The sequence below is a fragment of the Silene latifolia genome, chromosome 1 (assembly GCF_048544455.1).
Source record: "Silene latifolia isolate original U9 population chromosome 1, ASM4854445v1, whole genome shotgun sequence".
NCBI classification, from domain to species: Eukaryota; Viridiplantae; Streptophyta; class Magnoliopsida; order Caryophyllales; family Caryophyllaceae; genus Silene; species Silene latifolia.
In genome coordinates, this window is record NC_133526.1 from 129,227,184 (window position 1) to 129,292,089 (window position 64,906).

The window sequence follows — 64,906 nt, forward strand, 5'->3', positions numbered from 1 at the left end:
TTCTCAGTAGAGCGGTAAGTAGAGGTCGGATCCCAAGGGACGGGTATTGTTTTGACTTATCGGTTGTAAATAGCTATGTCTTAGTGTCACAATTTGGGTTGAGGTTGAGATTTGCAATTTAAACTACTTAACAAAGGAAAAGTAAATAAATGAAAGCAAAGCAAAGTAAGCAAATAGAGTTGTAAACAATTGATTAAAAACACTAGTGTGTCATGGGTTCATAGGGGAATCATGATGAGATCACATAAATAAGTTACATAGATGCAAGCAATTAATGTTGTAATGGAATCGAGTTAGTTTATATCTTACAACTCCTAGGGAGACTTAGGTCTCGGAGCCGAGTTGATCGAAACTTTACAACACCTACATCGACTTGGTTTTCCTTATTCAACTATATGTATGGTCTAACAAGCTTTGAGTTAGTTTATGTCTTACAAGTCTTGTTGAAAGGATAAGAGAATCATGCTAGTTTGTCAATCAAGCATTTCATCAACTATAACATATGCATAAGTTGAAATTACAAAAAGCAAGCATTCATATAAACTTATTAAGTATAGTTCTACCCCATGATTAACTCCCCTAATCCCCCACTAAATCTAGTTACAGAACTACTCACTCATTATCATGGAAAACATGTTAACAATGGTGTCAATCATCGTAACAAGTATAAACATGATGGAAAAGTAAAGCAATAAGCAATAATTAAGTAAGGAGTAAAAAAATTATACCAATCTTAAGATGAGCAAATGGAAAGGAAATAATAATAGAAGAAAACATTAATCTTAAGAAGAGTTGTCAATTCTCCAATAAAAACCCAAATAATCTTCAATTACCCAACTAGATCTAAGAATTCTTGAACAATAATTAAGGAAGGTGATAGGTTATCGCGCACCTATACAAAAATAAATACCCTTGACACAAATGAATGTAGTACGTAGGGGTTGAATTCACAGAGAGACGGGAGTTGTTAATTAGTTGTTATGGAATGAATTTTATCAAGGTCGATTACGTTTGGTTTGATGATTAGAAAATAAAGTGATATAACAATATATGATTAAAGGAGTCTAGGGGAGTCGGGTCACACATGCAAATGTAAATATATATTCATGTTAAACTCGGAAATAATAACATTGTCAATTGTTTAGGCTTAGAGACACCCACCTGACGATATTAGGGTCAACCATAGACCGGGTCTTATAGAAACTCTCGTTTATGACTAGGTCGTCCTACTACACATGCTTAGTCTAATCCGATCCGTGCTTCTCGACTTATAGAACGAATTAACAAACTTAATCAATGAATAAGGCATTTAAACAAAGATTAAACGTGACGATGCAAACATGTGATAGAAACAATTAGACAATATTATAACACCCTTGTTTAACAATTGCAAGAACTAATTATGCATTGTTTCCCTTATTCCCTGAACAATTGAATTACTTATGCATAATGAAAACTAATCTAATGACATACGAAATGATAAAGATAAACATACTAAGAAATAACAAATACAAGAAATGAAATTACCTTGACAATGGAAATAGAACTTGAATGTAGAAGAACAAATACTTGAAATGGAAATTGTAAATGAACTTGTAATATAAATTGAAATGCTTAAGGAAATTGTTTATAACATAAACGAAATGATAAAGGGAAACCTAATATAAACTAAACTAAGAACTAAAATGAGAGTACAAAAGTAGTGTAGAAGGTGTGTAAGAAGTGTTTAAGAAGTGTCGACCAAAGCTTCTATTTATAGGAGTGAAGGGAGTAACGGAAATAAGCTACAGGGGGGTAACCCCGACCGGGGCCACCAACCCCTATCGGGCCGTGACTTTTCTCATTTTTCTCTTAAATTCGTCTTAACTTTGCACTTATTGTTGATGCGGAATCCAATGCTTGTTTCTTAATGCGTCTGTCTAAGGCATCCTAAGCATCATTTGGCATCCAATGCTTGCATATGGCTTGGGCTTTTACTTGTATTTCATTTCTTTACATATCCACCGACTAAGATTGGTTTCTTCTTGCTCGGGTTTCCAAATTTCTTCCCAAAATGCCCCTATGCTTCCCGAAACACCTTTGTATGATCAAGACTTGCTCTTTTTAGCCTCGTGAACTCTTGTACTTGTTACTTTGACGGGAAAAAGCTACTAAAAGCTTAATTTCCTATAAAACACAATGTGAAACAACCAACCACAACTAGAACACGGAATTAGCTCACAAATACACTAATATAAGTGTAATAGTCAAATAAACCGAGCTAAAATAGGGGGTTAAAGTATATGTAAAATGGACTTATCAGAAGGATTAAAGTGTAATTAAGCTAATTGATGTCTAATCTCTCTCTAATCTCTAATTGACTCCTCTAATATCTAATTCACTTCCTCTAATCTACTTCCCTTTAATCTCCTATTACAAAGGAGTATTTATACAAGTACAAGGATTAGGTAACTAAGGGTTTAAATGACAATTAAGCCCCTTAAATGAAGTTTAACGCCTTGCAAGTCCTAGCTTGGGACGCACGACCTCCTTCTGATGGACGCTAATCCTGCACTGCGGGATGCTCGACCTGCCTTGGGGATGCTCGGGCTGAGCTTGGGGACGCTCGTCATGGTTCTAGGACGCACGTACTGAAGTGCAGTTTTCCTTCTTCTTTCATTTGGCTGCCCCCTAACTCGTGGGAGTCCTTCAGAGGTCATGGGGGTCCTTTATCATTGCCCATTTACTTGTTTTATTAACTTAGTCCTTTAGTATTGGTCTCCTCCTTATTGCTTGGTCGTTAGATGCGATCAATTTAGCTCCGTTTTGCTCCATTTTAGCAAGGCTAGCACTCCTCTCCTACCAAGGGCGCAAAACCTCATAGAATACACATAATAGAAAGTTAAAGGTAAGAAACTACCCTAATGCATGCTAGAAAGCATAGGAACGATGCTAGTTAGGGGACTAAATGTGCATAAATATGAGTCACATCACTTATCCTAGTGAACGTGAGATTGTCTCTTTCCACATCAAGCAATATTTGCTTGTGTCATAAAATTCGAAATCAAATAACTTGAGAATTTCACATCATTATGAAGTTTCTCGATCCATTTTGCGATTATGTGGCCTAAACGACAATATCATATTTAGGTGGTGTTTGAATCATTATTCTTACCTTTCTTGTCGTGGATGTTCACTACAAGAATTCCTGTTTCGGGCAACTTCAATTGGCGACTAAAAATGGTCGCCCAAACTCAGTTGCAGGCATTAGTCGCCAAATGGAATTCGGACGACTGATTTCACTCGCAAAAATTGGCGACTAAGTAAACAGTCACCAAATAAGTAATTGGCGACTGAGAGTAGTCACCAAAATGGCGACTGAAAGTCAACGTAGTCGCCAAAATGGCGGCTGAAATCCGTCGCCAATGGTTGACTTTCAGTCGCCAATTTGGTGACTACTGTGTCTTTAGTCGCCATTTTGGCGACTACTTTCAGTCGCCATTTATACTGGCAAATCAGTAGCTACTGGTTTGGGTGCTCTGTTTTGGCGACTGAAATCAGTCGCCAAAAATACATTTCAGTCGCCAATTTGTCTGGATTTTTTCATGAAAATTCAGTTTTCCTACCACCCATTTCATTGCCTAACCTGTATTTTCTTATTTCATTGCTCGTACCTGCATTTGTATTGCTACAACACCAATGCAAACCCAACCCACAACACGAATGGAACACCAACAACCAAATCTCATATATAAAATGAGAATAAATCCAAGTTTACAAGTGAACCACACAAATCCTAATCAAACCAAGTTCGTCACAAGCCTAGCTTACACTACCATATTCTTAGGTTTTGGGAAAGGGGCACCTAAATCAAGCTATAACAACCCGCCCGCCACCATCGTAACATAATCCCAATATGATGGGATGTGCACTCTTGGGCCTATTATTTGTCCTCACTTAAGCCCAAAAGCACAAGGCCTTGTTACTAAGTAGTGGGTGGAAGCCCTTATAAATATCTCATAAGCCACTCAATTTCCCGATGTGGGACAACTTCCCTCTCAATCTCTTGGGGTGTTACAAACATCCCCACTTAAATAACACAACGTCCCCATTGTGCCCGGAGGCTGACCGTAGCCAAGCCCAGAATCCTCCCCCGCTAGCTGGGTGACCCGGTACTCCTGACCACAGCACTACAAGAAAAACGCGGGTTAGTGACGGCCCTACCGACGGAAAAAAGAGGCCGTCAGAAAACACGGGTTACTGACGGATTTGTGACGGAATTTCCGTTAGTAACTTTTCCTGACGGATATCCCGTCAGTATCTATTGGCGCGTTGACCAAGTCAAAGGCGCCAAAAAACATGTGACGGAAATCCCGTCAGTAATTCCTTAATCCTGACGGAATATCCGTCAGTGGGTTTCACACGCAAAATTGGAGTACAGCTGGAAATTATTTTAGCCCACTGACGGAATATCCGTCAGTTTTTTCAAAATCCTGACGGAATTTCCGTCAGTGGGCCAAGATATTTGAATTCTGTGTTGATGACAGGCTGTCACAATAATTGGCCCACTGACGGAATTTCCGTCGATTTTGAAAAAAAACCGACGGAATATCCGTCGATGGGCAATAATTGTGACGTGTACAATCACTTAAATTATTGGTATATAAAGTGGACATCGACGGATTTTCGATCGAGAAAATAGAATCTTGACGGAATTTCCGTCAGGATTTCTATTTTACTGACGGGAAATCCGTCAGATGCCCTTATAAACTAACACACGGGAACACTTTCCCCTCACTTTACCAAATTTCCCCCAAATCAATTAAAAATCGTCAACCCTCCTAACCTCCTTAAAACCCGACACCACCACCACCCTCCTCCACTTCCGGCGCCACCACCACCACCACCAACATCACCACGCCGTCGCCATCACTATAAGGTAATTAACTTTATCTTTTTTTCCTATTTCCTTTATCTTTTTCCTTCTCCTTCATCCTTTTCCTTCTCCTTTTCTTATTTATCTTTTTTTTTTGTTAATAGTAGGCCGCCGCCTCCTCCACCAGCCGCCGCCACTGCCCCTTCTTTTTCATTTTTTTTTTGTCAAGTTAATTAGGTATTACTCCTTTTAATTTTTTTAATTAGTTTAATTAATTTAGATTATTAGTTATTGTTTTAATTGTTGTTGAAAAAGGGTTGGTGTTGATGCATGTTGACTTAGGATAGAAGCCAATGTTGTGACGGATGTATGTTGTTAATTTAGATTATTAGTTATAATTTTTTTTTAATGTATGCATGTTGACTTAAGATAGATATTTAATTTTATTGTTAAAAATTAGATTATTGTTAAATGTTAATTAGAATAGATATGAATTAGACTAGATATGTAAAATGAAAAGTAAATCATGTTAGTTTATGTTAATTGAAAAAGTAGTCATTGTTGTATGTTTTGTTTTTAATATTGTTAAAATTATTGTTCATATTGACCTAGTACCCGTTCAAAAATTACTCACTAGGAGTAATTTTTGAATAGTCCCTGTTTTGGGACTGTCTTTGTACGTTTTAAGTCACTTAGGTAGTAAACATGTGCTTGTGATTTGTTAATGAGAAAAGAGTTTGGTGACAATTCCTTTAATGTTCTCTAAATGCATATGTAGAGTAATTATTTATTCTATATTGTGTATTTGGAGAACGGATGGGAATAGCTGCCGAATTTTTTTTCTCATTAATAAATCACAAGTACATGTTTGTTAGTGACTTAAAACGTACATTGATGGGTTTAGGTTGGAGTGATAAGGACCCAATTCAAAGAAATACAATATTTATATTGGTTAAAATGTTAAATTATTGTTTATTATGCTTGATTTTGATTGTTGTTAGGTTATTATCTTTTTTAATGACATATATAAATGTGTAGATATATAATAACATGAAAAGATTAAACGGCAATGGATGTATGAAAGATTAGACGAAAAAAAGAAACCCAAGAAAGCATATGCAGAGGGGGTGAAAGAGTTTATTAAATTCGCGGAAGGAAGTAGTGAGTACAAGAATTTAGGTGAAATGAGGTGTCCGTGTAAGAAATGCAAAAACCTAGGTTTTAAAAGGAAAGCAGATGTTCAAATTCATCTTTGGTCGTATGGTTTCGCCGATAATTATTATGTATGGACATATCACGGTGAGAAACTACCTAGTACAAATGCTAGTGAGAATCCTTACCGTGAGTTCGTGGAAAATGCATTCCGTGATACTGTTGACCAAATTTCGGAGGATCGAATTAATCCTGATGACCTAAACGATGAAGAAATGCGATATGAAACCCCGAACCCCCAAGTTTCTTCGTTCTTTAAAATGTTAGAGCAAGCCGAACAGCCGGTGTTTGAGGGAAGTGATATGAGTTTGTTGCAAGCAATTTTGCTAGGTTGTTATCACTCAAATGTGAGAACAACATATCTCTTAGATGCGCTAATGGTTTTGTGTCGTTCGTTGGTGACATAATTCCAAAGGAAAATCAAATGGCGCGCAATTTTAATGAGATTAAAAAGTTACGAAGGGACTCCAACTTCCCCATGAAAAGATTGATGCATGTATCAATGGATGCATGCTTTTCTGGGAGGAAAATTCTAATCTTGAAGAATGTACAAAATGTCGTGCATCTCGGTATAAAGGTAAAAAGAATTCAAGTGGGAGGCGAATTCCATGTAAACCAATAACTTATTTCCCGCTTGCGCCAAGGTTACAACGACTATATGCAACCAAGCACATAGCAGGTGAGATGAGTTGGCACTACAAAAACTCTCGATTAAGAGAAAGGGGGACAATGGCACATCCAAGTGATGGAGAATCGTGGAAGCATTTCGATAAAGAGCATCCATATTTTGCAAGTGAACCCCGGAATGTTAGGCTAGGTTTGTGTACGGATGGATTTCAACCTTTTGGGCAGTTTGGGACGAAATACTCTTGTTGGCCCGTGATTGTGACTCCGTACAACTTACCTCCTTGGTTATGCATGAAGAGACAATTTATGTTCTTATCTATACTAGTTCCCAGTCCTAAGAACCCGAAGTCAAATTTAGATGTTTTCCTCCAACCGTTGATCAAAGAGTTGAAACAACTTTGGAAAATCGGCGTGGACACCTATGATGTCTCTAAGAAACAAAATTTTCAATTAAAGGCTGCATTAATGTGGACGATCAATGATTTCCCGGCATATGGCATGCTTTCTGGTTGGTCCACAAGTGGATATCGTGCCTGTCCTTATTGTCCAGAAAATGATCATAGATCTTTTTGGCTTAAAAATAGCAAAAAGGTTTGTTGGTTTGATTGTCACCGTGAGTTCTTAAGACCTGATCATCCTTTCCGCGACAATTGTAAGCATTTTCTTAAAAACAGAAAAACTGAGAATCGCATAGCCGCATCGAAACTAACGGGTGATGAAGTGTGGGAATCCGTAAAAGACTTGCCTAAAATAGTTGATGCTTCTGATAAAGAATTGAAAAGATTGAAAGATCAGAATGAAGGTTGGTGGAAACAAAGCATATTCTGGGAACTTCCCTACTGGAAAACGTTGCTGATTCGACACAACTTGGATGTTATGCACATTGAGAAAAAAAATTTTGAACAACTTATCAACACCATCATGGATGTACCAGGTAAAACTAAATTTGACCCTAAGGGCAAAGAAGACTTTAATGAACTTTGCTATAAACGGACCACATCATCTAGGTTTGTTTTATCAACCGCGGAGAAAAAGGCTCTATGTGAGTGGGTTGCTAATTTGAAATTCCCGGATGGTTATGCTTCAGATTTGAGTCGGTGTGTTGACCATAAAAAGATGGTGTTACATTCCATGAAAAGTCATGATTGTCATGTCTTTATGGAACGACTACTCCCCGTTGCCTTGAAAGAGTTGCTCCCGACAGGTCCTTGGAATGCAATAACTGAGATAAGCCAATTTTTTAGAGACCTGTGTACTTCTACGATTAGAGTTGATTCTATGGAACGTCTGGAGTCAAACATTGCGGAGATAATATGCAAGTTAGAGAAGATATTTCCCCCTTCTTTTTTCAATTCTATGGAGCATTTGCCTCTTCACCTACCTTATGAAGCGAAAGTTGGAGGACCTGTTCAATATCGATGGATGTATCCATTTGAGAGATTTCTTAATCATATAAAAAAAAGATTGGCAACAAAGCTCGGGTGGAGGGTTCAATATGCAACGCTTTTTTGTTAGAGGAAATTTCAAATTTCTGTTCTTTTTATTTCGAAGATCACATTAACACAAAAGCAAAAGACTTAGATGTTGGTGTAAATTCCGATGACCAGTTGAAATCTAAGTTACCTGAGTTATTCAATGATGACATGGGAACTACAACCGGGAAATGTATACAGAGGTACTTAACTGAGAAAGAGTATGAAGAAGCTCATTTTTATGTGCTAAGGAACTGTAGAGATTTTTTAGAGACTTATGAAAAGTAAGCTAATACTTCATCATTACTCAATTGTTTTTTAATTATGAAATTAGATCGAATTTATAGGTAATTAATACATAACTAAAACATGCTTTCCCTACTTATAGGGAATTTGAGGCACATATCAAAATCAATTTTCCTGATGTCACATCCTCTGATGATGTTTGGGCATCACATGACAAAAGTTTTCCGAAATGGTTCCGAAATCAAGTAAGTGATGATACATTTTCTTTGAAATTTAACTATACATTTAGATTTCTTATTAGATATTGAAAAAAATATAACAACTTAATTAACATTTTTTTATTCATAGGTTCATAGATTGAAGGATCGTCTAATAATAGCTTTAGCATTGGGTCCTAGTAACATGGTGAAGTCTTGGAGACGGTATTCCATCAACGGCTAAAAGTTTCGAGCTTTTAAGGAGGGAGTTGATGTTTCGAAGTCTACGTTAAGCAATGGGGTTTCTGTGAATTCAACTGAAGGGTTGGACTACTATGGAACCCTAAATGAAGTAATTGAGCTTTCTTATTATGCCGAGCAAAGGGTTTATAGGGTTATATTGTTTAAATGTGATTGGCTTGATAATTCCCCACAAGGACTTAGTATCCATAAGGTTTATGGACTTGTAGATGTAAACGAGAAAAAGAAACTTCGTGGACATAACCCATTTGTGGCAGCTTTTCAAGTCGATCAAGTTTGTTATGCTCCTTATCCAACCATTAAGAAAAGTAATCAAGGTATTCAGTGGTCCGCGGTTTTTAAAACCAAGGCAAGATCACAAGTTGATGCTCTTTTGAAGAAAGTGTCTTTCAAGAAGATGTGGTTGTGAATGATCACTCAATTTCACCGATTTTGTTGGAAGATATAGAGGATGAAGATGTATACGAAGTGACAGTGGAAAGAGGTCATGGGGAATATGACAGAGACGCCAGAGAAGAAGGGGATGAAAATGAAGTTGAAGAACTTATTAGATACGAAAATGAGGAATCAGAGGAAGAAGTAGGAGTGCTTTTTTCAGAAGATGAACCTATTTTGATTTGTAGTGATAGTGATAGTGAGGAGGACTAGTTGTAATTGTACAATTATTAAACATTCAATAAAATTTGCCCTCCGTTTTTTATTACTTGTCGTTCTAGGCTATTTGGTTTTTTGTTTTATACATGTCGTTTTAGCTTAACATCAATAGTGTGTTTTAATTTCCAAGGTTTGGTTATAAGAAACCTCTCAATTCAGCCAATAAAATGCATTAAAGAAGAGGCAAGTGGTAATTAGTTCACAGTTTTTCATAGTTAGTGTTTGTTTCAATTGTTTATATATACCCTGCAGAAATGGTTGTTTTGAACTAACGATTTTTTCTTTGAACTAACAATTTGAATTGTTTTCATGCAGTGATTATGCCGAACATTTTTCGTCGTGTTTTTGGGAGCAATAGTAATGCAAATGCATCTCAACAAAATCGGGAGGACGACGTGGTTGAGAATGAGGACGATCCTGAACCTCCATCACAGAGACAGGAGGAGATGCAGGTGACTCTCTCATCGGCCAGTGCTCGGCATGATCATTATTGGTAAGTTTATGTTAATTTCAAATATTTCAAATATGTGGAATTTCAAATATTTCAAACTTAACATTTACAGTTTTAATTTCAAATATTTATGTGTTTTTCAGGTGGGATGACGAACCAATCAAGAAATATGTTACTTGGTCGTTCACTCGTAACACGAGATGAGTACTTCACTAGGTGGGGTGAAGCGAGTAACGCACAAAAGTCGAAGATGTGGAATTACTTTGCGGTAATTATGTTTTTCAATAATAATTTTCTTAAGTTTATAATAATTTTCTTAAGTTTATAAGAATTTTCAAGTTTTATATAACTAATTTCACACTTGTTTTTGAAACAGAGTCATGTAAGATCCATTGATCCTGAGTATGATCCTATTCCTGAGTGGCAGGCGAGGGTAACGAAGCGGATTACCACTCTTATTAATGGACTAAAATATAACAAGAAACCGCCAAAGTGGGTGCCTGCTAGTTGGTTGGAGAACCTTAGGAATAGGCCAAATGATCCTACTTTTGCCAAACATTCGAAAATCAACACGGCAAATAGGAAGTCGGGTGGGAAAAAGGGGAAAGCATTGGGCACCCACACTCTTGGTCAGAAGAGTTGCTCCGATGCTTTCAAGGAATTGGTAAGTATTGTTTATATTGCTTTTAAAAAGCTGTTAATATATATGATTGACAAATATATACTTGATTTTACTTGTTTCCATACTAATTTCAGGGTCAAGAGGCCACCCCCCATAAGATGTTCATGAAGACGAAGAAAAATAAGAAGGGCGAGTGGGTTAACCCTCGAGCGGCTGATATTGAGGTAAATTCTTGTATTTAATTTAATATTTATTTTTATTACAAAGAACGATAATCTCTTTCTTATAAAGATAGGTATATATATATATATATCATTTCTGACGATTTTCTCTTTTTTCAGCGTGATTTCCAAGCGGAGATGAGTCAGCCATTGCCACCTGGACAGTCTCCCGACGAGATTCAGGCCAACTACAAGGCTTAGGAGGCTTTGACGAGAAGAACCGGATGTTTGGGACCGGAGATACAGGGGCCCAAATATGGTATGATCTTCCTCCTAACAAAGCTGGCCGACGGTCTTTATCTTATGCTCTTAGCATGATTTCACAGCTTTCCACCCAAATGAATGATGAGCGAGCCGCTCGAGTTGCTCTTGAAAGACAGGTTCGTGAACAGGCTGAAGAAATGGCGGCAATGAGAAAGGCTTGGGCTGATATGCAAGCATCTCAACCCCCAAACACGTGTTCACAATTTACTCCACATAGACGGGATGACTTTGGGGGTGGTGATGACGGGTTTGGAGGTACTTGTAGTTTTATGGAGCCTATAATAACTTAGAGCCTTTAAGTTAGAGCCTTTAGGTTAGAGCCTTTAGGTTAGAACTTTAGTTTAGTTAGTATTGTCGTCTAGTAGGGAGTATGAAAGATATGGTAAGACAATTCTCTTTCGTGTTTAATTTGTAAGACAATGTACAAATTTGACTATGTTTTTATGTAAAACAATTTGCGTCCCCTTCTCTTTTATTGTCTATTGATTCCTGCATTAGCGGTCGACGTGAAAATGGATTCCCGCTTGGCGGTCGACGATAGGATGTGTTTTGCAGGTTTTGGTTATATTGGAAATGATGCAAATAGGCATCGTGGCTGTATTTGAAACGATGCAAAAACGCGTCGTGGCCGGGGGCAAAGCAGTCAGTCTTTTTTCCATGCCTGTTTTTTAATACCACTGACGGAATTTCCATCAGTAATTTAAAAAAACTGACGGAATTTCCGTCACTGCTCTTCCCCTTCATTTTCCCAGAATTGACACACAAATGCCACGTGTCCAGGAACTGACGGAATTTCCGTCAGTTTTTTAAAATTACTGACGGAAATTCCGTCACTAGCTAACATCCCCATTTTTACTGAAATCACATAAAATCCACGTGGCATGACCTCCGACGGAATTTCCGTCGGTAATTTTCAAAAACTGACGGAAATTCCGTCACTTTTGGCTGAAAATAAGGACGGATTTCCCGTCATAGATCCGTCAGTATTTTGAAAGACTGACGGAAATTCCGTCAGGACAGGTTTTTTACTGACGAAATAAGCTGACCCTGATTCCTGACGGAATTTCCGTCAGGAAATTGAAATACCGACGGAAAGGCCGTCAGTATGGGCTTAATTTTTCCGTCAGTTTCCCGCGTTTTCGTTGTAGTTCAGGCTCACCACACGGTCGCCAGGTTGCTCTGATACCACTTTCTAACACCCTCATTTATTCAAGAGCCTTAACCAGGCCTTACTAGATAAATGAGACTGTTACCATCTCGGAATGTCCGAGGTAGTGAATAAAAGAGTTTAGCAAACCAAGGCAATTTAAATAAATTAAACTCAAATGTCATATACATTTTTTCTTGTTCTCAAAATAAATAAAATACAATCTTGTAGCGGAATTAAAAGACAATTAGTGGTGATAAGTAACTAAATAGTGAGCTAAAGCTAAGTCCTCCAGTCCATATCCTCACACGCCTCCCAAGATCCTAGCCAAGTAGTCTCAAGTACCTGCCAAGTCTGCTCCCCAGTTACGGTTCATCACAGGTGTTCATGAATACACTATCAACCACGAGGTTGAGTAGGAATAAACTAAACAACAATAATTATTCAATATAAAACACAAACAACCGATATCCAGTCATTGACAACTCATCCAACCATAACGTAACTAACTCAACGATTTCACTGGCAGTAGCACAACCCTCTTAACACCGTGCCATGCTCAACTCAACTGGCAGTGGTACTCTCATACCATGCTCAACTGGCAGCAGTACCCACCGGACTATGCACATCTGGCAGTAACAACTCTCTTGTTATGCACAATTGGCAGTATCATCTCTCCCGCTATGCACAACTCATCACAATACTCGTATGACTTATATATAATAATCGCAACAGTATAAATAACAAGGACATCCATCTCAACATTTAATATAATACTCTTAACCACAATTCTTTATATAACATATATCAGACATAACTCCGTCATATAAGGACATAACACAAGGTTGAGTAGGATATTCCTACCTCTTCAGCAATCCAATAAAAGCAAGCAATCCAATCAATAGACTCAAAGTATTCTTCCGTAAATCCGTCACCTAACATGAATAATAATTTTTAATTATTAATTAATTCACATAATAAATTAAACTAATTATAAATCAATTATATAAGTTATACACTTAATTAATTACTTTAAGGCAAGTAGAATTAAACCCGACTTAGCTAACCCGAATCCCCCATATACATGGTTTAACCATGTAATAACAATATCACACACCACCACCCATAACCCGTCTTAACCAACCCAAACAAACCCTCATTACCAAGGTCTAGCCACGGCAGCCCTCCTCCCATATCACCACCGTGACCACCATCTTAACCTACCCAATCATGGTGCTTGCCAGTCCTGACCAAAAACCAGAAAACCGCCACACTCGGATGCCAAGTTCGAGCCCTAGCAACAACAACAAGCCACACCAAATAACACCTTATACTTGGTTTAATAACCAACCAACCACCATAACCAACCAACTCCGCCACTAATAGCCACTACGGTACACCCACCAGCAGCAGCCCAAGCCCATCACGCCCTAGCTGCCACCCACGACTCAACAACAACAACAAACACCAACAATAATAACAATAGCATACGACACCCAAGAACCCACAACCACCACTTCGCACGACCCACCACCAACAACCACCCAGACCTTCCTCCGACGTGCGACGCCCTACCAGGTACAAACCCAACCCACCAAAGTCACGGTTCGAGTCGAGTCCAGTGGGTTTAATTATTATTACTATTATTATTTTTTTAAGAAACTATAGTCCATTTTATTCATCCTCAAGGGGGAAAGAACAAAATAGACAAGCTTTCAAGGCAAAGAAATATCCCCTAAGGCTAGACTAAGCTTAGAACAAGTTTAGCCTTTGAATAGCTTATTCATAAGCTTTACTAGGGACTCTATGAGAAATTCGAGTACAGACATTGACTCTAATAAGATGCAAAAGCCGAGCTTCAGTGTGTTCCATCCCCTGAAAGATACGAGCATTTCTTTCATGCCAAATCTGATAACAAGTAGCTGTTATGCTGCTTCTAATCCAGCCATTATTATTATTATTATTATTATTATTATTATTATTATTATTATTATTATTATTATTATTATTATCATTATTATTATCATTATTATTATTATTATTATTATTATTACTTTTTTTTTTGCAAGAAGTTATAGTCCATTTTATTCATTCTCAAGGGGGAAAGAACAAAATAGACAAGCTTTCAAGGCAAAGAAATATCCCCTAAGGCTAGACTAAACTTAGAACAAGTTGAGCCTTTGAATAGCCTGTTCATAAGCTGTACTAGGGACTCTATGAGAAATTCGAGAACAGACATTGACTCTAATAAGATGCAAAAGCTGAGCTTCAGTGTGTTCCATCCCCTGAATGATGCGAGCATTTCTTTCATGCCAAATCTGATAACAAGTAGCTGCTATGCTGCTTCTAATCCAGCCATTATTATTATTTATTTTTTTTATTTTTTTTATAAAAGGATGTGCGCAGCTTTCTTTAAAAGAAAAATAAAGGTTTACATGAAGTTGGTGGGGAGCCGAGAGACAATCTGGGCTCCCACACCCTAAGCTACAGCAAAGCTAAGTCTAGTAAAAATGTAAGCGGCCACCCGAGCCCCCGCATCCTGAGATACCAAGAATTTCTGGATCTGCTTGAGCAAGGCAGCAACATCCGAACCTAGCTCCCCAAGTGAAGAGAAAGAGAAGGGAAAGAAACCATAACCCGCAGCCGTGCACAAATCCCCGTACTTAGCACACTTACGCTGAGCAACATCAGCGACAACCCGGCCAGGCACAAAATCCGTCATCCCAGTCTGAGTCAAAGGAGAAGACCCTGTCAAGTCAACGCACACATCACGCCCTCTGTCCCAAGAATAAAGCAGCAAATCCGCAGGACGAAGAAAGCCACCATGCCCGTCAACCAAACCGATATCAACCTCCTTTCCCGCAGAAATACCAGATCTATAGCAGATGTCGAATAGAGTGTCACGGACGCAGTTATGCCGATGTTTAACGCCCACAGTACCAGTACAAGAAACAGCGTGGTCCCCAAAAACATCCTCAGCAAAAACCCGAGAGCAAGCAGGACAGGGCCTAGATACCGTGAATAACGGAACACCCAGACGATACCCAAGCACACTACGGTAAGTCCTCCCGTTCATAGTCTAACCCAACCCCGAGATAGGAACCGCACGCAACCAATCAGAGGAGTGGGAACCCTGCTGAGACTTCCACAAAGCAAGCTGGCGTGGTGTCAAAGAGAAAACAGACTCTGAGGCAGCCGCAACCGTCGCGAAATAAATGTCTGCCAATTACTTCATAAGTTTGGGGGCAGCAATTTCACTAGGGTTACCTAAGATACCAGAGCCTGTAGTCACAGTAAACACCCGCGCATCATCGTCAAAAGCAGGGCCAGCAGCTACAATACCAGAAGGGCCGAGGAGCTTAGCCTGGCAAATCAGCAGACTGCAAACGGGGACGCAATAAAAGCATAGTATAAAACATCTCCCGCCACATACACACCAAGACCACCAAGATAAAAAGGGAATGTAGCAAGGCGCCACTGCCAATCCCCAAAACCTGGCCCAGACGCGGTGACAATACGTTCCAAGCTGGAACGAAGAGCGACATCAAAAGGAAGATGGACCGACCCAAAAACACCGGGGGAGCAAGTACGAAGGGAGAAATAGAGCTTAGAAATACCAGTACAAGCTCGAAGTAGAAGCAACTCACATTGCGAGTCCTCAATCCTTGCAACCAAGTCCATTAGCTCAATGGTCTTAGTTACTCTTTTCGCCACAACCTCACTGCCAAAACCAGGACAAGTACTGACAGGTCCACCCAAAACTGTAACACCACGCAAGGGCCGAGCAATAGAAGGAGGAAAAACCCCAGGAAGCCGACTTTGAGGATCCTCAACAAGCCAAAAGACCTCCGTCTTAGAGACATTAAGATGCAGTCCAAAACGAGGGCCATCCACCATAATCAAATCCAAGACCTTCCCCACCTCCAATGTATCACCCACGATGGTGCCATCATCCAAGTACCATGCCTGCATAGTGAGGTCAAAAGTGTCCCGGATTTTGCATACTAAGGGATGCAAAACCAAAGCGAAAAGCAATGGGCCCAAAGGATCACCCTACTGGACACCCTGACAAGACCACAAGCAGTGCTCCCCATAAAAAAGACGGGCAGGGCTGGAATAACAAAACTCCACCCAACGGGAAAGAACCGGGCAACGACGGCGGACTTCCTGAAGCATGGTCGCACAATCAACAAGATTGAAAGCATTCTGGAAATCAACCAGCAACATAGAAAGTCTCACCTCAGCACCCCGAGCCTCAATGAGCCGATTCAAGGCATGCAAGATAGCCTCTCCTCCACCGAACACACCCACCCCAAACTGAAGACCAACAAAGTAAGAAGACAAGGAAGGACCAAACAGAAAAGCACCAACCTCAGAGACAAGCCGTCTCCAAACAGTGCCAACAGCAATCGGACAAACACCACCCCCTGGTTTAACAAGCGGCGTGAGAGGGGCGCTGACAATGTACTCACCCAGAGCAAGACGACACCGGCCCTCAAGAAAAAGATTAACCACTCTAGTAATAGAAGTGATCAACTCATCAGAGATAGCCACAGCTGCACCACTCAAACAGTCCATCAGGTGTTGAGCACGAATACTATCCCTCCCACAAGAAGTACCGCGTGGGAAGCTCCGAATCATATCCAAAACCACTGACGAAGAGCCAACCAGAGGATGATGATCCGCAGACAAAGGAGGCAATGTAGGAGGCGGGGCGACATGATGCTTCTCACGCAAGGCCACAAGAGTGGCATCGGAGTAGGGGGCGACACCAGAGGAAGAGAGAACCCGAACAGCAGTAGTGTAGTGACCATCACAAATCTTCCTCCGACATTGACGGAGGTTAAGCTCACTCAAATCCAGGTCCTCCTCTACAGTAAATAAAGAAGGACCCTCATCCAAACACTTCTGCAACAGCTGCAAACCCCCCCTTCCCCCAGGTACCCCCCAAGCAAGGATAGCCCTGGCAATACTCTCCTCCTGACGCTGGCGCCGAATAGGAGTCCGACACTCAAGATTACTCTGAGGAGCAAAAGTCTTAAGCAAACAAAGCGGTAAAACAAGCAAACGAATCCAGCGGGAGAGATCACCAGGGGAACCAGCCACATCATCCAGGGCTCCTTTCAAAGCCCGAGCAAACCCAAGCCGACACTTAGGAGGAATAGATTTCACGGTACGAAGGCCCAACGACAATAAACGATCAAGCGAAGATATAGACCACTGAACAAGCTCAACACTATCATCAGAAGAAACCGAAGTAGAAGGAGCCAAAGGTCTCGGAATACCATAAATATGAAAGTTGTAGAGGCCATCAACACACTCCGGATGTACCACAATATCACACCGGCTATGCCGACATCTAGCGCGAGTGGTACGGGTTTTAAAGCACACCTCACACAACCAGAGCCTCATCCGTCTCAAAGTACTCTTGGCATTGGAATAAATAGTCAAACTATCAGTAAGAGTCTGACGCGTAAGTCCCAACGCACCATCATGACAATGCCGGTCCTGAAAATGCTTTTGCCAAGCAGCCTTTGTAAGGCCCTTACCAAACCCATCCCGACATGCATGAAGACTCGAAAAAGGACAATGGTACCGCATAAGCTCGGGTATGAAGGAAGAAAAAACCCCACACCCTACCTGCAAAAAAACCGATATACAAAACAACCACCCGAACGAAAACCACCACACAGGGAACCGCACAAGAAGCTAAAGGCTAAGGGAAGAAAAGGTAACCGGAGAAGGAAGCTAACCAGCAGCCTAGAAGGTTGCCTAGCTGACCACCAACACACCACCCACTCCGGTGGTGGTCGACAAACAGAACGGGCTACCTAAGCACCACGACCACAGAAGCCCGTAACACCCACCACACCCTCAACCTACACAACTAACAGCAGGCGGCTAAGAGTAAAGGCCGGACACCAGCAGCAGGAAAAACCACCCCACGGGTAGCAGACCGCCAGCAACAAAGGACGCAACAGAGAAAGAAAAGAAACACCAGCAGCGAACCCTAAAGCGAAAAAATAGAAAACTTACCGGAGGAAAAAGTCAGGGCAGAGCCGTCGGCCACCACAGCAAGGACCGGCGACGTGAGGTTTGGTGGTCAAAGGGTGGTGGCGATGGGGTGCAATAACCGCAGGCAGGCGGCAATGATCCCAAATGCGACAAAAACGCTGCCCTAACAAAACCCTTCAACAACAGTGGTCGCCGTTCGAAAACAGCCAACAAACACACCCCTGACCGGCGACGTGAGGTCTAATGGTCGACTTGAGGTAGTGGTTGGCAGCCAACGACGACAGAACGAGGGAACAACCCAATGCCCTAAAAACTCCTCTCACGATTCCTCACCCACAATGACGGCAGACAACTCGGCACCCAACACCGTTGATCCCATTGCCGACGACGTGAAACGACGGCGGTGATAAGGGTGGCAGCGACTGACATGAAAGACTGACGGCAGTGGTAGCCCGATCGCCTGTAGAATCGCCTCTCTCTCCTCTCCTCTCCTCTCAAATTATTATTATTATTATTATTATTATTATAAATATTATAATTATTATTATTATTATTATTATTATTATTATTATTATTATTATTATTATTATTATTATTATTATTATTATTATTATTATTATTACTGTTTTTTTGCAAGAAATTATAGTCCATTTTATTCATTCTCAAGGGGGAAAGAACAAAATAAACAAGCTTTCAAGGCAAAGAAATATCCCCTAAGGCTAGACTAAGCTTAGAACAAGTTTAGCCTTTGAATAGCCTGTTCATAAGCTGTACTAGGGACTCTATGAGAAATTCGAGTACACACATTGACTCTAATAAGATGCAAAAGTTGAGCTTCAGTGTGTTCCATTATCCTCTAAAAGATGCGATCATTTCTTTCATGCGAAATCTGATAACAAGTAGCTGCTATGCTGCTTCTAATCCAGCCATTATTATTGTTATTATTATTATTTTTTTGCAAGAAATTATAGTCCATTTTATTCATCCTCAAGGGGGAAAGAACAAAATAGACAAGCTTTCAAGGCAAAGAAATATCCCCTTAGGCTAGACTAAGCTTAGAACAAGTTTAGCCTTTAAATAGCATGTTCATAAGCTGTACTAGGGACTCTATGAGACATTCGAGTACAGACATTTACTCTAATAAGATGCAAAAGTTGAGCATCGGTGTGTTCCATCCCCCCGAAGATGCGAGCATTTCTTTCATGCCAAATCGATAACAAGTAGTCGCTATCTTGCTTCTAATCCAGACCATTATTATTATTATTATTATTATTATTATTATTATTATTATTATTATTATTATTATTATTATTATTATTATTATTATTATTATTATTATTATTATTATTATGCGCGCAGCTTTCATTATAATAACAATAAAAGGTTTACATGAAATTGGTGGGGAGCCGAGAGACAATCTGGGCTCCCACACCCTTAGCAATAGTAAAGCTAATACGAGTAAAAATGTAAGCGGCTACCCGAGCCCCAAAGATCCCGAGATGCCGAGAATTTCGGATCCGCTGAGCAAGGCAACAAAGATCCGAACTCAACTCCCCAAGTGAAGAGAAAGAGAAAGGTAGGAAACCATAAACCGCTACCGCGCACAAATCCCCATACTTAGCACACTTTCGCCGAAAGAAGATCGCGACAACCCGCCCGCACAAAATCTCGCTAACCCATCGAGTCAAAGGTGAAGAACCCGTCAGGTCGACGCACACATCACGCCCCCTGTCCCAAGAATAAAGCAATAAATCCGCAAGACGAAGAGAGCCACCATGCCCATCAACCAAACCGATATCAACCTCCTTCCCGCAAAATACCGGATCTATAGCAGATGTCGAAGAGAGTGTCCCGGACAAGGTTATGCCGATGTTTAACGCCCACGATGCAGATCAAGAAACAGCGTGGTCCCCAAAAACATTCCCAAAAAAAAACCCGAGAGCAAGCGGGACAGGGCCTAGATACCGAGAATAACGGAACACCCGTGCGATACCCCCGCACACTACGGTAAGTCCTCCCGTTCATAGTCCGCCCCAACCCCGAGATAGGAACCGCACGTAACCAATCGTAGGAGTGAGAACCTGCCGAGATCGCCATAGAGCGATCTCGGCGAGGTGTCAAAGAAAAAACAGACTCGAGGCAAGAGCAACCGTCGTGAAATAAATATCCGCCAATTTCTTCATAAGTTTGGGGGCAATTTCACTAGGGTGACCTAAAATATCGAACCCGTAGTCCCGAGAAACACCGTGCGGCATCATCAAAAGCAGGCCGGCGGCTACAACACGAGAAGGGCCGAGGAGCTTAGCCTCGCAAACCAAAGAGACCGCAAGCGGGACGCAATAAAAGCATAGAACAAAACATCTCCGGCCGCATAAACACCAAGGCCACCCAGATGAAAAGGGAATGTAGCAAGGCGCCACTGCCAATCCCCAAAACCCGGCCCTGATGCGGTGACAATACGTTCCAAGCTAGAACGCAGAGCGGCATCAAAAGGAAGATGAACAGACCCAAAAACACTAGGGGAGCAAGTGCGAAGAGAGAAGTAGAGCTTAGATATACCAAAGATAAGCTCGAAGAAGAAGCAACTCACACTCTGCGGGTCCTCAATCCTCGCAACCAAATCCATCACTCAATGGTCTTGGTTACTCTCGTCGCCACAATCTCACCGCTAAAAAACAGGACAAGTACTTGACAGTCCTCCCAAAATCAGAATAACACCACGCAATGGCCGAGAAATAGAAGTGGGGAAAACCCCCGGAAGCCGGCTCCGTGGATCCTCAACAGGCCAAAAGACCTCCGTCTTGGAGACATTTAGGTGTAAACCAAAACGAGGGCCATCCAACCTAATCTAGTCCAACACCTTCCACACCTCCAAAGTATCGCCCACAATGGTGCCATCATCTAAGTACCATGCCTGCAAAGTGAGGTCAAAAGTGTCCCGGATCTTGCAAACCAAAGGATGCAAAACCAACGCGAAAAGCAAAGGCCCCAATGGATCACCCTGCTGAACACCCTGACAAGACCATAAGCAGTGCTCCCCATAAAAAAGGCGGGCCGGGCTGGAATAACAAAACTCCACCCAACGGGAGAGAGCCGGGCACCGACGGCGGACCTCCCGAAGCATGGTCGAACGGTCAACAAGGTTGAACGCGTTAAGAAATCAACCAAAGAACATAGAAAGCCCCACTGTTCCCCCGGGCCTCAATGAGCTTGGTTCAAGGCATGCAAGATAGCCTCTCCTCCACCGGACACACCCACTCCGAATCAAGCCCATCAAAATAAGAAGATAAGGACGGGCCAACCATAGAAGCACCAACCTTAGAGACAAGCCGTCTCCGGACCGTCACGACAAAGAATAGGATCGAACTCCACCACCCGGTTTAACGAGTGGTGTGAGAGGGGCGCCGCAATGTACTCACCCGCAGGAAGAGGGCACCGACCCTCAAGAAAAAGATTAACCACCCTAGTAATAGAAGTGATCAAATCATCGGAGATAGCCACAAAGCAGCGCCACTCAAACAATCCATAAGGTGTCAAGCACGAAAACCATCCCTCCCACAAGAAGTACCACGAGGGAAGCTCCGAATCATATCCAAGACCACCGCGGAAGAGGCAACCAGAGGATGATGATCCCCGACAGGAGGCAATGAAGGAGGCGGGCGACAGGATGCTTCTCACGCAGGCCACGAGAGTGGCATCGGAGTAGGGGCGACCCCGAGGAAGAAAGCACTCGTGACAAAGAAGATATAATGGCCATCGGATATTTTCCGCCGGCATTGGCGGAGGTTAAGGTCACTCTAATCGAGATCCTCATCCACATAAAAAGAAGAAGGACCCTCATCAAAGCACTCCTGTAACAACTGCAAACCCCCCCCCCCGGTGTCCCCCAAGCAAGAATAGCCCTGGCAATACTCTCCTCCTGATGCTGACGCCGAATACCAGACCGACACTCATGATTACTCCGAGGAGCGAAAGTCCTGAGCAAACAAAGAGGTAAAGCAAGCAAACGAACCCAGCGGGAGAGATCACTATGGGCATCAAACACCGCATCCAAGGCCCCTTTCAAAGCCCGAGCAAACCCAAGACGGCACTTAGGAGGAATAGATTTCACCGTGCGAAGGCCCAAAGACAGCAAACGATCCAACGAAGATATAGACCACTGAACGAGCTCCACACTATCATCAGAAGAAACCGAAGTAGAAGGAGCCAAAGGTCTCGGAATACCATGAATATGGAAGGAGTAAATGCCATCAACACACTCCGGATGCTCCACAATATCACCCCGATTATGCCGACATCTAGCACCAAGAGTATGGATCATAAAACACACCCCACACAACCAGAACCCCATTCGTCTCAAAGAACTCTCGGCGTTGGAATAGACAAATCAAACTATCGAAAGAGTCCGCGTACAAGGTCCAACGCCCCGTCATGACAATGTCGGTCCCCGCAAATGTTTCTTCCAAGCTGCCTTTGTAAGGCCCTTACCGAAACCATCCCGACACCCATGAAGACTCGAAAAAGGACAATGGTACCGCACAAGCTCGGGCATGAAGGAACACACCACCAACCTGCACAGAAAACTATAGAGCCACCAACACACCACCTGAGCGGAAACCACCACACACAAGCAGCTAAGAGCTCAAAATGTACCCGCTACTAGCAACTAAAAGGGCAGCCCAGACGACCACCAACGCACCACAACCTAATCACGGTGGCAGGCCTAACCTCATCAGATCCGCGGTTGAAAACAAAGAAGAACCGTGACTAAGCAGCGGCTAACGAGCGACAAAACTGAGCAACTCACGTGCTAGCAGACTACCGCAATGAGCAGCCAAACCCACACGCAACTACACACCACCACCCAGAAAAAGGCAACCAAGTCTGAACAGCCCACTCAAACAGCAGCGGAAAATGGCAGCACCACCACCACCAGCTAACACCGTCAGAACTAAGAGGAGCCACACTTCAGGCCACCCCAAACACGGCAAAGCAGAGGACAGCAGCGTAGAAATAAAAAAAAAAAAAAAAAAAATTATAAAAAAACGAAAATAAAAAAACAACAACTTCCGACGAAAACCCCACTTGAACAATGACCCTCTCCGGCAAAGGAAAACGGCAGCCCAAAAGCAACCACAAAACGGCAGAAACTCGCACACCGAAAACCCGCAAAACTCGATCAACACGAGGGTAAATGGCCGGCAAACACCAGGCCACCGTCAACACACCCACGCAGACAACCGAGAGAGACGACCCACGTAACAGAGTAGGGATGCCGGAACCCTAAAAGACAAACACACAGAAAAACAGAAAAGAGCCCTAACCTGCGAAAACCACGACGAAAGGAACGACACCTCCCACAGCCACGCACGACGGCGACGTGAGGTCTAAAGTCGACGTGATGTGGTGGAACCCCACCCTGGTGGCAGACGACGGGATGTGGAGGCAGGATGAGTAGCCCTAAAGGTGGAGACGGGATGTCGCACAAATCGCCTCTCTCTCCTATTATTATTATTATTATTATTATTATTATTATTATTATTATTATTATTATTATTATTATTATTATTATTATTATTATTAGTAGTAGTAGTAGTAGTAGTAGTAGTAGTAGTAGTAGTAGTAGTAGTAGTAGTAGTAGTAGTAGTAGTAGTAGTAGTAGTATTATTATTATTATTATTATTATTATTATTATTATTACTTTTTTTTTTGCAAGAAATTATGGTCCATTTTATTCATTCTCAAGGGGAAAGAACAAAATAGACAAGCTTTCAAGGCAAAGAAATATCCCTAAGGCTAGACTAAGCTTAGAACAAGTTTAGCCTTTGAATAGCCTGTTCATAAGCTGTACTAGGGACTCTATGAGAAATTCGAGTACAGATATTGACTCTAATAAGATGTAAAAGCTGAGCTTCAGTGTGTTCCATCCCCTGAAAGATGCGAGCATTTCTTTCATGCCAAATCTGATAACAAGTAGCTGCGATGTTGCTTCTAATCCAGCCATTATTATTATTATTATTATTATTATTATTATTATTATTATTATTATTATTATTATTATTATTATTATTATTATTATTATTATTATTATCATTATTATTATTATTATTATTATTATTATTATTATTATTATTATTATTATTATTTTGGTGAAATGTGGGTATATATATATATATGTATATCAAAAAATAAATACAAGAGAGCTAGATTGCATCAAAGAAACACAAACTAACCCCCTAACAACCAAAGCACCCAAACGATTACAACAAGCAAAGACTAATAGCCCATAATTCCCCATTTCTGGAGCCAGGACTTCTCATTACAACTAACAATTTTTCCTATTTTTGATCTTATCCTCCTGGTCACTTCCTCCTTGATAATAGCCGCCAGCTTCTCAGGCCTGAGTAGGATTAGATTCACCCTTGAATTTTTCCTTTGACACCATATATGATAGAAACAGGCAGTCCAGATGAAGTAATGGACTTGCCTCTTCAATCTAGTCCCTGCATTTCTACCATTACTTGCATAGGACCCCACTGCTACTTTGAAACCACACCATTCCTCCACTAACATCATCACCTGTTTACTATATAAGCAATTAAAGAACAGATGCTCCTGAGACTCAGAGTCCTTGTCACAAATGCAACATCTGATGTCAGGACAGCAACCAAACTGAAAAAGTTTGGCTTTAACATTTAGACCATGGTTCAGTATAAGCCAAGATACCATAGCATGCTTAGGATAATTCCATTTATTCCAGGCCAGTTGAACCCAATTTTGTTTAGGCTGCTTGGTTCTAAGCCATTCATACCCATCCCTGATGGTGTATACCTTCGAGCTAGCAACCCATTGATCATTATGATATCCAGCCTTCATCATTTATTTGACTTTGCAAATGCTTTTCCAAAGATGCCGAGCAACATTAGTCAAGAGTATTATTATTATTATTATTATTATTATTATTATTATTATTATTATTATTATTATTATTATTATTATTATTATTATTATTATTATTATTATTATTATTATTATTACTGTTTTTTTGCAAGAAATTATAGTCCATTTTATTCATTCTCAAGGGGGATAGAACAAAATAGACAAGCTTTCAAGGCTAAGAAATATACCCTAAGGCTAGACTAAGCTTAGAACAAGTTTAGCCTTTGAATAGCCTGTTCATAAGCTGTACTAGGGACTCTATGAGAAATTCGAGTACAGACATTGACTCTAATAAGATGCAAAAGTTGAGCTTCAGTGTGTTCCATTATCCCCTGAAAGATGCGATCATTTGTTTCATGCCAAATCTAATAACAAGTAGCTGCTATGCTGCTTCTAATCCAGCCATTATTATTGTTATTATTATTATTTTTTTGCAAGAAATTATAGTCCATTTTATTCATCCTCAAGTGGGAAAGAACAAAATAGACAAGCTTTCAAGGCAAAGAAATATCCCCTAAGGCTAGACTAAGCTTAGAACAAGTTTAGCCTTTGAATAGCATGTTCATAAGCTGTACTAGGGACTCTATGAGACATTCGAGTACAGACATTTACTCTAATAAGATGCAAAAGTTGAGCTTCAGTGTGTTCCATCCCCTGAAAGATGCGAGCATTTCTTTCATGCCAAATCTGATAACAAGTAGCTGTTATGCTGCTTCTAATCCAGCCATTATTATTATTATTATTATTATTATTATTATTATTATTATTATTATTATTATTATTATTATTATTATTAGTAGTAGTAGTAGTAGTAGTAGTAGTATTATTAGTATTATTATTAGTATTATTATTATTATTATTATTATTATTATTATTATTATTACTTTTTTTTTGCAAGAAATTATGGTCCATTTTATTCATTCTCAAGGGGAAATAACAAAATAGACAAGCTTTCAAGGCAAAGAAATATCCCATAAGGCTTGACTAAGATTAGAACAAGTTTAGCCTTTGAATAGCCTGATCATAAGCTGTACTAGGGACTCTATGAGAAATTCGAGTACAGATATTGACTCTAATAAGATGTAAAAGCTGAGCTTCAGTGTGTTCCATTCCCTGAAAGATGCGAGCATTTCTTTCATGCCAAATTTGATAACAAGTAGCTGCTACGTTGCTTCTAATCCAGCCATTATTATTATTATTATTATTATTATTATTATTATTATTATTATTATTATTATTATTATTATTATTATTATTATTATTATTATTATTATTATTATTATTTTGGTGAAATGTGGGTATATATATATATATATGTATATCAAAAAATAAATACAAGAGAGCTAGATTGCATCAAAGAAACACAAACTAACCCCCTAACAACCAAAGCACCCAAACGATTACAACAAGCAAAGACTAATAGCCCATAATTCCCCATTTCTGGAGCCAGGACTTCTCATTACAACTAACAATTTTTCCTATTTTTGATCTTATCCTCCTCGTCACTTCCTCCTTGATAATAGCCGCCACTTCTTCTCGGCCCGAGTAGGATTAGATTCACCCTCAATTTTTCCTTTGACACCATATATGATAGAAACAGTAATCCGGATGAAGTAATGGACTTGCCTCTTCAATCTAGTCCCTGCACTTCTACCATTACTTGCATAGGACCCCACTGCTACTTTGAAACCACACCATTGCTCCACTAACATCATCACCTGTTTACTATATAAGCAATTAAAGAATAGATGCTCCCGAGACTCGAGTCCTTGTCACAAATGCAACATCTGTTGTCGGATGACAACCAAATCAAAAAGTTTGGCTTTAACATTTAGACCATGGTTCAAGACAAGCCAAGATATCATAGCATGCTTAGGATAATTCCATTTATTCCAGGCCGTTGAACCCAATTTTGTTTAGGTCGCTTGGTTCTAAGCCATTCATACCCATCCTCGATGGTGTATACCTTGAGCTAGCAACCCATTGATCATTATGATATCCACCTTCATCATTTATTTGACTTTGCAAATGCTTTTCGATGCCGTGCAACACCAAATTTTAAGAGTATTATTATTATTATTATTATTATTATTATTATTATTATTATTATTATTATTATTATTATTATTATTATTATTATTATTATTATTATTATTATTATTATTATTATTATTATTATTATTATTATTATTATTATTATTATTATTATTATTATTATTATTATTATTATTTTTATTGTTGTTGTTGTTGTTATTATTATTATTATTATTATTATTATTATTATTATTATTATTATTATTATTATTTTTTTTGCAAGAAATTATAGTCCATTTTATTCATTCTTAAGGGGGATAGAACAAAATAGACAAGCTTTCAAGGCAAAGAAATATCCCCTAAGGCTAGACTAAGCTTAGAACAAGTTTAGCCTTTGAATAGCCTGTTCATAAGCTGTACTAGGGACTCTATCAGAAATTCGAGTACAGACATTGACTCTAATAAGATGCAAAAGCTGAGCTTCAGTGTGTTCCATCCCCTGAAAGATGCGAGCATTTCTTTCATGCCAAATCTGATAACAAGTAGCAGCTATGCTGCTTCTAATCCAGCCATTATTATTTTTTTTTTTTTTTTTTTTTTTTTTGCAAGAAATTATAGTCCATTTTATTCATCCTCAAGGGGGGAAAGAACAAAATAGACAAGCTTTCAAGGCAAAGAAATATCCCCTAAGGCAAGACTAAGCTTAGAATAAGTTTAGCCTTTGAATAGCATGTTCATAAGTCATACTAGGGACTCTATGTGAAATTGAGTACGGACATTGACTCTAATAAGATGCAAAAGCCGAGCTTGATGTGTTCCATCCCCCGAAAGATGCGAGCATTTCTTTCATGCCAAATCGATAACAAGTAGTAGCTATCTTTGCTACTAATCCAAACCATTATTATTATTATTATTATTATTATTATTATTATTATTATTATTATTATTATTATTATTATTATTATTATTATTATTATTATTATGATTATTATTATTATGATTATTATTATTATTATTATTATTATTATTATTATTATTATTATTATTATTATTATTATTATTATTATTATTATTATTATTATTATTATTAGTATTAGTATTATTAGAATTAGTATTAGTATTAGTATTAGTATTAGTATTAGTATTATTACTTTTTTTTTTTGCAAGAAATTATAGTCCATTTTATTCATTCTCAAGGGGGAAAGAACAAAATAGACAAGCTTTCAAGGCAAAGAAATATCTGCTAAGGCAAGACTAAGCTTATAACAAGTTTAGCCTTTGAATAGCATGTTCATAAGTTGTACTAGGGACTCTATGTGAAATTCGAGTACGGACATGACTCTAATAAGATGTAAAAGTCGAGCTTGATGTGTTTCCATCCCCCGAAAGATGCGAGCATTTCTTTCATGCCAAATCGATAACAAGTAGTCGCTATGTTGCTTCTAATCCAGCCATTATTATTATTATTATTATTATTATTATTATTATTATTATTATTATTATTATTATTTTGGTGAAATGTGGGTATATATATATATATATATATGTATATCAAAAAATAAATACAAGAGAGCTAGATTGCATCAAAGAAACACAAACTAACCCCCTAACAACCAAAGCACCCAAACGATTACAACAAGCAAAGACTAATAGCCCATAATTCCCCATTTTTGGAGCCAGGACTTCTCATTACAACTAACAATTTTTCCTATTTTTGATCTTATCCTCCTCGTCACTTCCTCCTTGATAATAGCCGCCAGCTTCTCAGGCCTGAGTAGGATTAGATTCACCCTCGAATTTTTCCTTTGACACCATATATGATAGAAACAGGCAGTCCAGATGAAGTATTGAACTTGCCTCTCCAATCTAGTCCCTGCACTTCTACCATTACTTGCATAGGACCCCACTGCTACTTTGAAACCACACCATTGCTCCACTAACATCATCACCTGTTTACTATATAAGCAATTAAAGAACAGATGCTCCCGAGACTCGAGTCCTTGTCACAAATGCAACATCCGTTGTCGGACAACAACCAAATCGAAAAGTTTGGCTTTAACATTTAGACCATGGTTCAAGATACAAGCCAAGATATCATAGCATGCTTAGGATAATTCCATTTATTCCAGGCCAGTTGAACCCAATTTTTTTTAGGCTGCTTGGTTCTAAGCCATTCATACCCATCGCTGATGGTGTATACCTTCGAGCTAGCAACCCATTGATCATTATGATATCCAGCCTTCATCATTTATTTGACTTTGCAAATGCTTTTCCAGTACCAGGCAACACCAGCTGCAAGAGTATTATTATTATTATTATTATTATTATTATTATTATTATTATTATTATTATTATTATTATTATTATTATTATTATTATTATTATTATTATTATTATTATTAGTATTAGTATTAGTATTAGTATTAGTATTAGTATTAGTATTAGTATTAGTATTAGTATTAGTATTAGTATTATTATTATTATTATTATTACTTTTTTTTTTTTTTTTGCAAGAAATTATAGTCCATTTTATTCATTCTCAAGGGGGAAAGAACAAAATAGACAGGCTTTCAAGGCAAAGAAATATCCGCTAAGGCTAGACTAAGCTTAGAACAAGTTTAGCCTTTGAATAGCCTGTTCATAAGCTGTACTAGGGACTCTATAAGAAATTCGAGTACAGACATTGACTCTAATAAGATGCAAAAGTTGAGCTTCAGTGTGTTCCATCCACGGAAAGATGCGAGCATTTCTTTCATGCCAAATCTGATAACTAGTAGCTGCTATGCTGCTTCTAATCCAGCCATTATTATTATTATTTTTTTTTTGCAAGAAATTATAGTCCATTTTATTCATCCTCAAGAGGGGAAAGAACAAAATTGACAAGCTTTTAAGGCAAAGAAATATCCCCTAAGGCAAGACTAAGCTTACAACAAGTTTAGCCTTTGAATAGCATGTTCATAAGCTGTACTAGGGACTCTATGAGAAATTCGAGTACAGACATTGACTCTAATAAGATGCAAAAGTCGAGCTTCATGTGTTTCCATCCCCGAAAGATGCGAGCATTTCTTTCATGCCAAATCGATAACAAGTAGTCTGCTATCTTTGCTACTAATCCAAACCATTATTATTATTATTATTATTATTATTATTATTATTATTATTATTATTATTATTATTATTATTATTATTATTATTATTATTATTATTTATTATTATTATTATTATTATTATTATTATTATTATTATTATTATTATTATTATTATTATTATTATTATTATTATTATTATTATTATTATTATTATTATTATTATTATTATTATTATTATTATTATTATTATTAGAATTAGTATTAGTATTAGTATTAGTATTATTATTTGTATTAGTATTAGTATTAGTATTAGTATTAGTATTAGTATTAGTATTATTACTTTTTTTTCCAAGAAATTATAGTCCATTTTATTCATTCTCAAGGGGGAAAGAACAAAATAGACAAGCTTTCAAGGCAAAGAAATATCTGCTAAGGCAAGACTAAGCTTAGAACATGTTTAGCCTTTGAATAGCATGTTCATAAGTTGTACTAGGGACTCTATGTGAAATTCGAGTACAGACATTGACTCTAATAAGATGTAAAAGCTGAGCTTCAGTGTGTTCCATCCCCTGAAATATGCGAGCATTTCTTTCATGCCAAATCTGATAACAAGTAGCTGCTATGTTGCTTCTAATCCAGCCATTATTATTATTATTATTATTATTATTATTATTATTATTATTATTATTATTATTTTGGTGAAATGTGGGTATATATATATATATATATATATATATATATATATATATATATATATATATATATATATATATATATATATATATGTATATCAAAAAATAAATACAAGAGAGCTAGATTGCATCAAAGAAACACAAACTAACCCCCTAACAACCAAAGCACCCAAACGATTACAACAAGCAAAGACTAATAGCCCATAATTCCCCATTTAGGAGCCGGACTTCTCATTACAACTAACAATTTTTCCTATTTTTGATCTTATCCTCCTCGTCACTTCCTCCTTGATAATAGCCGCCAGCTTCTCAGGCCTGAGTAGGATTAGATTCACCCTCGAATTTTTCCTTTGACACCATATATGATAGAAACAGGCAGTCCAGATGAAGTAATGAACTTGCCTCTCCAATCTAGTCCCTGCACTTCTACCATTACTTGCATAGGACCCCACTGCTACTTTGAAACCACACCATTGCTCCACTAACATCATCACCTGTTTACTATATAAGCAATTAAAGAACAGATGCTCCTGAGACTCAGAGTCCTTGTCACAAATGCAACATCTGTTGTCAGGACAACAACCAAACTGAAAAAGTTTGGCTTTAACATTTAGACCATGGTTCAGTACAAGCCAAGATATCATAGCATGCTTAGGATAATTCCATTTATTCCAGGCCAGTTGAACCCAATTTTTTTTAGGCTGCTTGGTTCTAAGCCATTCGTACCCATCGCTGATGGTGTATACCTTCGAGCTAGCAACCCATTGATCATTATGATATCCAGCCTTCATCATTTATTTGACTTTGCAAATGCTTTTCCAGTACCAGGCAACACCAGTTGCAAGAGTATTATTATTATTATTATTATTATTATTATTATTATTATTATTATTATTATTATTATTATTATTAGTATTAGTATTAGTATTAGTATTAGTATTAGTATTAGTATTAGTATTATTATTATTATTATTATTATTATTATTATTATTACTTTTTTTTTTTGCAAGAAATTATAGTCCATTTTATTCATTCTCAAGGGGGAAAGAACAAAATAGACAGGCTTTCAAGGCAAAGAAATATCCGCTAAGGCTAGACTAAGCTTAGAACAAGTTTAGCCTTTGAATAGCCTGTTCATAAGTCGTATCTAGGGACTCTATAAGAAATTCGAGTACAGACATTGACTCTAATAAGATGCAAAAGCTGAGCTTCAGTGTGTTCCATCCACGGAAAGATGCGAGCATTTCTTTCATGCCAAATCTGATAACAAGTAGCTGCTATGCTGCTTCTAATCCAGCCATTATTATTATTATTTTTTTTTTTTGCAAGAAATTATAGTCCATTTTATTCATCCTCAAGAGGGGAAAGAACAAAATAGACAAGCTTTTAAGGCAAAGAAATATCCCCTAAGGCAAGACTAAGCTTACAACAAGTTTAGCCTTTGAATAGCATGTTCATAAGTCGTCACTAGGGACTCTATAAGAAATTCGAGTACGGACATTGACTCTAATAAGATGCAAAAGCGAGCTTGATGTGTGTTCCATCCCCCGAAAGATGCGAGCATTTCTTTCATGCCAAATCGATAACAAGTAGTCATATCTTTGCTACTAATCCAAACCATTATTATTATTATTATTATTATTATTATTATTATTATTATTATTATTATTATTATTATTATTATTATTATTATTATTATTATTATTATTATTATGATTATTATTATTATTATTATTATTATTATTATTATTATTATTATTATTATTATTAGAATTAGTATTAGTATTATTATTTGTATTAGTATTAGTATTAGTATTAGTATTAGTATTAGTATTATTATTATTATTATTATTACTTTTTTTTTCCAAGAAATTATAGTCCATTTTATTCATTCTCAAGGGGGAAAGAACAAAATAGACAAGCTTTCAAGGCAAAGAAATATCCGCTAAGGCTAGACTAAGCTTAGAACAAGTTTAGCCTTTGAATAGCCTGTTCATAAGCTGTACTAGAGACTCTATGAGAAATTCGAGTACAGACAATGACTCTAATAAGATGTAAAAGCTGAGCTTCAGTGTGTTCCATCCCCTGAAAGATGCGAGCATTTCTTTCATGCCAAATCTGATAACAAGTAGCTGCTATGTTGCTTCTAATCCAACCATTATTATTATTATTATTATTATTATTATTATTATTATTATTATTATTATTATTATTATTATTATTATTATTATTATTATTATTATTATTATTATTATTATTATTTTGGTGAAATGTGGGTATATATATATATATATATATATATATATATATATATATATATATATATATATATGTATATCAAAAAATAAATACAAGAGAGCTAGATTGCATCAAAGAAACACAAACTAACCCCCTAACAACCAAAGCACCCAAACGATTACAACAAGCAAAGACTAATAGCCCATAATTCCCCATTTAAGAGAGGACTTCTCATTACAACTAACAATTTTTCCTATTTTTGATCTTATCCTCCTCATCACTTCCTCCTTGATAATAGCCGCCAGCTTCTCAGGCCTGAGTAGGATTAGATTCACCCTCGAATTTTTCCTTTGACACCATATATGATAGAAACAGGCAGTCCAGATGAAGTAATGAACTTGCCTCTCCAATCTAGTCCCTGCACTTCTACCATTACTTGCATAGGACCCCACTGCTACTTTGAAACCACACCATTGCTCCACTAACATCATCACCTGTTTACTATATAAGCAATTAAAGAACAGATGCTCCTGAGACTCAGAGTCCTTGTCACAAATGCAACATCTGTTGTCAGGACAACAACCAAACTGAAAAAGTTTGGCTTTTACATTTAGACCATGGTTCAGTACAAGCCAATATATCATAGCATGCTTAGGATAATTCCATTTATTCCAGGCCAGTTGAACCCAATTTTTTTTAGGCTGCTTGGTTCTAAGCCATTCATACCCATCCCTGATGGTGTATACCTTCGAGCTAGCAACCCATTGATCATTATGATATCCAGCCTTCATCATTTATTTGACTTTGCAAATGCTTTTCCAGTACCAGGCAACACCAGCTGCAAGAGTATTATTATTATTATTATTATTATTATTATTATTATTATTATTATTATTATTATTATTATTATTATTATTAGTATTAGTATTAGTATTATTATTATTATTATTATTAATTTTTTTTTTTTTTGCAAGAAATTATAGTCCATTTTATTCATTCTCAAGGGGGAAAGAACAAAATAGACAGGCTTTCAAGGCAAAGAAATATCCGCTAAGGCTAGACTAAGCTTAGAACAAGTTTAGCCTTTGAATAGCCTGTTCATAAGCTGTACTAGGGACTCTATAAGAAATTCGAGTACAGACATTGACTCTAATAAGATGCAAAAGCTGAGCTTCTGTGTGTTCCATCCCCGGAAAGATGCGAGCATTTCTTTCATGCCAAATCTGATAACAAGTAGCTGCTATGCTGCTTCTAATCCAGCCATTATTATTATTATTATTATTTTTGCAAGAAATTATAGTCCATTTTATTCATCCTCAAGAGGGGAAAGAACAAAATAGACAAGCTTTTAAGGCAAAGAAATATCCCCTAAGGCAAGACTAAGCTTACAACAAGTTTAGCCTTTGAATAGCATGTTCATAAGTCACTAGGGACTCTATAAGAAATTCGAGTACGGACATTGACTCTAATAAGATGCAAAAGCGAGCTTCAGTGTGTTCCATCCCCGAAAGATGCGAGCATTTCTTTCATGCCAATTCTGATAACAAGTAGTCATTGTTATCTTTGCTACTAATCCAGCCATTATTATTATTATTATTATTATTATTATTATTATTATTATTATTATTATTATTATTATTATTATTATTATTAGAATTAGTATTAGTATTAGTATTAGTATTATTATTTGTATTAGTATTAGTATTAGTATTAGTATTAGTATTAGTATTATTACTTTTTTTTCCAAGAAATTATAGTCCATTTTATTCATTCTCAAGGGGGAAAGAACAAAATAGACAAGCTTTCAAGGCAAAGAAATATTTGCTAAGGCTAGACTAAGCTTAGAACAAGTTTAGCCTTCGAATAGCCTGTTCATAAGCTGTACTAGGGACTCTATGAGAAATTCGAGTACAGACATTGACTCTAATAAGATGTAAAAGCTGAGCTTCAGTGTGTTCCATCCCCTGAAAGATGCGAGCATTTCTTTCATGCCAAATCTGATATCAAGTAGCTGCTATGTTGCTTTAATCCAGCCATTATTATTATTATTATTATTATTATTATTATTATTATTATTATTATTATTATTATTATTTTGGTGAAATGTGGGTATATATATATATATATATATATGTATATTAAAAAATAAATACAAGAGAGCTAGATTGCATCAAAGAAACACAAACTAACCCCCTAACAACCAAAGCACCCAAACGATTACAACAAGCAAAGACTAATAGCCCATAATTCCCCATTTCTGGAGCCAGGACTTCTCATTACAACTAACAATTTTTCCTATTTTTGATCTTATCCTCCTCATCACATCCTCCTTGATAATAGCTGCCAGCTTCTCAGGCCTGAGTAGGATTAGATTCACCCTCGAATTTTTCCTTTGACCCCATATATGATAGAAACAGGCAGTCCAGATGAGGTAATGGACTTGCCTCTTCAATCTAGTCCTTGCACTTCTACCATTACTTGCATAGGACCCCACTGCTACTTTGAAACCACACCATTGCTCCACTAACATCACTATATAAGCAATTAAAGAACAGATGCTCCTGAGACTCAGAGTCCTTGTCACAAATGCAACATCTTTGTCAGACAAAGAACCAAATCAAATGAAAGCAGTTTGGCTTCAACATTTAGACCATGTTTCAGTACAAGCCAAGATATCATAGCATGCTTAGGATAATTCCATTTATTCCAGGCCAGTTGAACCAAATTTTATTTAGTCTGCTTGGTTCTAAGCCATTCATACCCATCCCTGATGGTGTATACCTTCGAGCTAGCAACCCATTGATCATTATGATATCCAGCCTTCATCATTTATTTGACTTTGCAAATGCTTTTCCAGTACCAGGTAACACCAGCTGCAAGAGTATTATTATTATTATTATTATTATTATTATTATTATTATTATTATTATTATTATTATTATTATTATTATTATTATTATTATTATTATTATTATTATTATTATTAATATTATTATTATTATTATTATCATTATCATTATCATTATTATTATTATTATTAGTATTAGTATTAGTATTATTATTATTATTATTATTATTATTACTTTTTTTTTGCAAGAAATTATAGTCCATTTTATTCATTCTCAAGGGGGAAAGAACAAAATAGACAGGCTTTCAAGGCAAAGAAATATCCGCTAAGGCTAGACTAAGCTTAGAACAAGTTTAGCCTTTGAATAGCCTGTTCATAAGCTAAACTAGGGACTCTATAAGAAATTCGAGTACAGACATTGACTCTAATAAGATGCAAAAGCTGAGCTTCAGTGTGTTCCATCCCCGGAAAGATGCGAGCATTTCTTTCATGCCAAATCTGATAACAAGTAGCTGCTATGCTGCTTCTAATCCAGCCATTATTATTATTATTTTTTTTTTTCGCAAGAAATTTTAGTCCATTTTATTCATCCTCAAGAGGGGAAAGAACAAAATAGACAAGCTTTTAAGGCAAAGAAATATCCCCTAAGGCAAGACTAAGCTTACAACAAGTTTAGCCTTTGAATAGCATGTTCATAAGCTGTACTAGGGACTCTATGAGAAATTCGAGTACAGACATTGACTCTAATAACATGCAAAAGCTGAGCTTCAGTGTGTTCCATCCCCTGAAAGATGCGAGCATTTCTTTCATACCAAATCTGATAACAAGTAGTCATTGCTATCTTTGCTACTAATCCAGCCATTATTATTATTATTATTATTATTATTATTATTATTATTATTATTATTATTATTATTATTATTATTATTTTGGTGAAATTTGGGTATATATATATATATATATGTATATCAAAAAATAAATACAAGAGAGCTAGATTGCATCAAAGAAACACAAACTAACCCCCTAACAACCAAAGCACCCAAACGATTACAACAAGCAAAGACTAATAGCCCATAATTCCCCATTTCTGGAGCCAGGACTTCTCATTACAACTAACAATTTTTCCTATTTTTGATCTTATCCTCCTCATCACATCCTCCTTGATAATAGCCGCCAGCTTCCCAGGCCTGAGTAGGATTAGATTCACCCTCGAATTTTTCTTTTGACACCATATATGATAGAAACAGGCAGTCCAGATGAGGTAATGGACTTGCCTCTTCAAGCTAGTCCTTGCACTTCTACCATTACTTGCATAGGACCCCACTGCTACTTTGAAACCACACCATTGCTCCACTAACATCATCACCTGTTTACTATATAAGCAATTAAAGAACAGATGCTCCTGAGACTCAGAGTCCTTGTCACAAATGCAACATCTGTTGTCAGGACAGCAACCAAACTGAAATAGTTTGGCTTCAACATTTAGACCATGGTTCAGTACAAGCCAAGATATCATAGCATGCTTAGGATAATTCCATTTATTCCAGGCCAGTTGAACCAAATTTTGTTTAGGCTGCTTGGTTCTAAGCCATTCATACTCATCCCTGATGGTGTATACCTTCGAGCTAGCAACCCATTGATCATTATGATATCCAGCCTTCATCATTTATTTGATTTTGCAAATGCTTTTCCAGTACCAGGCAACACCAGCTGCAGGAGTATTATTATTATTATTATTATTATTATTATTATTATTATTATTATTATTATTATTATTATTATTATTATTATTATTATTATTATTATTATTATTATTATTATTATTATTATTATTATTATTATTATTATTATTATTATTATTATTATTATTATTATTATTATTATTATTATTATTATTATTATTATTTTTATTATTATTATTATAATTTTTTTTTTTTTGCAAGAAATTATAGTTTTATTCATCCTCAAGTGAGAAAGAACAAAATAGACAAGCTTTCAAGGGAAAGAAATATCCCCTAAGGCTAGACTAAGCTTAGAACAAGTTTACCCTTTGAATAGCCTGTTCATAAGCTGTACTAGGGACTCTATAAGAAATTCGAGTACGGACATTGACTCTAATAAGATGCAAAAGCTGAGCTTCAGTGTGTTCCATCCCCTGAAAGATGCGAGCATTTCTTTCATGCCAAATCGATAACAAGTAGTCGCTATCTTTGCTTCTAATCCACCATTATTATTATTATTTTTTTTTTTTTTGCAAGAAATTATAGTCCATTTTATTCATCCTCAAGGGGGAAAGAACAAAATAGACAAGCTTTCAAGGCAAAGAAATATCCCCTAAGGCAAGACTAAGCTTACAACAAGTTTAGCCTTTGAATAGCATGTTCATAAGCTGTACTAGGGACTCTATGAGAAATTCGAGTACAGACATTGACTCTAATAAGATGCAAAAGTTGAGCTTCAGTGTGTTCCATCCCCTGAAAGATGCGAGCATTTCTTTCATGCCAAATCTGATAACAAGTAGCTGCTATGCTGCTACTAATCCAGCCATTATTATTATTATTATTATTATTATTATTATTATTAATATTAATATTATTATAATTATTATTATTATTATTATAATTATTATTATTATTATTATTATTATTATTATTATTATTATTATTATTTTTATTTTTATTTTTATTATTATTATTATTATTATTATTAGTAGTAGTAGTAGTAGTAGTAGTATTATTAGAATTAGTATTAGTATTATTATTAGTATTAGTATTAGTATTAGTATTAGTATTAGTATTAGTATTATTATTATTATTACCTTTTTTCCAAGAAATTATTGTCCATTTTATTCATTCTCAAGGGGGAAAGAACAAAATAGACAAGCTTTCAAGGCAAAGAAATATCCGCTAAGGCTAGACTAAGCTTAGAACAAGTTTAGCCTTTGAATAGCCTTGTTCATAAGTCGTATACTAGGGACTCTATGAGAAATTCGAGTACGGACATTGACTCTAATAAGATGTAAAAGCCGAGCTTCAATGTGTTCCATCCCCGAAAGATGCGAGCATTTCTTTCATGCCAAATCGATAACAAGTAGTCGCTATGTTGCTTCTAATCCAGCCATTATTATTATTATTATTATTATTAATATTATTATTATTATTATTATTATTATTATTATTATTATTATTATTATTATTTTGGTGAAATGTGGGTATATATATATATATATATATTTATATGTATATCAAAAAATAAATACAAGAGAGCTAGATTGCATCAAAGAAACACAAACTAACCCCCTAACAACCAAAGCACCCAAACGATTACAACAAGCAAAGACTAATAGCCCATAATTCCCCATTTCTGGAGCCAGGACTTCTCATTACAACTAACAATTTTTCCTATTTTTGATCTTATCCTCCTCATCACATCCTCCTTGATAATAGCCGCCAGCTTCTCAGGCCTGAGTAGGATTAGATTCACCCTCGAATTTTTCCCTTGACACCATATATGATAGAAACAGGCAGTCCAGATGAGGTAATGGACTTGCCTCTTCAATCTAGTCCTTGCACTTCTACCATTACTTGCATAGGACCCCACTGCTACTTTGAAACCACACCATTGCTCCACTAACATCATCACCTGTTTACTATATAAGCAATTAAAGAACAGATGCTCCTGAGACTCAGAGTCCTTGTCACAAATGAAACATCTGTTGTCGGAATGACAAAGAACCAAATCCAAATCAAACAGTTTGGCTTCAACATTTAGACCATGGTTCAGTACAAGCCAAGATATCATAGCATGCTTAGGATAATTCCATTTATTCCAGGCCAGTTGAACCAAATTTTGTTTAGGCTGCTTGGTTCTAAGCCATTCATACTCATCCCTGATGGTGTATACCTTCGAGCTAGCAACCCATTGATCATTATGATATCCACCTTCATCATTTATTTGACTTTGCAAATGCTTTTCCGATGCCGCAACACCAAATTTGCGGGGAGTATTATTATTATTATTATTATTATTATTATTATTATTATTATTATTATTATTATTATTATTATTATTATTATTATTATTATTTTTATTATTATTATTATAATTTTTTTTTTTTTGCAAGAAATTATAGTTTTATTCATCCTCAAGTGAGAAAGAACAAAATAGACAAGCTTTCAAGGGAAAGAAATATCCCCTAAGGCTAGACTAAGCTTAGAACAAGTTTGCCCTTTGAATAGCCTGTTCATAAGCTGTACTAGGGACTCTATAAGAAATTCGAGTACGGACATTGACTCTAATAAGATGCAAAAGCTGAGCTTCAGTGTGTTCCATCCCCTGAAAGATGCGAGCATTTCTTTCATGCCAAATCTGATAACAAGTAGCTGCTATGCTGCTTCTAATCCAGCCATTATTATTATTTTTTTTTTTTTTTGCAAGAAATTATAGTGCATTTTATTCATCCTCAAGGGGGGAAAGAACAAAATAGACTAGCTTTCAAGGCAAAGAAATATCCCCTAAGGCAAGACTAAGCTTACAACAAGTTTAGCCTTTGAATTGCATGTTCATAAGCTGTACTAGGGACTCTATGAGAAATTCGAGTACAGACATTGACTCTAATAAGATGCAAAAGCTGAGCTTCAGTGTGTTCCATCCCCTGAAAGATGCGAGCATTTCTTTCATGCCAAATCTGATAACAAGTAGCTTTGCTATCTTTGCTACTAATCCAGCCATTATTATTATTATTATTATTATTATTATTATTATTATTATTATTATTATTATTATTATTATTATTATTATTATTATTATTATTATTATTATTATTATTATTATTATTATTATTATTATTATTATTATTATTATTATTATTATTATTATTATTATTATTAGTAGTAGTAGTAGTAGTAGTATTATTAGAATTAGTATTAGTATTATTATTAGTATTAGTATTAGTATTAGTATTAGTATTAGTATTAGTATTAGTATTAGTATTAGTATTATTATTATTATTATTATTACCTTTTTTCCAAGAAATTATAGTCCATTTTATTCATTCTCAAGGGGGAAAGAACAAAATAGACAAGCTTTCAAGGCAAAGAAATATCCGCTAAGGCTAGACTAAGCTTAGAACAAGTTTAGCCTTTGAATAGCATGTTCATAAGCTGTACTAGGGACTCTATGAGAAATTCGAGTACAGACATTGACTCTAATAAGATGTAAAAGCTGAGCTTCAGTGTGTTCCATCCCCTGAAAGATGCGAGCATTTCTTTCTTGCCAAATCTGATAACAAGTAGCTGCTATGTTGCTTCTAATCCAGCCATTATTATTATTATTATTATTATTATTATTATTATTATTATTATTATTATTATTATTATTATTATTATTATTATTATTATTATTATTATTATTATTATTATTATTATTTTTATTATTATTATTTTAATTTTTTTTTTTTTGCAAGAAATTATAGTTTTATTCATCCTCAAGTGAGAAAGAACAAAATAGACAAGCTTTCAAGGGAAAGAAATATCCCCTAAGGTTAGACTAAGCTTAGAACAAGTTTACCCTTTGAATAGCCTGTTCATAAGCTGTACTAGGGACTCTATAAGAAATTCGAGTACGGACATTGACTCTAATAAGATGCAAAAGCTGAGCTTCAGTGTGTTCCATCCCCTGAAAGATGCGAGCATTTCTTTCATGCCAAATCTGATAACAAGTAGCTGCTATGCTGCTTCTAATCCAGCCATTATTATTATTATTTTTTTTTTTATGCAAGAAATTATAGTCCATTTTATTCATCCTCAAGGGGGGAAATAACAAAATAGACAAGCTTTCAAGGCAAAGAAATATCCCCTAAGGCAAGACTAAGCTTACAACAAGTTTAGCCTTTGAATAGCATGTTCATAAGTCAGACTAGGGACTCTATAAGAAATTCGAGTACGGACATTGACTCTAATAAGATGCAAAAGTTGAGCTTGATGTGTTCCATCCCCGAAAGATGCGAGCATTTCTTTCATGCCAAATCGATAACAAGTAGTCATGCTATTTATCTTTGCTACTAATCCAGCCATTATTATTATTATTATTATTATTATTATTATTATTATTATTATTATTAATATTATTATAATTATTATTATTATTATTATAATTATTATTATTATTATTATTATTATTATTATTATTATTATTTTTATTTTTATTTTTATTATTATTATTATTAGTAGTAGTAGTAGTAGTAGTAGTAGTATTATTAGAATTAGTATTAGTATTATTATTAGTATTAGTATTAGTATTAGTATTAGTATTAGTATTAGTATTAGTATTATTATTATTATTACCTTTTTTCCAAGAAATTATTGTCCATTTTATTCATTCTCAAGGGGGAAAGAACAAAATAGACAAGCTTTCAAGGCAAAGAAATATCCGCTAAGGCTAGACTAAGCTTAGAACAAGTTTAGCCTTGAATAGCCTGTTCATAAGTCGTACTAGGGACTCTATGAGAAATTCGAGTACGGACATTGACTCTAATAAGATGTAAAAGCCGAGCTTCAATGTGTTCCATCCCCGAAAGATGCGAGCATTTCTTTCATGCCAAATCGATAACAAGTAGTCATGCTATGTTGCTTCTAATCCACCATTATTATTATTATTATTATTAATATTATTATTATTATTATTATTATTATTATTATTATTATTATTTTTGGTGAAATGTGGGTATATATATATATATATATATATATATATATATATATATATATATATATATATATATATATATATATATATATATATATATATATATATATGTATATCAAAAAATAAATACAAGAGAGCTAGATTGCATCAAAGAAACACAAACTAACCCCCTAACAACCAAAGCACCCAAACGATTACAACAAGCAAAGACTAATAGCCCATAATTCCCCATTTCTGGAGCCAGGACTTCTCATTACAACTAACAATTTTTCCTATTTTTGATCTTATCCTCCTCATCACATCCTCCTTGATAATAGCCGCCAGCTTCTCAGGCCTGAGTAGGATTAGATTCACCCTCGAATTTTTCCCTTGACACCATATATGATAGAAACAGGCAGTCCAGATGAGGTAATGGACTTGCCTCTTCAATCTAGTCCTTGCACTTCTACCATTACTTGCATAGGACCCCACTGCTACTTTGAAACCACACCATTGCTCCACTAACATCATCACTGTTTTACTATATAAGCAATTAAAGAACAGATGCTCCTGAGACTCGAGTCCTTGTCACAAATGAAACATCCGTTGTCGGGACAAAGAACCAAATCGAAACAGTTTGGCTTCAACATTTAGACCATGGTTCAGTACAAGCCAAGATATCATAGCATGCTTAGGATAATTCCATTTATTCCAGGCCAGTTGAACCAAATTTTGTTTAGGCTGCTTGGTTCTAAGCCATTCATACTCATCCCTGATGGTGTATACCTTCGAGCTAGCAACCCATTGATCATTATGATATCCAGCCTTCATCATTTATTTGACTTTGCAAATGCTTTTCCAGTACCAGGCAACACCACTTTGCGGAGTATTATTATTATTATTATTATTATTATTATTATTATTATTATTATTATTATTATTATTATTATTATTATTTTTATTATTATTATTATAATTTTTTTTTTTTGCAAGAAATTATAGTTTTATTCATCCTCAAGTGAGAAAGAACAAAATAGACAAGCTTTCAAGGGAAAGAAATATCCCCTAAGGCTAGACTAAGCTTAGAACAAGTTTGCCCTTTGAATAGCCTGTTCATAAGCTGTACTAGGGACTCTATAAGAAATTCGAGTACGGACATTGACTCTAATAAGATGCAAAAGCTGAGCTTCAGTGTGTTCCATCCCCTGAAAGATGCGAGCATTTCTTTCATGCCAAATCTGATAACAAGTAGCTGCTATGCTGCTTCTAATCCAGCCATTATTATTATTTTTTTTTTTTTTGCAAGAAATTATAGTCCATTTTATTCATCCTCAAGGGGGGAAAGAACAAAATAGACAAGCTTTCAAGGCAAAGAAATATCCCCTAAGGCAAGACTAAGCTTACAACAAGTTTAGCCTTTGAATTGCATGTTCATAAGTCATACTAGGGACTCTATAAGAAATTCGAGTACGGACATTGACTCTAATAAGATGCAAAAGCGAGCTTCATGTGTTCCATCCCCGAAAGATGCGAGCATTTCTTTCATGCCAAATCGATAACAAGTAGTCATGCTATCTTGCTACTAATCCACCATTATTATTATTATTATTATTATTATTATTATTATTATTATTATTATTATTATTATTATTATTATTATTATTATTATTATTATTATTATTATTATTATTATTATTATTATTATTATTATTATTATTATTATTATTATTATTATTATTAGTAGTAGTAGTAGTAGTAGTAGTATTATTAGAATTAGTATTAGTATTATTATTAGTATTAGTATTAGTATTAGTATTAGTATTAGTATTAGTATTAGTATTATTATTATTATTATTATTACCTTTTTTCCAAGAAATTATAGTCCATTTTATTCATTCTCAAGGGGGAAAGAACAAAATAGACAAGCTTTCAAGGCAAAGAAATATCCGCTAAGGCTAGACTAAGCTTAGAACAAGTTTAGCCTTTGAATAGCATGTTCATAAGTCATACTAGGGACTCTATGAGAAATTCGAGTACGGACATTGACTCTAATAAGATGTAAAAGCGAGCTTCATGTGTTCCATCCCCTGAAAGATGCGAGCATTTCTTTCTTGCCAAATCTGATAACAAGTAGCTGCTATGTTGCTTCTAATCCAGCCATTATTATTATTATTATTGTTATTATTATTATTATTATTATTATTATTATTATTATTATTATTATTATTATTATTATTATTATTATTATTATTTTTATTATTATTATTTTGGTGAAATGTGGGTATATATATATATATATATGTATATCAAAAAATAAATACAATAGAGCTAGATTGCATCAAAGAAACACAAACTAACCCCCTAACAACCAAAGCACCCAAACGATTACAACAAGCAAAGACTAATAGCCCATAATTCCCCATTTCTGGAGCCAGGACTTCTCATTACAACTAACAATTTTTCCTATTTTTGATCTTATCCTCCTCATCACTTCCTCTTTGATAATAGCCGCCAGCTTCTCAGGCCTGAGTAGGATTAGATTCACCCTCGAATTTTTCCTTTGACACCATATATGATAGAAACAGCGGTCCATATGAGGTAATGGACTTGCCTCTTCAATCTAGTCCTTGCACTTCTACCATTACTTGCATAGGACCCCACTGCTACTTTGAAACCACACCATTGATCCACTAACATCATCACCTGTTTACTATATAAGCAATTAAAGAACAGATGCTCCGAGACTCGAGTCCTTGTCACAAATGAAACATCTGTTGTGTCAGACAAAGAACCAAACTAAAACAGTTTGGCTTCAACATTTAGACCATGGTTCAAGACAAGCCAAGATATCATAGCATGCTTAGGATAATTCCATTTATTCCAGGCCGTTGAACCCATTTTGTTTAGGTCCGCTTGGTTCTAAGCCATTCATACCCATCCTCGATGGTGTATACCTTCGAGCTAGCAACCCATTGATCATTTTGATATCCACCTTCATCATTTATTTGACTTTGCAAATGCTTTTCCAAAGATGCCAGGCAACACCAAATGCGGGGAGTATTATTATTATTATTATTATTATTATTATTATTATTATTATTATTATTATTATTATTATTATTATTATTATTATTATTATTATTATTATTATTATTATTTTTATTATTTTTTTTTTTTTTTTTTTTTGCAAGAAATTATAGTTTTATTCATCCTCAAGTGAGAAAGAACAAAATAGACAAGGTTTCAAGGGAAAGAAATATCCCCTAAGGCTAGACTAAGCTTAGAACAAGTTTAGCCTTTGAATAGCCTGTTCATAAGTCGTACTAGGGACTCTATAAGAAATTCGAGTACGGACATTGACTCTAATAAGATGCAAAGCTGAGCTTGATGTGTTCCATCCCCGAAGATGCGAGCATTTCTTTCATGCCAAATCGATAACAAGTAGTCGCTATCTGCTACTAATCCAAATTATTATTATTATTATTATTATTATTATTATTATTATTATTATTATTATTATTATTATTATTATTATTATTATTATTATTATTATTATTATTATTATTATTATTATTATTATTATTATTATTATTATTATTATTAGTATTATTAGAATTAGTATTAGTATTATTATTTGTATTAGTATTAGTATTAGTATTATTATTATTATTACTTTTTTTTTCCAAGAAATTATAGTCCATTTTATTCATTCTCAAGGGGGAAAGAACAAAATAGACAAGCTTTCAAGGCAAAGAAATATCCGCTAAGGCTAGACTAAGCTTAGAACAAGTTTAGCCTTTGAATAGCCTGTTCATAAGCTGTACTAGGGACTCTATAAGAAATTCGAGTACGACATTGACTCTAATAAGATGCAAAAGTCGAGCTTCATTGTTTCCATCCCCCGAAAGATGCGAGCATTTCTTTCATGCCAAATCGATAACAAGTAGTCTGCTATCTTGCTACTAATCCACCATTATTATTATTATTATTATTATTATTATTATTATTATTATTATTATTATTATTATTATTATTATTATTATTATTATTATTATTATTATTATTATTATTATTATTATTATTATTATTAGTATTATTAGAATTATTAGAATTAGTATTAGTATTATTATTTGTATTAGTATTAGTATTAGTATTAGTATTATTATTATTATTACTTTTTTTTTTCCAAGAAATTATAGTCCATTTTATTCATTCTCAAGGGGGAAAGAACAAAATAGACCAAACTTTCAAGGCAAAGAAATATCCGCTAAGGCTAGACTAAGCTTAGAACAAGTTTAGCCTTTGAATAGCCTTTCATTCATAAGTCGTACTAGGGACTCTATGAGAAATTCGAGTACAGACATTGACTCTAATAAGATGTAAAAGCTGAGCTTCAGTGTGTTCCATCCCCTGAAAGATGCGAGCATTTCTTTCATGCCAAATCTGATAACAAGTAGCTGCTATGTTGCTTCTAATCCAGCCATTATTATTATTATTATTATTATTATTATTATTATTATTATTATTATTATTATTATTATTATTATTATTATTATTATTATTATTATTTTGGTGAAATGTGGGTACATATATATATATATATGTATATCAAAAAATAAATACAAGAGAGCTAGATTGCTTCACAGAAACACAAACTAACCCCCTAACAACCAAAGCACCCAAACGATTACAACAAGCAAAGACTAATAGCCCATAATTCCCCATTTCTGGAGCCAGGACTTCTCATTACAACTAACAATTTTTCCTATTTTTGATCTTATCCTCCTCATCACATCCTCCTTGATAATAGCCGCCAGCTTCTCAGGCCTGAGTAGGAATAGATTCACCCTCGAATTTTTCCTTTGACACCATATATGATAGAAACAGGCAGTCCAGATGAGGTAATGGACTTGCCTCTTCAATCTAGTCCTTGCACTTCTACCATTACTTGCATAGGACCCCACTGCTACTTTGAAACCACACCATTGCTCCACTAACATTATCACCTGTTTACTATATAAGCAATTAAAGAACAGATGCTCCTGAGACTCAGAGTCCTTGTCACAAATGCAACATCTGTTGTCAGGACAAAGAACCAAATCCGAAACAGTTTGGCTTCAACATTTAGACCATGGTTCAAGAAGCCAAGATATCATAGCATGCTTAGCATAATTCCATTTATTCCAGCCGTTGAACCAAATTTTGTTTAGGCTGCTTGGTTCTAAGCCATTCATACCCATCCCTGATGGTGTATACCTTCGAGCTAGCAACCCATTGATCATTATGATATCCAGCCTTCATCATTTATTTGACATTGCAAATGCTTTTCCAGTACCAGGCAACACCAGCTGCAGTATTATTATTATTATTATTATTATTATTATTATTATTATTATTATTATTATTATTATTTTTATTATTATTATTATTATTATTATTATTATTTTTATTATTATTTTTATTATTATTATAATTTTTTTTTTTTGCAAGAAATTATAGTTTTATTCATCCTCAAGTGAGAAAGAACAAAATAGATAAGCTTTCAAGGGAAAGAAATATCCCCTAAGGCTAGACTAAGCTTAGAACAAGTTTACCCTTTGAATAGCCTGTTCATAAGCTGTACTAGGGACTCTATAAGAAATTCGAGTACAGACATTGACTCTAATAAGATGCAAAAGCTGAGCTTCAGTGTGTTCCATCCCCTGAAAGATGCGAGCATTTCTTTCATGCCAATTCTGATAACAAGTAGCTGCTATGCTGCTTCTAATCCAGCCATTATTATTATTATTTTTTTTTTTTGCAAGAAATTATAGTCCATTTTATTCATCCTCAAGGGGGAAAGAACAAAATAGACAAGCTTTCAAGGCAAAGAAATATCCCCTAAGGCAAGACTAAGCTTACAACAAGTTTAGCCTTTGAATAGCATGTTCATAAGCTGTACTAGGGACTCTATGAGAAATTCGAGTACAGACATTGACTCTAATAAGATGCAAAAGTCGAGCTTCATGTGTTCCATCCCCGAAAGATGCGAGCATTTCTTTCATGCCAAATCGATAACAAGTAGTCACATGCTTGCTACTAATCCAAATTATTATTATTATTATTATTATTATTATTATTATTATTATTATTATTATTATTATTATTATTATTTTTATTATTATTATTATTATTAATATTATTATTATTTTTATTATTATTATTATTATTAGTAGTAGTAGTAGTAGTAGTAGTAGTAGTAGTAGTAGTATTATTATTAGAATTAGTATTAGTATTAGTATTACTATTAGTATTAGTATTAGTATTATTATTACTTTTTTTCCAAGAAATTATAGTCCATTTTATTCATTCTCAAGGGGGAAAGAACAAAATAGACAAGCTTTCAAGGCAAAGAAATATCCGCTAAGGCTAGACTAAGCTTAGAACAAGTTTAGCCTTTGAATAGCATGTTCATAAGCTGTACTAGGGACTCTATGAGAAATTCGAGTACAGACATTGACTCTAATAAGATGTAAAAGTCGAGCTTCATGTGTTCCATCCCCTGAAAGATGCGAGCATTTCTTTCTTGCCAAATCTGATAACAAGTAGCTGCTATGTTGCTTCTAATCCAGCCATTATTATTATTATTATTATTATTATTATTATTTTTATTATTTTTATTATTATTATTATTATTATTATTATTATTATTATTATTATTATTATTATTATTATTTTTGGTGAAATGTGGGTATATATATATATATATGTATATCAAAAAATAAATACAAGAGAGCTAGATTGCATCAAAGAAACACAAACTAACCCCCTAACAACCAAAGCACCCAAACGATTACAACAAGCAAAGACTAATAGCCCATAATTCCCCATTTCTGGAGCCAGGACTTCTCATTACAACTAACAATTTTTCCTATTTTTGATCTTATCCTCCTCATCACTTCCTCCTTGATAATAGCCGTCAGCTTCTCAGGCCTGAGTAGGATTAGATTCACCCTCGAATTTTTCCTTTGACACCATATATGATAGAAACAGGTGATCCAGGATGAGGTAATGGACTTGCCTCTTCAATCTAGTCCTTGCACTTCTACCATTACTTGCATAGGACCCCACTGCTACTTTGAAACCACACCATTGATCCACTAACATCATCACCTGTTTACTATATAAGCAATTAAAGAACGATGCTCCCGAGACTCGTAGTCCTTGTCACAAATGCAACATCTGTTGTCGGGCTGACAAAGAACCAAACTAAAACGTTTGGCTTCAACATTTAGACCATGGTTCAGTACAAGCCAAGATATCATAGCATGCTTAGGATAATTCCATTTATTCCAGGCCAGTTGAACCCAATTTTGTTTAGGCTGCTTGGTTCTAAGCCATTCATACCCATCCCTGATGGTGTATACCTTCGAGCTAGCAACCCATTGATCATTATGATATCCAGCCTTCATCATTTATTTGACTTTGCAAATGCTTTTCCAGTACCAGGCAACACCAGCTGCAGGAGTATTATTATTATTATTATTATTATTATTATTATTATTATTATTATTATTATTATTATTATTATTATTATTATTATTATTATTATTATTATTATTATTATTATTTTTATTATTATTATTATTATTATTATTATTATTATTATTATTATTATAATTTTTTTTTTTGCAAGAAATTATAGTTTTATTCATCCTCAAGTGAGAACGAACAAAATAGACAAGGTTTCAAGGGAAAGAAATATCCCCTAAGGCTAGACTAAGCTTAGAACAAGTTTAGCCTTTGAATAGCCTGTTCATAAGCTGTACTAGGGACTCTATAAGAAATTCGAGTACAGACATTGACTCTAATAAGATGCAAAAGCTGAGCTTCAGTGTGTTCCATCCCCTGAAAGATGCGAGCATTTCTTTCATGCCAAATCGATAACAAGTAGTCATTATCTTTGCTTCTAATCCAACCATTATTATTATTATTATTATTTTGCAAGAAATTATAGTCCATTTTATTCATCCTCAAGGGGGGAAAGAACAAAATAGACAAGCTTTCAAGGCAAAGAAATATCCCCTAAGGCAAGACTAAGCTTACAACAAGTTTAGCCTTTGAATAGCATGTTCATAAGTCTACTAGGGACTCTATGAGAAATTCGAGTACGTACATTGACTCTAATAAGATGCAAAAGTCGAGCTTCAGTGTGTTCCATCCCCGAAAGATGCGAGCATTTCTTTCATGCCAAATCGATAACAAGTAGTTATGTCTTACTAAATCCAAATGCCATTATTATTATTATTATTATTATTATTATTATTATTATTATTATTATTATTATTATTATTATTATTATTTTTATTATTATTATTAATATTATTATTATTATTATTATTATTATTATTATTATTATTAGTTGTAGTAGTAGTAGTAGTAGTATTATTATTAGAATTAGTATTAGTATTATTATTAGTATTAGTATTAGTATTAGTATTATTATTATTATTATTACCTTTTTTCCAAGAAATTATAGTCCATTTTATTCATTCTCAAGGGGGAAAGAACAAAATAGACAAGCTTTCAAGGCAAAGAAATATCCGCTAAGGCTAGACTAAGCTTAGAACAAGTTTAGCCTTTGAATAGCATGTTCATAAGTCAGTACTACTAGGGACTCTATGAGAAATTCGAGTACGAGACATTGACTCTAATAAGATGTAAAAGCTGAGCTTGATGTGTTCCATCCCCCGAAAGATGCGAGCATTTCTTTCTTTGCAAAATCGATAACAAGTAGTCGCTATGTTGCTTCTAATCCAGCCATTATTATTATTATTATTATTATTATTATTATTATTATTATTATTATTATTATTATTATTATTATTATTATTATTATTATTATTATTATTATTATTAGTATTATTAGAATTATTAGAATTAGTATTAGTATTATTATTTGTATTAGTATTAGTATTAGTATTAGTATTATTATTATTATTACTTTTTTTTTTCCAAGAAATTATAGTCCATTTTATTCATTCTCAAGGGGGAAAGAACAAAATAGACCAGCTTTCAAGGCAAAGAAATATCCGCTAAGGCTAGACTAAGCTTAGAACAAGTTTAGCCTTTGAATAGCCTGTTCATAAGCTGTACTAGGGATTCTATGAGAAATTCGAGTACAGACATTGACTCTAATAAGATGTAAAAGCTGAGCTTCAGTGTGTTCCATCCCCTGAAAGATGCGAGCATTTCTTTCATGCCAAATCTGATAACAAGTAGCTGCTATGCTGCTTCTAATCCAGCCATTATTATTATTATTATTATTATTATTATTATTATTATTATTATTATTATTATTATTATTATTATTATTATTATTATTATTATTATTATTATTATTATTATTATTATTATTATTATTTTGGTGAAATGTGGGTATATATATATATATATATATGTATATCAAAAAATAAATACAAGAGAGCTAGATTGCTTCACAGAAACACAAACTAACCCCCTAACAACCAAAGCACCCAAACGATTACAACAAGCAAAGACTAATAGCCCATAATTCCCCATTTCTGGAGCCAGGACTTCTCATTACAACTAACAATTTTTCCTATTTTTGATCTTATCCTCCTCATCACATCCTCCTTGATAATAGCCGCCAGCTTCTCAGGCCTGAGTAGGAATAGATTCACCCTCGAATTTTTCCTTTGACACCATATATGATAGAAACAGGCAGTCCAGATGAGGTAATGGACTTGCCTCTTCAATCTAGTCCTTGCACTTCTACCATTACTTGCATAGGACCCCACTGCTACTTTGAAACCACACCATTGCTCCACTAACATTATCACCTGTTTACTATATAAGCTATTAAAGAACAGATGCTCCTGAGACTCAGAGTCCTTGTCACAAATGCAACATCTGTTGTCGGACACAAAGAACCAAATCAAACAGTTTGGCTTCAACATTTAGACCATGGTTCAGTACAAGCCAAGATATCATAGCATGCTTAGCATAATTCCATTTATTCCAGGCCAGTTGAACCAAATTTTGTTTAGGCTGCTTGGTTCTAAGCCATTCATACCCATCCCTGATGGTGTATACCTTCGAGCTAGCAACCCATTGATCATTATGATATCCAGCCTTCATCATTTATTTGACATTGCAAATGCTTTTCCAATGCACCAGGCAACACCAAATTGCGGGAGTATTATTATTATTATTATTATTATTATTATTATTATTATTATTATTATTATTATTATTATTATTATTTTTATTATTATTATTATTATTATTATTATTTTTATTTTTATTATTATTTTTATTATTATTATAATTTTTTTTTTTTTGCAAGAAATTATAGTTTTATTCATCCTCAAGTGAGAAAGAACAAAATAGATAAGCTTTCAAGGGAAAGAAATATCCCCTAAGGCTAGACTAAGCTTAGAACAAGTTTACCCTTTGAATAGCCTGTTCATAAGCTGTACTAGGGACTCTATAAGAAATTCGAGTACAGACATTGACTCTAATAAGATGCAAAAGCTGAGCTTCAGTGTGTTCCATCCCCTGAAAGATGCGAGCATTTCTTTCATGCCAATTCGATAACAAGTAGCTCATATATGTCTTTTTCTAATCCAACCATTATTATTATTATTTTTTTTTTTGCAAGAAATTATAGTCCATTTTATTCATCCTCAAGGGGAAAGAACAAAATAGACAAGCTTTCAAGGCAAAGAAATATCCCCTAAGGCAAGACTAAGCTTACAACAAGTTTAGCCTTTGAATAGCATGTTCATAAGTCACACTAGGGACTCTATGAGAAATTCGAGTACGTACATTGACTCTAATAAGATGCAAAAGCCGAGCTTCAGTGTGTTCCATCCCCGAAAGATGCGAGCATTTCTTTCATGCCAAATCGATAACAAGTAGTAGCATTTATCTTTTGCTACTAATCCAAATGCATTATTATTATTATTATTATTATTATTATTATTATTATTATTATTATTATTATTATTATTATTATTATTATTATTTTTATTATTATTATTATTATTATTAATATTATTATTATTTTTATTATTATTATTATTATTAGTAGTAGTAGTAGTAGTAGTAGTAGTAGTAGTAGTATTATTATTAGAATTAGTATTAGTATTAGTATTACTATTAGTATTAGTATTATTATTATTATTATTATTACTTTTTTTCCAAGAAATTATAGTCCATTTTATTCATTCTCAAGGGGGAAAGAACAAAATAGACAAGCTTTCAAGGCAAAGAAATATCCGCTAAGGCTAGACTAAGCTTAGAACAAGTTTAGCCTTTGAATAGCATGTTCATAAGCTGTACTAGGGACTCTATGAGAAATTCGAGTACAGACATTGACTCTAATAAGATGTAAAAGCTGAGCTTCAGTGTGTTCCATCCCCTGAAAGATGCGAGCATTTCTTTCTTGCCAAATCTGATAACAAGTAGTCATATGTTGCTTCTAATCCAACTATTATTATTATTATTATTATTATTATTATTTTTATTATTTTTATTATTTTTATTATTATTATTATTATTATTATTATTATTATTATTATTATTTTTGGTGAAATGTGGGTATATATATATATATGTATATCAAAAAATAAATACAAGAGAGCTAGATTGCATCAAAGAAACACAAACTAACCCCCTAACAACCAAAGCACCCAAACGATTACAACAAGCAAAGACTAATAGCCCATAATTCCCCATTTCTGGAGCCAGGACTTCTCATTACAACTAACAATTTTTCCTATTTTTGATCTTATCCTCCTCATCACTTCCTCCTTGATAATAGCCGTCAGCTTCTCAGGCCTGAGTAGGATTAGATTCACCCTCGAATTTTTCCTTTGACACCATATATGATAGAAACAGGCAGTCCAGATGAGGTAATGGACTTGCCTCTTCAATCTAGTCCTTGCACTTCTACCATTACTTGCATAGGACCCCACTGCTACTTTGAAACCACACCATTGATCCACTAACATCATCACCTGTTTACTATATAAGCAATTAAAGAACAGATGCTCCTGAGACTCAGAGTCCTTGTCACAAATGCAACATCTGTTGTCAGGACAGCAACCAAACTAAAACAGTTTGGCTTCAACATTTAGACCATGGTTCAGTACAAGCCAAGATATCATAGCATGCTTAGGATAATTCCATTTATTCCAGGCCAGTTGAACCCAATTTTGTTTAGGCTGCTTGGTTCTAAGCCATTCATACCCATCCCTGATGGTGTATACCTTCGAGCTAGCAACCCATTGATCATTATGATATCCAGCCTTCATCATTTATTTGACTTTGCAAATGCTTTTCCAGTACCAGGCAACACCAGCTGCAGGAGTATTATTATTATTATTATTATTATTATTATTATTATTATTATTATTATTATTATTATTATTATTATTATTATTATTATTATTATTATTTTTATTATTATTATTATTATTATTATTATTATTATAATTTTTTTTTTTGCAAGAAATTATAGTTTTATTCATCCTCAAGTGAGAACGAACAAAATAGACAAGGTTTCAAGGGAAAGAAATATCCCCTAAGGCTAGACTAAGCTTAGAACAAGTTTAGCCTTTGAATAGCCTGTTCATAAGCTGTACTAGGGACTCTATAAGAAATTCGAGTACAGACATTGACTCTAATAAGATGCAAAAGCTGAGCTTCAGTGTGTTCCATCCCCTGAAAGATGCGAGCATTTCTTTCATGCCAAATCTGATAACAAGTAGCTGTTATGCTGCTTCTAATCCAACCATTATTATTATTATTATTATTTTGCAAGAAATTATAGTCCATTTTATTCATCCTCAAGGGGGGAAAGAACAAAATAGACAAGCTTTCAAGGCAAAGAAATATCCCCTAAGGCAAGACTAAGCTTACAACAAGTTTAGCCTTTGAATAGCATGTTCATAAGTCATGTACTAGGGACTCTATGAGAAATTCGAGTCTGACATTGACTCTAATAAGATGCAAAAGCGAGCTTCAGTGTGTTCCATCCCCCGAAAGATGCGAGCATTTCTTTCATGCCAAATCGATAACAAGTAGTCATTTATCTTTTTACTAATCCAGCCATTATTATTATTATTATTATTATTATTATTATTATTATTATTATTATTATTATTATTATTATTATTATTATTATTATTATTATTATTATTATTATTATTTTTATTATTATTATTAATATTATTATTATTATTATTATTATTATTATTATTATTATTATTATTATTATTATTATTAGTTGTAGTAGTAGTAGTAGTAGTATTATTATTAGAATTAGTATTAGTATTATTATTAGTATTAGTATTAGTATTAGTATTAGTATTATTATTACTTTTTTTCCAAGAAATTATAGTCCATTTTATTCATTCTCAAGGGGGAAAGAACAAAATAGACAAGCTTTCAAGGCAAAGAAATATCCGCTAAGGCTAGACTAAGCTTAGAACAAGTTTAGCCTTTGAATAGCATGTTCATAAGCTGTACTAGGGACTCTATGAGAAATTCGAGTACAGACATTGACTCTAATAAGATGTAAAAGCTGAGCTTCAGTGTGTTCCATCCCCTGAAAGATGCGAGCATTTCTTTCTTGCAAAATCTGATAACAAGTAGCTGCTATGTTGCTTCTAATCCAGCCATTATTATTATTATTATTATTATTATTATTATTATTATTATTATTATTATTATTTTTATTTTTATTATTATTATTATTATTATTATTATTATTATTATTATTATTATTGGTGAAATGTGGGTATATATATATATATGTATATCAAAAAATAAATACAAGAGAGCTAGATTGCATCAAAGAAACACAAACTAACCCCCTAACAACCAAAGCACCCAAACGATTACAACAAGCAAAGACTAATAGCCCATAATTCCCCATTTCTGGAGCCAGGACTTCTCATTACAACTAACAATTTTTCCTATTTTTGATCTTATCCTCCTCATCACTTCCTCCTTGATAATAGCCGTCAGCTTCTCAGGCCTGAGTAGGATTAGATTCACCCTCGAATTTTTCCTTTGACACCATATATGATAGAAACAGGCAGTCCAGATGAGGTAATGGACTTGCCTCTTCAATCTTGTCCTTGCACTTCTACCATTACTTGCATAGGACCCCACTGCTACTTTGAAACCACACCATTGATCCACTAACATCATCACCTGTTTACTATATAAGCAATTAAAGAACAGATGCTCCTGAGACTCGAGTCCTTGTCACAAATGCAACATCTGTTGTCAGACAAAGAACCAAACTAAAACAGTTTGGCTTCAACATTTAGACCATGGTTCAAGACAAGCCAAGATATCATAGCATGCTTAGGATAATTCCATTTATTCCAGGCCATTGAACCCAATTTTGTTTAGGTCGCTTGGTTCTAAGCCATTCATACCCATCCCTGATGGTGTATACCTTCGAGCTAGCAACCCATTGATCATTATGATATCCAGCCTTCATCATTTATTTGACTTTGCAAATGCTTTTCCAGTACCAGGTAACACCAGCTACAAGAGTATTATTATTATTATTATTATTATTATTATTATTATTATTATTATTATTATTATTATTATTATTATTATTATTATTATTATTATTATTATTATTATTATTATTATTATTATTATAATTTTTTTTTTTGCAAGAAATTATAGTTTTATTCATCCTCAAGTGAGAACGAACAAAATAGACAAGGTTTCAAGGGAAAGAAATATCCCCTAAGGCTAGACTAAGCTTAGAACAAGTTTAGCCTTTGAATAGCCTGTTCATAAGCTGTACTAGGGACTCTATAAGAAATTCGAGTACAGACATTGACTCTAATAAGATGCAAAAGCTGAGCTTCAGTGTGTTCCATCCCCTGAAAGATGCGAGCATTTCTTTCATGCCAAATCTGATAACAAGTAGCTGTTATGCTGCTTCTAATCCAACCATTATTATTATTATTATTATTTTGCAAGAAATTATAGTCCATTTTATTCATCCTCAAGGGGGGAAAGAACAAAATAGACAAGCTTTCAAGGCAAAGAAATATCCCCTAAGGCAAGACTAAGCTTACAACAAGTTTAGCCTTTGAATAGCATGTTCATAAGCTGTACTAGGGACTCTATGAGAAATTCGAGTAAAGACATTGACTCTAATAAGATGCAAAAGCTGAGCTTCAGTGTGTTCCATCCCCTGAAAGATGCGAGCATTTCTTTCATGCCAAATCTGATAACAAGTAGCTGCTATGCTGCTACTAATCCAGCCATTATTATTATTATTATTATTATTATTATTATTATTATTATTATTATTATTATTATTATTATTTTTATTATTATTATTAATATTATTATTTTTATTATTATTATTATTATTATTAGTTGTAGTAGTAGTAGTAGTAGTAGTATTATTATTAGAATTAGTATTAGTATTATTATTAGTATTAGTATTAGTATTAGTATTAGTATTATTATTACTTTTTTTCCAAGAAATTATAGTCCATTTTATTCATTCTCAAGGGGGAAAGAACAAAATAGACAAGCTTTCAAGGCAAAGAAATATCCGCTAAGGCTAGACTAAGCTTAGAACAAGTTTAGCCTTTGAATAGCATGTTCATAAGCTGTACTAGGGACTCTATGAGAAATTCGAGTACAGACATTGACTCTAATAAGATGTAAAAGCTTCGAGCTTCATGTGTTCCATCCCCCGAAAGATGCGAGCATTTCTTTCTTGCAAAATCTGATAACAAGTAGCTGCTATGTTGCTTCTAATCCAGCCATTATTATTATTATTATTATTATTATTATTATTATTTTTATTATTATTATTATTATTATTATTATTATTATTATTATTGGTGAAATGTGGGTATATATATATATATATGTATATCAAAAAATAAATACAAGAGAGCTAGATTGCATCAAAGAAACACAAACTAACCCCCTAACAACCAAAGCACCCAAACGATTACAACAAGCAAAGACTAATAGCCCATAATTCCCCATTTCTGGAGCCAGGACTTCTCATTACAACTAACAATTTTTCCTATTTTTGATCTTATCCTCCTCATCACTTCCTCCTTGATAATAGCCGTCGACTTCTCGGCCCGAGTAGGATTAGATTCACCCTCGAATTTTTCCTTTGACACCATATATGATAGAAACAGGCGGTCGGATGAGGTAATGGACTTGCCTCTTCAATCTTGTCCTTGCACTTCTACCATTACTTGCATAGGACCCCACTGCTACTTTGAAACCACACCATTGATCCACTAACATCATCACCTGTTTACTATATAAGCAATTAAAGAACAGATGCTCCTGAGACTCGAGTCCTTGTCACAAATGCAACATCTCTGTTGTCAGACAACAACCAAACTAAAAACAGTTTGGCTTCAACATTTAGACCATGGTTCAAGACAAGCCAAGATATCATAGCATGCTTAGGATAATTCCATTTATTCCAGGCCAGTTGAACCCAATTTTGTTTAGGCTGCTTGGTTCTAAGCCATTCATACCCATCCCTGATGGTGTATACCTTCGAGCTAGCAACCCATTGATTATTATGATATCCAGCCTTCATCATTTATTTGACTTTGCAAATGCTTTTCCAGTACCAGGCAACACCAGCTGCAGGAGTATTATTATTATTATTATTATTATTATTATTATTATTATTATTATTATTATTATTATTATTATTATTATTATTATTATTATTATTATTATTATTATTATTATTATTATTTTTATTAATATTATTATTATTATTATTATTATTATTATTATTATAATTTTTTTTTTGCAAGAAATTATAGTTTTATTCATCCTCAAGTGAGAAAGAACAAAATAGACAAGGTTTCAAGGGAAAGAAATATCCCCTAAGGCTAGACTAAGCTTAGAACAAGTTTAGCCTTTGAATAGCCTGTTCATAAGCTGTACTAGGGACTCTATCAGAAATTCGAGTACAGACATTGACTCTAATAAGATGCAAAAGCCGAGCTTGATGTGTTCCATCCCCTGAAAGATGCGAGCATTTCTTTCATGCCAAATCTGATAACAAGTAGCTGCTATGCTGCTTCTAATCCAACCATTATTATTATTATTATTTTTTTGCAAGAAATTATAGTCCATTTTATTCATCCTCAAGGGGGGAAAGAACAAAATAGACAAGCTTTCAAGGCAAAGAAATATCCCCGAAGGCAAGACTATGCTTAGAACAAGTTTAGCCTTTGAATAGCATGTTCAGAAGCTGTACTAGGGACTCTATGAGAAATTCGAGTACAGACATTGAATCTAATAAGATGCAAAAGCTGAGCTTCAGTGTGTTCCATCCTCTGAAAGATGCGAGCATTTCTTTCATGCCAAATCGATAACAAGTAGTCATTATCTTCGCTACTAATCCAGCCATTATTATTATTATTATTATTATTATTATTATTATTATTATTATTATTATTATTATTATTATTATTATTATTAATATTATGATTATTATTATTATTATGATTATTATTATTATGATTATTATTATTATTATTATTTTTTTTTTTTTTTTTTTTTTTTGCAAGAATTTATAGTCCATCTTATTCATCCACCATGGGGCAAATAAAGAGGGACAAGAAAATCATACAAAAGAATAACCCCTAAGGCTTAAGGCTAAACTCAAGATAGAGTAAGCCTTTGAACAGCCTTCTCATAGTCCTTGCTAGGAACTTTCCCTAAAATACGACTACAAACATTGTTTCTGATTACATGAATGAGTTGAGCTACTGTTTTTTCCACACCAAGAAAGATTCTAGCATTCCGTTCAGACCAGATATGGTAGCAGATAGCCCCAATGCAGCAACGGATCCAACCATTTTTCCAATGTCTAAGGCGCCTTTTCTCTATGCACCAGAGCAGCAACTGGGCAGGATCATAGGGCCTGTGAGTGAGACCAAGCCAGGAAAAAACACCAGACCAAATTTGGGTAGAGAAAGAACAATGGGAGAAGATATGGCTATGAGTTTCCTGATCCACCTTACACAAAGTGCATCTGTTAGCAAGGGAGAAACCTCGTGCTGTTATATTGTCCACTGTGGCCAACTTACCCTGAATGGCTAGAGAAGTGAGCAGCTTATGACTAGGAATAAGAAAGTGGCTATTGAGAGCAGGTGCCCAAGGAAGAGCAGGCGCAAGATTTCTGAACCAGTCATAGGCAGCTTTAAAGTGAAACTTACCATTTTTAACCCAGGAAGTGATGAGGGTTTGAGCATCATAAACAGTGCCTGTCTTAGATAGAATTTCTTCTTTTACAGCAAGAATGCCTCTCAAGCTTTCAGAATGATGGGGTTTGCTAGAAGTGTCCCAGATGGAATTATTCCCCATATTATAGGCTATATTCCAGCAACACCAAAGACCATCATGATGATTAGACAAACTCCAAAGCCATCTTGCCAGAAGTGCTTTATTCCATGACAAAAGCTCCTTAATGTCAAGCCCACCCTCATGCCAGGGGGAGCAGATATTTTTCCAACTGGCAAAAACCATTCTGTGTCGTCCTTCAGCATTATTCCAGAAGAAATCCTTGCAGAGACGATTAATGGCTTTGAGAACATTTTTAGGAATCAGTACACTAGCACACCAGAAATTCATAATGCCAAAAATAATAGAATTAAGGAGCTGGACTTTCCCTGCATAGGAGAAAGTTTTTGCTGCCCAGTGATGTAGCTGAGCTTGAATCTTGGTGAGAAGACTTCCATAGGTATCAAAATTATTTCTAGTAGTATGTAAAGGAAGCCCCAGATATCTGAAGGGGAAGCTACCCTCAGTGAAACCAGTTGCTTGAAGGATTTGCAATTTAACATTGGGAGAGACACCACCAAAGTAAATATCAGTTTTATCATTATTAGCTGATAAACCTGACCAGTGAGAGAAGTTCTCCAAAGTGTGCAGAACTGCAGTAACTGATGGCACATCACCACGAGTAAAAATCATAAGGTCATCAGCAAAGATCAGGTGGGTGAGTGCTAGCTTTGAGCATTTTGGGTGAAAAGAGACATTAGCCTGAGTACAAATTCTCCTCAAATACCTTGAAAGAATTTCCATACTAAGCACAAAAAGATAGGGGGAGAGGGGGTCCCCTTGTCTAACCCCACTCTTGCCCTGGAAAAAACCATGCACAGACCCATTCAACTTGATAGAAAACCAAGAACTGGTGATGCATCCCATGATCCAGTCAGTAAAAATGGGAGGGAAATTAAGAGCCTGTAAGATAGATTTGATAAAATCCCATTGCAAAGAATCAAAGGCTTTCCGAATGTCCACTTTAATGAGACATCTAGGAGTTAAATATTTTCTACTATAACCTTTGACCAAGGATTGAGAGAGCATTATGTTTTCATGAATATTCCTTCCAGTGATGAAAGCAGCCTGCTCTGGACCAACCAGCTTTGGAAGCACCACCTGAAGCCTATTTGCAATGATTTTACTAATAGTTTTATAAAAAGTGGTGCAGCAAGAGATAGGCCTGAAATCCATAACAGTGTTGCTAATCTTCTTTTTAGGGATGAGAGCTATAAGAGTGGCATTTGCTTGCTTACTGAGTCTACCATTTTTAAAGAAGGCTTGAACAGCCTTACAGAAATCAGGGCCAACCACATCCCAGGAGTGCTTGAAAAATCCAGAGGAGAAGCCATCTGGACCAGGACTTTTATCATCTCCAATACTGAAAAGAGCAGTTCTAATCTCCACATTATCCACAGGCCTAGTGAGCATTACATGATCATCAGAATGAACACAGGGGCCTTGCTGGATGAAATTGACATCAATGGGCAAGGTGGTTTTTGAAGAACCAAGGAGGTGTTTATAGTAATCAATGAAGCTAGCAGCAACATTATCCACTCCAGACTGCTCAAAGCCATTCCTATCAGTAATTTTGCCAAAAATTTGCTGCTGTTTCCTATCAGTATTATTATTATTATTATTATTATTATTATTATTAGAATTAGTATTAGTATTATTAGAATTAGTATTAGTATTAGTATTAATATTAGTATTAGTATTAGTATTAGTATTAGTATTAGTATTAGTATTAGTATTAGTATTAGTATTAGTATTACTTTTTTTTTGCAAGAAATTATAGTCCATTTTATTTATTCTCAAGGGGGAAAGAATAAAATAGACAAGCTTTCAAGGCAAAGAAATATCCGCTAAGGCTAGACTAAGCTTAGAACAAGTTTAGCCTTTGAATAACCTGTTCATAAGCTGTACTAGGGACTCTATGAGAAATTCGAGTACAGACATTGACTCTAAAAAGATGTAAAAGCTGAGCTTCAGTGTGTTCCATCCCCTGAAAGATGCGAGCATTTCTTTCATGCCAAATCTGATAACAAGTAGCTGCTATGTTGCTTCTAATCCAGCCATTATTATTATTATTATTATTATTATTTTGGTGAAATGTGGGTAAATATATATATGTATATCAAAAAATAAATATAAGAGAGCTAGATTGCATCAAAGAAACACAAACTAACCCCCTAACAACCAAAGCACCCAAACGATTACAACAAGCAAAGACTAATAGCCCATAATTCCCCATTTACGAGCCGGACTTCTCATTACAACTAACAATTTTTCCTATTTTTGATCTTATCCTCCTCATCACTTCCTCCTTGATAATAGCCGCCAGCTTCTCAGGCCTGAGTAGGATTAGATTCACCCTCGAATTTTTCCTTTGACACCATATATGATAAAAACAGTACCCAGGATGAGGTAATGGACTTGCCTCTTCAATCTAGTCCTTGCACTTCTACCATTACTTGCATAAGACCCCACTGCTACTTTGAAACCACACCATTGCTCCACTAACATCATCACCTGTTTACTATATAAGCAATTAAAGAACAGATGCTCCTGAGACTCGAGTCCTTTTCACAAATGGAACATCTCATTGTCGGACAAAGAACAAATCCGAAACAAACAGTTTGGCTTCAAAATTTAGACCATGGTTCAAGATAAGCCAAGATATCATAGCATGCTTAGGATAATTCCATTTATTCCAGGCCAGTTGAACCCAATTTTGTTTAGGCTGCTTGGTTCTAAGCCATTCATACCCATCCCTGATGGTGTATACCTTCGAGCTAGCAACCCATTGATCATTATGATATCCAGCTTTCATCATTTATTTGACTTTGCAAATGCTTTTCCAGTACCAGGCAACACCAGCTGCAGGAGTTTTATTATTATTATTATTATTATTATTATTATTATTATTATTATTATTATTATTATTATTATTATTATTTATTATTATTATTATTATCATATTTTTTTTTTGCAAGAAATTATAGTTTTATTCATCCTCAAGTGAGAAAGAACAAAATAGACAAGCTTTCAAGGGAAAGAAATATCCCATAAGGCTAGACTAAGCTTAGAACAAGTTTAGCCTTTGAATAGCCTGTTCATAAGCTGTACTAGGGACTCTATGAGAAATTCGAGTTCAGACATTGACACTAATAAACTGCAAAAGCTGAGCTTCAGTGTGTTCCATCCCCTGAAAGATGCGAGACTTTCTTTCATGCCAAATCTGATAACAAGTAGCTGCTATGCTGCTTCTAATCCAGCCATTTTTATTATTATTATTTTTTTTTTTTTTTTTACAAGAAATTATAGTCCATTTTATTCATCCTCAAGTGGGAAAGAACAAAATAGATAAGCTTTCAAGGGAAAGAAATATCCTCTAAGGCTAGACTAAGCTTAGAACAAGTTTAGCCTTTGAATAGCCTGTTCATAAGCTGTACTAGGGACTCTATGAGAAATTCGAGTACAGACATTGACTCTAATAAACTGCAAAAGCTGAGCTTCAGTGTGTTCTATCCCCTGAAAGATGCGAGCCTTTCTTTCATGCCAAATTTGATAACAAGTAGTCATATGTCTTTTCTAATCCACCATTATTATTATTATTATTATTATTATTATTATTATTATTATTATTATTATTATTATTATTATTATTATTATTATTATTATTATTATTATTATTATTATTATTATTATTATTATTATTATTATTATTATTATTATTATTATTATTATTATTATTATTATT

The 64,906-nt window shown here is 35.0% G+C and overlaps 4 protein-coding genes across 4 annotated transcripts; all 4 read right to left on the minus strand.

The window, feature by feature from the left end:
* Window positions 1-24,520: 24,520 nt before the first annotated feature.
* Window positions 24,521-25,123, minus strand: LOC141655656 (uncharacterized). Its single transcript, XM_074462727.1, has one exon. The coding sequence runs from the start codon at window positions 25,121-25,123 to the stop codon at window positions 24,521-24,523; it is 603 nt and encodes a 200-aa protein (XP_074318828.1).
* A 6,090-nt stretch (window positions 25,124-31,213) lies between these two features.
* Window positions 31,214-31,792, minus strand: LOC141655662 (uncharacterized). Its single transcript, XM_074462733.1, has one exon. It carries the CDS (start codon window positions 31,790-31,792, stop codon window positions 31,214-31,216), a length of 579 nt encoding a protein of 192 aa, XP_074318834.1.
* Window positions 31,793-33,430: 1,638 nt separating this feature from the next.
* LOC141655669 (uncharacterized) lies at window positions 33,431-34,030 on the minus strand. The gene has a single exon (XM_074462738.1). The coding sequence runs from the start codon at window positions 34,028-34,030 to the stop codon at window positions 33,431-33,433; it is 600 nt and encodes a 199-aa protein (XP_074318839.1).
* A 3,117-nt stretch (window positions 34,031-37,147) lies between these two features.
* On the minus strand, window positions 37,148-37,750 carry LOC141655677 (uncharacterized). The gene has a single exon (XM_074462746.1). It carries the CDS (start codon window positions 37,748-37,750, stop codon window positions 37,148-37,150), a length of 603 nt encoding a protein of 200 aa, XP_074318847.1.
* Between the last annotated feature and the right edge of the window lie 27,156 nt (window positions 37,751-64,906).

What these genes read in the sequence shown, in the direction of transcription:
- LOC141655662 (XM_074462733.1), bottom strand. Translation starts at nt 31,792, where the DNA reads ATGATGAAGGCTGGATATCATAATGATCAATGGGTTGCTAGCTCGAAG.
- LOC141655677 (XM_074462746.1), bottom strand. Translation starts at nt 37,750, where the DNA reads ATGATGAAGGCTGGATATCATAATGATCAATGGGTTGCTAGCTCGAAG.
- LOC141655656 (XM_074462727.1), bottom strand. Translation starts at nt 25,123, where the DNA reads ATGATGAAGGCTGGATATCATAATGATCAATGGGTTGCTAGCTCGAAG.
- LOC141655669 (XM_074462738.1), bottom strand. Translation starts at nt 34,030, where the DNA reads ATGATGAAGGCTGGATATCATAATGATCAATGGGTTGCTAGCTCGAAG.